We start from the raw sequence: 72089 nt of genomic DNA on the forward strand, positions 1-72089 counted from the left end.
GGGAAACTCTCACACGCTGACCGCGGAACTGTTGTCCCTTGCCGGCCGGGTTAAGACGCTCACGGAAGGTGGCCTGTCGGGGTCGGACGTCGTCCGCGACTTCGTCAATCACCGGCTGTGTCCCCTACGGCGGAGAGCACACCCGACATACTTGTATTGTGAGATCATGTGATGAAAAATTGGTTTGATTGATGAAATTGGCAGAGCAAAGTGATTTAGCATAATGACATTTGGTTGATGTTCATGAGTTGCTAAGATATGCTTGGGTAGCATAGTTGGTTTGATGCGCTATCATTAGTTAGGTATGCTTATGTTAGCGTGTTGGTTTTGCTTGGAGTTTGCGTGGTGTTGCGTGAACTGATCTTGAGTCAAGTTGGGAAGGACTTGTGCTCGTACTCGATTATTGTTTGATTCATGTGCAAGTGTTGCTTGAAGGAGAACGTGGTTGATGACGAATCGATGAACTAAGTTCAGGAAGGAACTGAGGTTCGGCTACTAGGTTCAGGAGGAACTGAGGTCGTGGTGATCGAGGATGTCATGCAGGACGTTCGAGCTGAGAAAACAATGCATATGGAGACAAGGCTTCGCGATGGATGCAGGAGGTAATCTGGTCATGAGAGGATGTGAAGACTAATTTGTGTTCAAGTCGGAGCAGGCACAAGGGAGTCGAGTGGTGGCTGGACTTGAGACAAGAGTTAGTGTCGAAGATGGACTTTGAGTTGGTTACGTATATGCATGTATGCATGGGAGATGTGCATGCATTATTACGTAAGAGTTGTTGGCTAATTAGCTTAATTAGCGGAAGTTATTTGTCCTCTTGTGATTAGAGGAGGATAGAGACCAGATTGAATACGATAGGGAGTTGTAGTTCAATTTGATCATGTTTGTGCATGTAGCTACCCTATAAATAGAGAGGTCTGTTGTATTGGGTAGGAGAGTGCAAAACAGGACAGCACAATGCAACAGAGAGATAGAGAAACTCGAGAGAGAGCTGTTTTAGGATTTTGTGGAAATCCTTATTGGATGCTTTGAAGAGGCATCTTGTAAACTTATCTATGCAATGAAAATCAAGTTTCGTAAGTTGATGAGTTGCTGATTCGAAACTTTCTCTTTATTCTATATTTTGCATGCTCGGTTTTGGTTTTCAATTAATCTCATGTTTCTATGAAGTTTCATCTTGGTTTAATCTATCCAAAACCTTGCTAGAATATCTAGTGTTTGATCTGAGAAAGTTTCGAGTGGATTTGGTTTGATCTCGAGTAGTTTTTTGTCAACTTGACTAGGTTTCGATCTACATGATTCTGGTTGACACAGTCTACTTCGGCTAAGCTTAATTCTTCATCCACATATCTGATTTACTTGATTATTGTGGGGTTAGTTTAGTATTTGAATCTAGTTTCTTCTGACCAAAGTTGAGAGCAATCCAACCAGCAGATCTTTCTCTATATCATTTTTACTAGAGATTGTGCAATTTATTTTGAGTGGAATATCGAGTATAAATCGAGTTTCGATTTGGGTGAGTTAATATCTGAATTTGGTTTCCACAATCATTCACCCCCCCTTGATTGGATATTTTGCACATATTCGATCCTACATGTACCCAGGAGTGATGATGACACCCAGGAGAGCTCCACAGGTAACATCAAGCCGTCCCCATGTTACTAGGTGTTGGTCGAGCGGTGTCTTATTCCTTCTAATCAGATCTTCTCGACGAGGCCATCGCTTGCAGGTCAGGTCGCTGATGGCAACGGCCGCTAGGAGGGGTGGCCCTTCGTGTGTCCCCTTGTGTGAGCTCCCCCCGTCGGAGAGGGCTCGGGTTAGACTGGTATGTTTAGCATCTTTCTGGAGTTTCCCACTCTAAGCCTTTTCCGTGGTTTAGGTCTTATGGTTCGAGTTATTTTCAGCATCTTCCCGAGGTAGATGTCCTGTGACTGATAGTTGATGAGGTCGAGGAGGTCTTCCGGGAGATTGAACGTGAGGGCCGCCAGCTCTCCAGGTCGCCCGTTGCTACCCTGGACAACCACCGACCTGGTCGCGACACCAACTCGCCAGGTCGGGGAGACGGCCAGTCTACTAAGGGTTAGGTGGCAATCGCAGGCAGCAGCCCTGCGAGCGGTGATGGCCAGCAGGAGGCCGACCTGCAATGCCCTGACTAGACTCGTCACGACCCGGCGCCCCACGACCAGACCCGACCAGGCCAGGCGTGCCCTGACCAGGTCAGGTCCGACCAGAGGCCTCACAACCAGGCTCGCACCGACCAGGTGCACTCTGACCAGACCGTCGTGGACCAAGCGTCTACGTTGTGTGGGAAGAGGTCGGCGGAGGACCCATCTACCGCGGAGGAGTCAAAACGCACTCGTAGGACCCCGAGTACTGTCGACCCCATAACGGGGTTGTCTTCCCCGACCAGTCAATCTAGCGGCTTTGTGAGGACCAGAATCGTGCTTAGCTCCCTGCCGCTGTGGTAAGTTTCTCTTGGTAGCTATAGATACCTTGAATTTCCTTTCCTTCCTGATTCTTTAACTCTGTTGTTTGTTGTAGGCCCGTGGTAGATCTTACGACTCCCATCACGACCCCTCCGACGGTGCCCCAGCAGGATGTTCCGATCCCTCCACTAGCTCTGGAATTGTCCCTTAGAGCATCGACAGTGACTCTGGTCCCCGTTGAGCCGGTTGAGGAGCCCGTGCCTGCCCCTGATTTGCTCGCTCTGGTCAACCGTATCTCCTCTTCTATTCGCAGACTGGTCGAGGAGAAGGAAGAGACAGCCAGCAGGTGTGCCAAGCTAGAGAAACAGCTGGCCCAAGAAAAGGAGGCCAGGCGCTTGCTGCAGCAAAGGTGTGGCGAGCTCCAGTGGGAGAAGGCTACGCTTTCCGCTAAGCACTCCCAGCTCAAGGAGGATGAACGCACTATCCTCAGCATTTTTTGAGATGCCTTCAAAGCGCTGGTGGATCCCTTGGGGAGCCTCGGGCTGGGAGCCACCGGGCCGAAGGACAATTGCACAGCTCGGTCTTGGGCCTACACCATCAAGTTCTTGGTAAAAAAAAATTATAAGCTCCCAGCTACCCTGGCGCTGAGGGGTGCAGAGGACGTGACACAGGCGGTAAGGTCGACTGCGGAGTACATTTTCCGGTGCTACCGCAGCTGTGACCCCAACTTCAACCTGGACCTTGTCCGGGAGGGAGCCGTGGTCGCCGGACCCGAAGCTAAGGAGAGACTGCAGTGGGAGTGTCAAGGAGCGGTGGACTGCGTCACGTCTGTCTTCCGGGTGGAGGCCACCGAGGAGTAAAGAATCTGATTGTAACTTCTGTTCCGTAATATATTTGAATGAAGCCCCCCTTGCTTTTTGTTCTTTGATGAGTTTGTGTCATTGTGGTCGTAGAGTTCCTGGAGTGTCCAAACCATCTGCCTGTACTAAGCCCCCACCTACGTCGACCAGCCCCTAAGCTCTCGCGAAACCCCCGACCATCCCTATCGATGATCCCGCCAATCGGCGTATTTTGGAGGCAGTGGCTGAATGTGAGCTTGGGTTTGCGGTAGAGCGAGCGAGTACGCCGAGCGATCTTCAAGGTGTCTTAGTGAATCAGTTTGCCAAACACCGCACATGCTTGATCAAGGAAAGACATATTCATGTAGTCTAAGGAAAGCCCAACAGCATGAACCAACCTACTCGAGCATAAGGTGAATTGCGAAAGTTGCGAGTTTCATCATGCTTTATGAATCTAATTCTGAACCCATCAATCAATGATATGCAGGACTTCACTGAGCAAACGATACCTCTAAAAATTGTCACGCATTTGAAAGATCCCCACCTCATGCGGATGAGGACAACAAAAAAGAACATGCATGCGCCTTCCTTCCACTAGGTACTGGTGAATCTGATTGATGAAAACACTATAATCTTCCACATCAATGTCATTGTCAGCTGTCGCTACAACCACAAACTCTTCATGCATATGCAGAGGATTACCAGCCAGAGAAACTGAAGCTCGTGCAAGCCTGTTGGCGCCGCCTTCCTTGACCACCATTTCTGGCGGGATGAAGCGCAAATGGTCAATGGCGAAGTTGGCCATGTGAACATTCAGATCTTCTGAGTAAGGATGGATGTTGGTGGTGGCAATGACAGAAGAAGGATCGGAGTGAATAGAGATGGGAGCAGTTTGGCCAAGACACTGGACAGGGGTTTTTGCAGTAACCGGTGCTTGGGGGAGAGAAGATGCGGGAGACGAAGAGTTGGTGGTCTTAGCACCATTTTGCTCCAGAACTGCCCCCTTGCTATTACCCTTGAGGATCCATTTGAAACGTCTAGAGGTACATTTCTTGAAACAGGCTTTTGAGATGTGCCCATAAGAATAACACGATCTGCACCTGACCTCTCCAAAACATTCTCTGACTTGGTGGCCCAGCCCCAAACACTTGAAGCAGTGGATCCACTCAAAAGCGGGGTGTGGTGAGCTAATCAACGCATCGGGGATGCCACGAGAACTCTTGTCAGAGAGTCTTTCCTTCCCAAGGCAAGGAGCCTCGAGCCCAGCATAATCCCCACACATGTCATCTTGTGATCTCAGCATTGGACGACATGTAGAATTCAAACTTGAGATTTCCTGTGCCCCACCTCTGATGTAGGGTGGCTGAGAAGAGGGAGAGTCCAGATTACGCACGGGTACACGCAGACCAAGGCTGTTGCAATCCAAAACAACGGTCGAAGAACTGGGCCAATGAGAAGCCACCCTTCCTTGTGAAAGATAAATTTTCAACTTCGAGAACACTCTCTCAACAGAGATTAAGGATTGGGCTGAAGATGATGAAGAACTAAAGGAGGTGCGAGCTTCAAAATGAAACGGCAGGAAAAAAACACCGATTTTGATCACATTAAAAACAGGTGGAGGAACACATTTCTTGGGAGGAGAAGGAATGGTGAGCTGATCAGCAAGAGACTTTCCTCCCAAGAGACATGATCCCTTTGTTTTTCTTCTTATAAGAAACGGTGGTCCATTGATTAGCTTCCTCCTTCAGCCACAGATTTCTTTCAAATTGCCAAGCAGCAGCACCATCCCTCCAAAGATGAAAGTAGATATCAAAGTGGGCAGAGGTAACTCTGCGAAGATCATAAACAAAGAAGCCAACTTTCAACAGAGAAGCGAAAATGTCTGTCCAATTCAAATTTAACATGAAAACCCGCCGCGGACCCCCCAAGAACTGATTCTAGAACCAAACCAACTGACTCTTCTGAGAGGCGAAAAGTGTACCTTCGAAACATCGCAAGCAAGAAAAACGAGCCTAAGGGAGAGGAAGAAGGATGATGTACTGACAAGTTGAACCGCTTGGGCACATCCCTTTGGAAAAGCTTCCCCGAGAGGAAGTCCCAGGTAGGGAGGTCGAGTGATCTTGTTCCCATCAGAAGGTGTGAGCTTTATATATAATGGTTTGTTTGAGGATTGAAATGTTGTTAATTGCTTGTGATTGACAGGAATAAAGTGGCATAGGTTGTTGTCCGTAACAAGAAGATCACTTACAAGAATTTTTTTAAAAAAAAATGTAACCGTGTGAATGTATATCCTCTGGTGATAAGTTGTGGCACAATTTAACAAAAGCTAAATTGTCCTCCCTAAGCACCACTAATCCATCAGGTGGCTTGATCCCATCATAATAGATGACTCACACAGCCTAAGTGCCTCTAAATCAGCTGACAGCTTCTTATGATTGAGTTGATGAAAAAACATATAGAACAACATCTCGGACCAGATATGCAGCAAGGTCTTTTGCATTGTTCAATTGTAGTTAAAATATTAGTATACGACTAGAAAAAAGGTTTTTGTTGATTGAAGCTATAACATAAATAATTGCACTTCATTTTGAATGAAATGAACACTAACCGGCCGGGTCTTTCTCCAAATGTAATTGGTCTCCATCCCAATACTCAGGCGTTGTCACTTATTGGTACGAAAAATTGAAAGAGGCATTATAAATCAGTTAGGATGAATATAATAATGACAAAAATGTGCAATGCTGAGATTAATAATTTATAGCAAGGTATTGTCCCTCCACCTACAAGCTTAACTTTACGCAAGCTCATTCATATCAATTTCTAGGCGGATCAGCGCAGCTAGATCTGGATACTTTGTTTGTTGACGTTCCTCATCATGGTTCAACATCTCTGGACGTTTGTCATCATGTAATAGGGGTCATATTTTAGAATCAAATTGAGACATGAAGATTAGAAATAATGGCTGTAAGATGTTTTTTGTGTTTCATGACAAGAAACAAAATAGACTCACCCTAAGAGCTGCAGAAAGGAAAACCCTAAACCCAACACACTTAGGCCTGTAAAATTTATCGTCGGCGCAATGACCGTGTTGGATATAAACATAACATTACCAATTTCACAAAACATAATACATTGTAGCACTAGATTTGTGGTATAGTTTTGTTGCCTCTCTAGATTTTGTGGCCATACTTGCTAACTGGAACATAGCTTAAGCAGATCCGAAGTGGAAGCTAAGGAGGCAATGCTCTAAGAGGTGAGCTTTGGAGAAGAGATTTTGTGTCCCTACTTGCTAACTAGAAAAATAGCTTAAGCAGATCCGGAGTGGAATGAGGAAATGCCCAAAAAGATGTGAACTTTGGAGAAGACAAACATCAGAGCTTGTGGGTCTATCACTAGATGTGTTACGTGTAGAGTGGGAACTGATATCAATATATGAGGATGCATTTGCTCATGTGGTAAAAATGATCCTATAAGAACAATTATATCATGTGTTGTGAACTAGGATTCATTTTAAACAAGAGCTATAACCAAAGCAATTAATGCAAACCACATCTTAGTCTACAAGCGCCCCACAATCTCAATAGTATATGTGGATGACAGTGATCACAGGAGATGTCCTTGAAGAAATTGGTCATTTGAAGAGTCGCGTTGCACAGGAATTTAATTATATTTAAGATATGGATGTATCTAGAGGGACAAATAATGCATGGTATTTGTCTCTCCGAAGAGAAAATATGTTCTAGCTAGATCGTGAAGCAAATATATTGTTTGGGGGCAGTCCTGCTTTTACCCCAATGGAGTGGTACGAAAGGGTGGTCGAGGGCTTATGAATGCCTCAGCATATCTATTCACGCCAATGAAAGATTTTTAGTCCCCGCCTTCCAAACATTGCATATGTACGAATGAACTGCAACTAGCTAGCATATTCACTATTTTTGTTTTCGAGACCGTGCTGCTATATTTTTAATTATGGGAAAAGAAGACAACCTTACATCGACCGTGTCTACAGAAAAGATAAATATTACACACTTATACTATGCTACTGTGCGCGACCTAGATTGCAAATGAAAGGTAAATGAAAAAAGAATAGAGAAATATTCCCTCCATTCAAAATAGTAGGCCTATTTTCTTTTGCTTGATCTTTGAAGTTGGATTTTGACTAAGATTTTCTCATAAAATATATCATTTATAGCTACAAAATCTATATAGTATGAAATTGTTTTGAATTTTGATTAAATGTTAGTCAAAGTACTTTTTCAAAAATGTGACTATTGTTTCTGAACAGAGAACAGAGGGAGTACCACAAAGCTTTGGACGCTCATGCACACTTGTGCTACACTTGAACCCATAATTCACCAATGAAACAGCATTCATAATGTAATAGGGCTGTGACCACCCTTTCGTACCATTTATGGGAGTAAAAGCAGGATCCTAACTTCGTTATGGCGGTAATATTATAAAGTTTTTTTCTATATTAATTATTTTGTTTGATCATTTTTTATCAAGTTGGTTTAAGTGTTGTTGATTAATTAAACAGATATGATATATCAATAAATAATTTAATGTAATAATCGAACAAACATTTTAGTTGCATTTGTGGAAACATTGTATTGACTTGTTTCAGAAAAGAAACATTTTAGTCTGATTACATTGTTGCTACACCATGCATTTTTACCCAGAAATCGGGAAAGTAGTCATGATGATTCAACTAATAATTATTACAGACAGGCAGAAGTAGCAATACAATGCACAATGTTAATTCTCGGCAACTTTTCCTGCATCATGTAGTCATCGGCTATTTGGTGCCCGAAGAACCAGCACCATCGTTATTTTTCTCATACTCCTGCAGACCTTTCTTGATTTCGGCGTAAAGTTGTGCCTTCTCATGTTTGAACATTTCCATCTTCTGCTTAATTAAGAACAGTCCACTCGAGCTAACATACCGAGCAGTTCGCTCGAGTTTCGTCATCTTCCTGTTGATATCATTGATCTGGGACAATAACCAAATGACACGAATTATAGATTCAGTACATGCATTTAGAAATAAAAATACAGATTCGGAATACATACTCTGCGCGAGTGCATGCGATATGTGTTGTCTTTGCGGCAAAGATGTTTCAACGATGCTGATGACAAATTTAGTTCTTTGGCAGCATCTTCCTTGTTCTTGTCAAAGAACTTCGCTGCGTCATCCGTGGACAGTTTTGAAAGCCTCGCTTGTTCTCTCTCGTGTTGCTTCTCGACCAGACTTGGGTACAATAGAGCACTGGTGCTGGACTCTGGATCGTATGCTCTACAATGAGAAGATTCCAGTATTTCAGGTTGGAATCCAGCCCAATCGAAGGCAACATCAGTGTCTGCAGCATTGGTATTTTCCTCTGCCTGCGTGACCGGTTGAGAAGCTGCAGGGGCTGCTCCTTCAGCTACACATGGAATAACGACGTCAATACAATATTCTCAGAGTGATTCGTACATATGCATGAATATAACTAATTGCTCCATTATATACCTCCCACACCATTTGCAGCCGGGGTGGACAGTATCAACCTCAGCATATCAAGTTCGAGCTCCGTGTGCGCATCATTGTTTGGCGGTGGTGCCTCGGCGCTGCTAACGTCGTCGTCGTCGCCGTCCTCGATTCTCCCAACGGTAGCAGCAAGCTCTTCCTCGCCATCGTTGATGAACTGTTCGTACAAAGAAGGGCTTCCAACTCCACTGTCCAACATATCCTCGAACCAAGACGGGGTGTCGTCGAGACCAGAGCCCTGCACAAGCGTTGGATCAGGGACGCCGTACGCCTGCTGCTGCTCGGGTGTCAGCATCTGCGGCGGTTGGACGTCCATGGCCGGCGCCTGGTCGTGCTCGACGTAAATGGTCGGCGCATGCAGGCAAGAGGCCGGCGCCTGTTGGTGCTCGGCGTTGATGGTCGTAGCCTGGGGGCCGCACGCCGGCGCCTGTTGGTGCTCAACGTTGATGGTAGAAACCTGGAGGCCGGACGCCGGCACCTGTTGATGCTCGACGCTGATGGACGACGCCTGGAGGCTGGATGCCGGCGCCTGTTGGTGCTCGACGCTGATGGCCGTCCCCTGGAAGCCCAACGCCGGCCCTGGGTTCGGCATCTGTGGCGCCGGATGGGCCTGGATTTGAGGAGCGGTGGGCGCATGCTGGATCAGCCGGACGTGCGTGGCCTCAGATTCAATTTCAGCCACGGTGAGCAAGTGAGACTCCGGCCCAGGGCTTTGCAGGTAGCGGCTGACGTCGCCGTCAGCGTCGTACATCTCGTCGGCCATGGCAGCAGTAACTCGCTGGAGATTGAAAGCGCAGAATCTGGTAGGGTAGGGCGAAGTGGTACAATCTCAAGATATGGGGAATGCAAAACCGCATGGGCTTGTGCAGTGGAGCGCCTGGCATTGTACGCGACGGGCGAGGGGTATATGTACCGCGCGAAGAGCCGCCGATTCGTGGAGTCACGCGCGCGCTCGACCGGACGCGACGGTTGGGGCGGCGGCGGTTTGAGTTGGGCGCCAGTTTTTTGTAGTCGTCCGATCTGCATGACACCGCGCTGGTGGAGGCAACCGCATGCATGGCAGAGACAAGCACTGCATATGGGTGATTGCGTGCCAGAGACGAGCATTGCATATAGCTCGCTGAGGTAGTCTGGTTGGTGTGTTTCCTGAGCGGCTGAGAGGTCCGGAGCACGGCCGGCAGCGGCAAGGGCGGCACGGCGGCGATGGAGGCCGGGGAAGAGGAAATCCGCGCGCGCACGAGCCTCAGGGCAGCACGGTGGTGCTCATCGCATCGCGGCTTGGTCTGAGAGGCCCTGCGTTGCGCCGTCGGTGGTGAAGATGTAGGCAGCGTTCTCGATCACCTGGCAGCACAGCTTGCCTGGAACGAGAAGCTTGGTGAATCGCTCACCACTCTGGACACTCGGTTGATTCACACAACGCACACAAAACAATGGAGATGCTCTTAGTTTGGTGATGTGCTGTTTCACACAGCCAACGTCTTTTCTTTCTCTATTTCCGTAATGAAGAAACTGATTACAATGTTTTAAATAGAACACGCCCACGCAGCTAACACGGTCCAAGGGCCAACGCCTTGATCCGCTTCCTAAGCTCACGTCCAGAACATGTGCAACTACTCCACTAGCTAATTATATGCATGTACTAACTATCTTGACCAAATCACTTGGTACTAGCTCATGCATGCAACCACTAGATAATTAACCAGCCAAATCTCTCGGCCTGCAATACCACCTGACTCAGAGAGAAATTCATGCAGTCTGTTGGCTCCATTCCTCTCACATGCAGCACCGCTTCACACGGCAACGTCCATCTCGCACGGCACGTCGACACCTCTCCATGTCCATGCATGCTCTTCCTGCTAAGTCACACCGGCCTACACAAATATACTAACTACATGCAAAACGAAAATAAACATGCAGATACAAATTATCGAGATTAGCTCCAACAATCACCCCCTAATCTTGATATGCAATTTCCACCAACAGCTTCAAAGAAGGGCTGGTTGGTCGCTTATGTAGCCTTGAGCTAACATGGCTTTCTCCTCCTTTTAATTCTTAGGACATTCCCAAGCATAATGTCCATACTCTTGGTAGTTATAGCATTGTACCTTGCTCTTGCCTTTGCGCCCTTCGCCGCGGCCACGGCCTCGTCCTCGCGACGAGTCATGTCCTCTTGCCATGAGAAGTTGCTCTTCCGTTTGGACCTCCCGTCCCTTGAGCAGCTAGCTCTTCATGTGCCTCCAGTGACCCAATGGCCTCCTCCATGGCCATAGAGTTGATGTTGCCGAATAACATCATCGATGAAGCAACGTTGATGAATTTGTTGGAGATGGCTCGCAGCAGCTTCTTCATGATGTACATCTCTTCCATCGCGTCTCCAAGCTCACAGATGCGCCCAACTAGTGTCATGAACTTCTCCGCGAAATCATCCACGGACTCTGCATCACTCATCTTAAGGTTATCAAAATCCGAGCGCAAGGACTGAATCCTTGACTCCCGGACGCGCTCGACACCCACATGCATGGAGCGCAGCGCCGCCCACACATCAGAGGCGGTCTTTTTCTCCGCAACTCATAGCAGCGTCTCATCATCGATCGATTGGGAGATGATCGTCAAGGCCAGCCAGTCCTTGCTCTCATCGACGCCCTCGGACGCCTTCTCACGAACAACAGCACCCCATGCGCTGTTGGTTCACATGAGGTACTTCATCCTCATCACCCACGCTGTGTAGTTTGTCCTTGTCAGCATCGGGTACAGGAGCCTCCCCGACGTCACTGTCGTCGTCGAGTTGCCCAAGCCACTGCTCACAATGGCTCTGCTCGGTGAAGCATCGTCGCGCAGCATTGTCTTCGTCATAACTCGGCTCTGAATACCAAATGTAGGCACGTTCTCGATCACCTGGCAGCACAGCTTGCCTGGAACGCGAGAAGCTTGGTGAATCACTCACCACTCTGGACACTCGGTTGATTCACACAACGCACACAAAACAATGGAGAGGCTCTTAGTTTGGTGATGTGTTGTTTCACACAGCCAACGTCTTTTCTTTCTCTATTTCTGTAATGAAGAAACTGATTACAATGCTTTAAATAGAACACATGCCCACGTAGCTAACACAGTCCAAGGCCAACGCCTTGATCCGCTTCCTAAGCTCACGTCCAGAACGTGTGCAACTACTCCACTAGCTAATTACATGCATGTACTAACTATCTTGACCAAATCACTTGGTACTAGCTCGTGCATGCAACGACTAGATAATTACCCAGCCAAATCTCTCGGCCTGCGACACCACCTGACTCAGAGACTAATTCATACGGTATGTTGGCTCCATTGCTCTCACATGCAGCACCGCTTCACACGGCAATGTCTGTCTCGCACGGCACGTCGGCACCTCTCCATGCCCATGCATGCTCTTCCTGCTAAGCCTACACAAATAAACTAACTACATGCAAAATGAAAATAAATATGCAAATACAAAATATCGAGATTAGCTCCAACAGAAGATCCGTGCGGCGGAGTTCGGCGCAGACGACGCGATGGCTCCGGCGAGCTGCACTCCGCATAGGGAGAAGAAGGGCGCCGATCGAGACCACAGTGAGGAGCACCTGGGAGTGGGGCAGACAAGGATGCGAGGAATCAGTCGGGATCTCACCAATCACCATGCATCGTCGATTTCGCGGTGAAGTGAAGCTCGGTATATCGGCCGCTGGTGGAGAAGAAGGCGTCGTGCATGAGCTCCATGGTCGGTAGCTGGGAAAGGCATGCTGAGGTGGGGAGAAGAGTTATCGGCGGTGCCTTGAGCGAGGAGACTGGTGAGGGGGTGGCAGCCGGGAGGGGATCCAGTTGTGCTGCGCCATTCGATTGGGAGAAATTAATGGGGTGGGGAATGGAGAGAGGGTTGTACGCTCCTGCCCAGGATAACGAGCGCGACCAGCTCTTTCATGACCATGCCAATGACCAGAATGTGTACGAGAGACTTCGTGCTCGAGCAACCAGTACGACGTGAGCACATGAGTGCCCGACCGCAAGTCGCGACTATGCGTGTGCTTGACCACGAGTTGCGACCTCATGATTCGGCGAGTACGACCACACAATCTACCACGGAGTACGTGCTCGAGCACACGACCACCAAATACGTGTTGCACTCAAACCAATCAAACAGCTATACACGCGTCACGTACTATCTGACTAGAACGAACTCGCGTATCTCGACGAGAAGCAAATAGAACGTCAAACAGTAGAAACTCGACGAGAATGGAAACAAGACCGATGCTTTCCCTGGAGGAATTTTCTATTATATTCAACTTTTGTCAACTTACGACTTACCCAATCCAGAAATTACAACTCTATATTTATAGCGAACTGCTAACTCTGAAATCTAACACGAATCGTGTCATCCCACGATCAGACTCTAACTCAAATTCTAACTATTCTCGTGCATACCACACAATCAAACCTTGCAAGTTACAAACAAGACTCAGACTTTAATCAGGTGTCCGAAACTCACAACAAGGATTAAGTTCAACAAGGGCGCAGAGAGAGCAGGGAGGGCGAGGTGAGTGGATAAGGCAGGCGCGGTTAGTTCTTGACAGGGAGCTGACGGCGTCCACGCGCGCGAGGAGGAGCCGGAGATGAGCGGCTCACGGCGCACGTTGCGGTTTCTTCAGCGGCAGGCAGCCATAGCCGCGTGGAGAGCAGCTCTTGCGGACTGGCTTCGTCTCGTGTGAAGAGAGGAGAGGGAGAGAGGAAGTGGGAGAAAAGAGGTGCTGCGGCGTGTGGCCAGCACGCAGGCGAAGCGAGGACTGAGTCACTGAGCTGAGCTGGAGCAGGGCGCAGTCAAACTCGCCGCGGCACGCGTGCGACGGTGTTCCTGCCAGCGAACGCGAGGTGGAAGAAAGGCTATCTAATAATTTGCTGTGCTGCTAATAGATGTACTTGTATGTTTTCTTCATTTTATTCTCGAATTTTTCTCATGGTCCAAGAGTTCTCTAAATATTCTATAAATATTATACAAAACACTAGAGATAGTTATGAATATACGGTCCGATTTTGATGATTTTACCACCTACTATGTGTCTCCAGAAATTCATGCGAGTTAACAATTTTTAAAATTACTTTGCATTTTTAGGGTCTCGATTTAATTCCCAAAAATCTGAAACCATTCACTAATATTCATATTATCTGCTGTACTAATTTCTAAAATTAATTCCAAACCTAAGTTATATGGTAAAATTTCAAGTTGCTTCACATGGCCTCTCTTTTCATTAATTAGTCAATTCTAATTAAATTCAAATTAATTCAATTGCATGCAAACCACTGCTGCAAATTCACTCACAGCTAAACAAATCCTGCACCATTCGTTTCAAATAACACAAAATCACATAAAAGGAAGAGATACTAAGAAGCACCAGGGATGCAAAACCTACATTCATGAAAGGGCATTTTTTTGAGAGGGTACAAACTGAACTCATAATACCACGCACTTAACATGCACACATGCGTGTATGTGTCCATACACACACTAGAAAGGAATTGGAAGACTTGATGCCTCTAGTGAACGGAAACACACGATATCACTAAACGTGCACGCGTGTGTATACCCTAGCCTAACTCGAACGCTACAAGGGAAAATCCCTAATGAAACGTATGAGTTACAATCCCAAGGATCAAACTCGCACAGGCTGGGCAAAGCGACGTCACACCAAGCCACCTGAGCTACGCTCGGTTCTCCATGAAAGGACATGAAAGAACAAAAGGGAGTAATTTACTGACCATGAAGACATTCAATAGAGAAAAATCTAGACAGCGAACAGACCGTGGACATAGTGGCAGGGCTCTCGAGCTGTCGGGTGGGTCAACAGGTGGGGGCTGCGGGGTACGTTGACAGTGGGCGTGGGGATTAGGGTTGGAGTTGCACTCGGGATTAGGAGCATGGTTATATATATAGATGGGTAAATGAGTACCATGAATATGGGTAAACTTTATCCATAATCGTGTCTGTATATCTGTTGGGTAGTATTTTTCACCTATAAGCATGCTCGTGAGCAGCAAATATTGAACATACTCAACCTTATTAAGATATTTATTGATGGATAAAGGGTAAAATTGCCATCCCTACACCACATATGTCATATGTTTGGCTTGTAGAGCGAAAACCTCACCTCTTAAAAATAAAAAGTAATAGTAATTTCTTGTTTACCCTTAGTAACATATATTGTGCCTGCAAAAACTGTAACTTTTTGCTTGTTAACGCTCACTCTGCACATATATATTGTCATATATATCGTCATAACTCCCAGAACATATATATTGTCATAACTCCCAGCAGAGTGATTCTTCCATTACACACATGAAATCTGAACAATATTCGCGGCAACGGAACGTTCTTCCAGCTCAAAATGCTGGGAAATGTCGCTGTCAGTCAAATGTGTACCTTGTGCCGTACTCCAAATACATTGAGGCTTCAGTGAAGAAGAACAGATGGAGTATTACAACACAACACAGCACAGCAGTGTACACTTATATAGTTATATCTATTCTTGCCTGAATCCTACAGGCTGGGCTCGGCTGTGCCGAAAGAATATCTGCTTGCCCCTGGATGGCATGGAACCGAGTGTTCATTCATGTCTAATGCTTCGCGCTGCTTCTGACAAAAAACGGTCTGAAGGTGAGCACGAGGCCGATGACTGTGAACACGTTCAGCATGAAGAACACCAAGTGATCGCCTGCAAGACGGATGTCAGCAGAGCCATGTTTTCAAACAAAATGGCGCACAATGTTTCCTTGCTTATGCTATCTAGTAGGGATCAACGTGATAGCTCATGTCCAGCCAGTGTTTCAGATTACATTTAAACATCAGAGGGGATAGATTCCTACAGCTTAGAATCTTATAAAAGGGCCATCTGGAGCATGACCATAGCTACGGTACGGAATTCAACGTGGTCATAATATCATTCCATCACTCGATCCTCTAGTCTACCATGTTGTCTCTTAAGCAAGTTGCCCAAATGAAAACTTGAGCTTAAGATTTTCAGAAGTAGGATCCAACCATATTTATAACCATACTTCAAAAGGAAGAGACGACCTTCACCAAGTACCATCAGTCTTTTGACTTCTTATCACTGATTCCACTCAGCCAATGTTTAATCATTCTTAACAGACATTGTATGCATTTCTATGTTATAATCCTTCATTTCAAAAGTTAATGGCTTCCCCCTCCTGTTTAGTTCCTTGCCTAGGTCGTGCTCTCTGTGAATTCACCTAAATGTGTATCGACGCCTTTTTATCCCCAGATTTATATAAATGACAATGTCCAGTGGCCATTGGGCCCATTGTTTACGTGCCCGTTTTATTTCAAGCATTAATGTCACCTAGAGGAATGGAAAACAAATATCAAAGACCAAATGTGGATGGTTTAGATTCCGACGAAGTGTTAGATACACTTTTTTTAACAGTAGTAAATAAAAGATTTCACCCATGTACTTGCAAAGCAAAAAAAACCTTTGTAGTACCTGGAAGAAATGAAGCTATTTGACGCCTTTGAGCCCATGAAAAATCTGAAAAGAGTGGAAAAAATTTAAATATGATAAGGTGGTATTTCACTACAGAATCAACAATAGTAATAAGAAATGCAGCCGTGTCAAGATGATGATTTGGCTGTCATCATGGATCAGCTGCCGTGTGAGGTCAAGAATTTTCCATGCACATACTGGGGCTTCCTTTATTGGTCAAGAAACCTTCCAAAGCTGAGCTACAGCCATTGGTGGACCAAGTGGCAGATCATTTACCGGGTTGGAAGGCTTCGCTATTGAATAAGGCCGACAGACTAACCTTGGTGCATGTGGTTCTTACTGCAACACCCATTTACCAGATGATAGCAATGGATCTTCCTAAATGGGCTCTCAACGCTATTGATAAGAGACAAGGCTTCCTTTGGAAGGGGCAAGAAAAAACTTCTGGTGGTAGCTGCTTGGTCTCCTGGCATCGCGTATGCCGGCCGATCAAACTTGAGGGATTGGGTATACATGACCTGGCTCCTCTTGGTTGTGCTCTTCGGATCAGATGGCTTTGGCTGTGCAAAATTGAGCCCTCTCGCCCATGGACCAGTTTACAGCTGCAGATCCATCCCAATGCTAAGGCCTTATTTGATATGGCCACTGAGACTGTTGTTGGAGAAGGACAAAATACAAAATTTCAGGTGGATAGGTGGCTGCAGGGCAAGACAATTTTAGAATTGGCCCCAAATTTAGTCTCACTTGGTTCCTCGGCGAACTATTAATCAAAGGACAGTGGGTCAAGCACTTGTTCATCGACGGTGGGTGTTAGACATCAGAGGTGCTCTCTTGGTTAGTGCTCTTGTGGAATATCTTCAACTATGGGATCTTTTGGAGGAATTCAATTTACAGCAAGGTGTGGATGATAAATACTTCTGGAAATTATCAAGGTCAGATGTTTACTCGAGGAAATCAGCATACAACACCTTTGTTGGCTCCATCAAATTTGCGCCCTGGAAAAAATTTGGTTGACTTGGGCACCTCTTCAATGCAAGTTTTTTCTTTGGCTTGCCACCCTCAATAAATGCTGGACTGCGGACCAGTTGGCTAGGTGGGGGCTACCACACCCGGCCTCCTACCCCCTTTGTGATCAAGCTGATGAGACCATCCATCACATTTTGATCTCCTGCATGTTTGCTAGACAAGTTTGGTTCACCATCCTAATGAAGCTCGGGCTGCAAGCTGTGGCGCCGCAGCAGGGTGTGGTGGTTTTCTCAGGTTGGTGGTGCCGCGCGATCAAGCAGGTTGACAAGCAATTCAGAAAAGGCCTTCACTCCCTCATCATTCTTGTGGCTTGGGAATTATGGAAGCATCGCAATGACTGCGTTTTCAACAATGCAACTCCTAATGTGAGCCTAGTGGTGCAATCGGTTGCTGCTGAGGGTACCCTTTGGTGTGCTGCCGGTGCTAAGCATCTTCGCGTCTTATTAGCTGGGTCTTAATTGTTCTTTTCATTGTCTTGTTTTTTCTTGTTTCAGGCGCTCTTGTCTTTTGTTTTGTTTTTGTTGTTGTTATTTTTCTTTTAGGTGTGGTGTTGCGTTGTTGTACCTTGTTCCTTCCTTTTTAATGAAATGACACGTAGCTCTTTTGGGTGTTTTGAGAAAAAATAAGAAATGCAGTCTCAGGTTTACAAATAGGAGACTTTAGTTCCAAGTTGGATATCGGCAGCTGTTTGCTATGGAAAATATTAGATGAATGTAGAGCAGCCCCAGAAGCTGCTCTGGAACTAATCAAATTGAGATCAGTTCATACAATAAACTGCTGTATCTTTCCCACATAATTGCGATGCATAATTCTTAAAATACTTGATCATGAATAGTGAATACTCACATGGCTCCTGCAGCAGCTGGAGCGATAGTTTTAGCGATGGACATTAGTGTTACAGCAACACCATTGGCGGAAGCTCTTACATCCTGACTCTGTTTTTTGCATATTGATGTTAGAAAAGAAATTTTACATTACCAAAATTCATATACATGAATGGAAGAAACCAAATTACCCATTATTAGGAACTTACCACAGCATCATTCATTAAAATGCTGAACACAGTGATGGTAGTTACCTGAAAACAGTTTAGGATACCATGAAGAAACTTTGCAGCAACGAATAATGGCCGCTTTAAGTTGAAATATATAGGCATAACAAGCAGCCACTCAGATAACACAGAGCCATAAGTATTTGCCAAAATAAGTTGGTAGGTGTGGGTGTACACCCCCATCACCCAGATTCAAGTCATCTTCAACTTGAATTTGGGTGCCTATTTCTTCTTATTTGCAATGCCACCTAGTTCCTCCTAGGTTGGCGAGTATTTCTGTATTTGCAAAATTATGAATAACTAGTAGCTTCAAACTTGTCTCTTAGTTCTAAACACCAATTGTAGGAGGTCTTGCACACACCAAGGAAGTTTTGTTTAGAAAACTTGGTTTGCATTATATAAATATGAAATGCTTAGCGACACTAAGATAAACAGTGTCAGACTTGATGTATTTGTCAAAACATGAACAGCTGGTAGCTTCTCCACACTTAGCTGTTTGTTCTGAACAGCTAAAGATTTTGCACTCACCGAGAAAGCATTCTTCAGAAAAGATGCACAATTTAATAACAACTGAAGAATGAACCCTGATAATGCAGGCATGAATGCATAGCTAGAAAGAAGTGGTACAGTCAATATCTGCATATCAGAATATCTAATAAGTTGACGTATTAGAATATAATTAAAATGAACAACTAATTAACAGTCTTACCGCTATTGTGCGGACTAATGTGATGGGTTCAATAGATTTCGCAACTGATGGATAGATCAAAATTTGGTATATTAGGAGGAAGACACCTGATAAAAAAATTAGTCAGTGTGCCTAACTTTGCTTGCAATGCAATAGAACATCAATGCCTGAAATATGAGTAACTGAGTTCCAAGTAAATTTTCATGGTCACGTGCTTCAGATTTAGTTGCAGCAAGACTGATTTTTTTTTTATCAATTTAGCATATATTTCTAATCACATCAAACCAGGCATATATGCATATTATTTATGCACAATAGTTACAGTACGAGGGGCTTAAGTTTCCCTTGGATCCTCTATCTCAAGCAGATATCCTTGATGTGCAAAACTTCAAATCTCACAAAAAAATATATATGCCATGGCCCATAAATTATGAACTCCAACTGTTGTCCTGCAGAGGGTCTTCTCATATTGAGAAACGGGTAACTGGGATAACTAGATCGCCCCATCTTACGGGTTCTGATCTTTATTTTGTTTATTTCTTTGCTTGATCCTAATACACAACTATTACCAACTATATATAACCGGCCAACTAAAAAGTCACAATCCTAATCCAACTAACTAATAAACCGAATCCAACTCTATCTCCGAGATGATTCTATTTCTAAACAAATCAAATGCTAAAATACCAACTTATCAATCCTAAAATCTAACTATTCTAAAACCTAAAAGGAAACTAATTATTCTAAAACCTAAAAGGAAACCAATTATTCTGAAACCTAAAAGGAAACTAATTCTTTCCTTTCTTAATGACTTTTCTGCGCCCATATCATTTCCCTCCATGCCATGAAACAGCTCGTCCTCGAGCTGTGGTGGTGGCCATGGCTACAACACATGAAAGCCTCATGCTGATGAAAGTTTGATGTTTTTGGAAGATTCCTTGTAGTTCTTGAACACGCTCATATTGTGAAAGATGGAGACAATATCATCCTTGTTTCTCAGCATAGGCACCGTTGTAGCAGCTAAGGATAACTGGATTTAAGAATGAGACATTTTCCACCAGCAATGCAATTGACACCGGAGCAGAAGTAGCAGGTGTTTGTTTGATGATCAATGACACCACAGATGGGAGCAGTGTTGCCTACCGCTTTGCCTTTACCTCCATACATGTGATGGCAGCAATTGGTAGCACTATGGTAGGCTCTGAATGTGTGGCCATGAGAGCAGATGGTAGTCCTTCAGCTGGCACTAGTTGAGGTGAAGCGACTTGTGCTAATGTGATCGTTGAGGAAGGTGGTGGCAGCATGTCCACTGCATTGTTGCTGAAATTTTTTGCCCATCTAAGTTGATGAGCCTCAATTGCTTCAACCTTCGCCAAAACTTTCTCCACCATCTTGCCGAGAAGCTCTATGGTGTAGACGTCGTCACCCATGATGAGGGGTGCAAGCCGGCTGTGTGAGTAGTGACGGCGCACAACAGTGGTGGTGGAGCGGCAGTGGTGAACGGCGTGCAGTAGAGCAGCGGTTGCTGCATTGGAAAATGGAACAGCGGCGACTATAGGTGAAAACGGATCGGATACGGACGGATAATGATCATTCCATATCCTTATCCTTATTTTTAATCGGAAACGAAAATGAATACGGAAATCCCAGATAGGGAAACGAATACGGATAGTATCGGAAACAAATACGGATCTGGATATCTATCAAATGATAAAAACCCCTTAAATTGTGCGTATAAAAACAACAAAAATAACAATATAGTATAAGGAAACGATTAGATCTGAGTTGCAAAGGTGGAGATATGGCTTGGAAAGGGTGAAAGAAGGGTGTAGGAATTTTCTAGAGGCTCCCGGTATTTTTTTGGGATTTTCCTGGATTTTCTAGCAATTTTAGGAATTAAAAAAGGATTTTAGAAAGTAAATAAACACAAAAATGAGTTTAACAGATTATTCCAAATTATTTTACTAAAGAAAAAACCTTTCTAAATTATAATAATTATTTATGAATTTTCCAGAATTAAAAACATTTAAGAAACTTATTTAAACATTAAAACTATTATTCTATATTTATTCAAACATTATTAAATAACTTCACACATAAGGGAAATAAATTATGCATATAAAAACAACAAAAATAATAATGTAGTCTAAGTAATTAGGACCGTGGTGGGTTGTTGCCCTGTTGGTGACGGTGATAGCTTGTTCTTCAATAGGGCGGGTGAATCTGATATCTGTATCCTTATTCGGATATTATCTGTTTCTGTATCCATATTCAGCCCAAAAAGCATTTCCGTATCCGTATCCTTATCTGGATAAGGAATATCCGTATCTGATCCGGAAATATCTGTATCCGTATCCGGATATGACCATCTGTATCCGTTTTTCCGAATCCAGTTCGAAAAATATCCGAACCATTTTCAAGCCTAGCAGCGACGGCAGTGGCGATGTGGTGAGCAGTGGCGACGACGGCGTAGCAGGTTGACGGTGGCGTGGTGCAGCAGGAGGGCGGTGGTGATGTGGTGCAATGGTGGGGCGGCAACGGAGTGGTGCAGTAGTAGGGCGGCGGTGGCGGCGTGAAGGGCGTGCTAGGGCTGGTGGAGGCGACGTGGGAGACAGGCGTAGGAACAGAACTCGTGATACCAAATATTGAGAAACGGGTAACTGGGATAACTAGATCGCCCCGCCTTACAGGCTCTGATCTTTGTTTATTTCTTTGCTTGATCCTAATATACAACTATTGCCAACTATATATAACCGACCAATTAAGAGTCTCAATCCTAATCCAACTAACTATTAAACCGAATCCAACTATATCTCCTAGCTGATTCTATTTCAAAACAAATCAAATCCTAAAATACCAACTTATCAATCCTGAAATCTAACTATTCTAAAACCTAAAAGGAAACTAATTATTCTGAAACCTAAAAGGATACTAATTCTTTCCTTCCTTAATTACTTTTCTGCACCCATATCATCTCACCCTAAGAATAGCCATTAAATGAGGAAGTCGCCGAGGGGCCCTTCTGCTGCTGATTTGGACCCAGTCAAGGGGTTGCAGCAGCATTTTGGGAACGACTTTGGTCTACACACTAACATTTAGAAGTGTTCGATCACCCCTTGAGGTGGTTCGAGAGTCACTCCCTTGTACAGTTACAAATTTCCCATGTTACTTTGGGCTGGCTCTGTCAATTAAGAAGCTCACTAAGGTTGATCTTCAGCCCATCATCGATAAGGTGGCGGATAGACTTTCCGGCAGGAAAGCCCCCATGATGCCACCGGCTGGTCTGGCGGTCTTGGTCGAAGCAATGCTCGCCGCCACCCCCATATACCAGCTCATTGCCATGGATCGGTCGAAGTGGGTTATTTATGCAATTGGCAAACTGTGGAGGTCATTCTTACGGAAGGGCCATCATCAAGTTAATGGATGGCATTGCCTTGTTGCAGTCTCGGGATCCATGATCTTGAAACCTTAGGATGCGTGGCGCGCATGCGATGGTTGTGGTTGAAGAAATCTCAACCAGAACGACCGTGTGCCAGCCTCAATTTGCTAGTGTCTGTGAATGCTCAAGCGTTGATTGCGATCTTTGTGGTGTCACTGGTGGGCGACTGGCAGTCCACATTGTTTTGGTCTGACTGCTAGTTACACGACAAGACAGACTTGGCACCCAAGCTCTGCAGGAACCAGCATGATAATACTTAACAGGAAAGCTATGCCTGCTAATTTTTGTGAAAGAAAAAAAATGTCTAGTAGTTACCCCCCGTATGCCCATGAGTGCAGGATTCTTCGAAAAAACGCGTTGGTATCGAAACATGTCGGGAATCAGCGGATAGTGCATCAAGCCTTGCAGGGCTGCCATTGGGGGAGGGATATCAGGGGTGAGCTCTTTGTATCTGCCCTAGTCGAGTATCTCCAGCTCTAGGACGCCCTTAGGTAGTGGAGCTACAATCAGAGACGATGGACGAACATGTGTCGACGCCTTCATCGATAGGTTGGTTCACCAACAAATCGGCATACTCAAGGTTCTTTAGGGGGGCATCAATTTCGAGCTATGGCGTTGGCTTTAGAAACCGTGGGCGCCACCGCGGTGCAAATTCCTTGTGCGCAACCGATGTTGGACGACTGATTGCCTAGTGCATCGTGGGTTGTCGCATTTGACACATTGCATTTGTTCTCCTCTTGTGTGTTCGCTCGCGAGGTTTGGTTCATTGTCCTACGAGTAGTCGGCCTAGAGCGTCTAGCACCGAATTTGTAGGACATGGCGTTTAGTGAATGGTGGCGCCACTTGCGACGGAGGGTGGACAAATAACACCACGAGGTTTCAATTCACTTGTCATCTTGGTGGCATGATGGTTGTGGAAGCTGTTATGAATAACACTTGTATTCATCATGAGGGCTTTAGGTCCGAATATATACAAGTATGGGATGCCACAAAAGGCATATAATCAGGAGCCATATAAGGCAACTAAACATGCGCTATACTAGGCAGACTATCAGTACTATAGAAGGCATGAAATAATAACTAACACCCCCCTTAAACTCATGATGGGTCAACAACACTGAGTTTGGAGAGGTAGATACTATGCTAAGCTCTGGTATGTGCCTTTGTGAAGAAGTCTGCTAAATGAAACTTTGAAGGCACATATTGAACCTGATCTTGAACCTATGCACCATATAAGAAGCATCAATACCAATGCGCTTAATAAGCACATGCTTCAATGAATCCCATGCAATATTGATAGCACTTGTATTGTCAGATAAAAGCAGAGTCGGCGCAGAAACAGACACTCCAAAATCCTCAAGTAGCCACTGTAGCCAAGTAACCTCTGCTGTCAATAACGCAATAGCCTGTAATAGCATGTAACTCAGCCTCTGCACTCGAGCGAGAAACTGCAGTCTGCTTCTTAGTATTCCAAGCAATGAAGGAACCACCAAGAAAAACACGATAGGCAGAAAGAGACCGGTGATCGGAACAATCACTGACCCAAGTGCATCAAAATAATCCTAGAACTGCAAAGAACTAGAGTGCGGGAAGAAAAGACATCGAGAAATGGTCCCACAAAGATAACGCAGGACACGCAATAGATGACTATAGTGGAGTTGAGTGGGAGTAAAGACAAATTGACTCAAGATATGCACTGCATAAGAGATGTTAGATCGAGTGACCCCAAGATAAACGAGACTCCCAACAATATGCCGATAGCGGGTGGGATCAGAAAGAAACTCACCATCAGTGGCTCGAAGATAAACATTGAGTTTCATGGGAGTCTCAATAGTGCAACAATTAGTGACAGAAGCGCGATCAAGAAGGTCCTAAATATACTTCTCCTGAGAGAGGTAGAAACCCTCACAAGATCTCAATCCCAAAGAAGTAATGCAGAAGACCAAGATCAGACATAAGAAACTGCTCACTGAGGTGTGCCTTGACAAGGGAAATATACTCAGAATCATCTCCAGTAAGGATCATATCATCAACATAGAGCAGGAGAAGAATGCGACCACGAGACGAGGTATGAACAAAGAGAGCAGGATCATTGGTGCTAGCAGAAAAACCAACAGCAGTGATTACAAAAGCAAAGCTTTGAAACTAGGCACAAGGAGCTTGCTTGAGTCCATACAGAGAGCGACGAAGGCGACAGATCATGCCCTTAGAAATGGAATAACTAGGAGGTGGATGCATATACACCTCCCCGCATAGCTCGCCATTAAGAAACGCATTCTTCACATCGAGCTAAGAGATAGACCACTGCCGAACAAATACAAAAGCAAGAAGAGTGCGAATAGTGATCATGTGTGCCACAAGAGCAAAAGTCTCATCATAGTCACAACCATGTTGAGACGAGCTTTGTAGCGCTCAAGGGAGTTATCAGAGCTGATTTTAACCTTATAAAGCCACCTGCAAGTGATCAGATGGACATGCGGAGGAAGGGGAACAAGATCTCACGTGCCAGTGCTCTCAAGAGTAGCAATCTCTGCCATGGCATGCTGCCACTCCGAATGAAGAATGTCATCACGATAAGTAGACTCAGCTAGAATGGCACCAGCAAAACCAAAACGATTAGGAGGTTGAATCACCAGTCAGTCCCGAAGGGCATAGCGAGGAGACTCAGACATAGCCTCTGAAGAAGATGACACACTAGGAGAGGATGGATCATCAGGAGGATCAGCTACTGGCGAACTACACATGTAGACATGTGTCCTAGGAGGCATGTAGTATGTGATAAAAATAGGAGGTATGACAGTAGAGAGATCATCAGAGGGTAATGTCGGGGGAGGATCTCGGTTGCGGGATAGTGTTAGTGGTGATGGGGGTATCAGGGAAAGTCAGAAAGGTAAGTGGCTCGATCAAGAATGTGGAAGAAACATTAGAGGATGGATGAGGATAGAAAGGTCGAGACTCACCAAAAGTGATATTCCGAGAAATCCTCATTCGAGAAATCCTCATTCGGCGACCAACAGGATCCCAGTAGCAATACCCGTTATGCTCATCATTATAACCCAGAAAAATGCACTCAACAGAATGAGCGGTCAACTTGGTGCACTCACGAGGGGTAAGGAGAACATAGCACATGCAACCAAAAAGGCAAAGACTAGAGTAGTTTGGTGTCATGCCAGAAAAGACATTTGAGAGGAATCCCACCCTGAAGAGCGAACGAAGGCTAAATGTTAGTCAAATATGTGGTAGTGGAAACAACTTCATCTCAGAAGTGAGGCGGGACGGATGATGCAATCATAAGAGCACGAGCAATCTCAAGGGAATATCTGTGTTTATGTTAGCAACACCATTCTGAGTATGAGCACCAAGTTAGGAGAATTGGGCAAGAGTGCCTTGCTCAAAAAGAAAATGGTGATGAGCTCCAGAAAGGTAGTCCCCAATAGGATCAACATGAAAAACCTGAATGGTAGTGTCAAATTGAGTATGAATCCAAGAAAGGGAAGAAACCCTAACCCTAACTTAGGCTCTAGATAACATGTTATGAATAGCACTTGTATTCATCATGAGGGCTCTAGGCTCGAATATATACTTGTACATGATGCCACAAAAAGCAAAAAAAATCAGAAGCTATATAAGGAAACTAAACATGAGCTACACTAGGTAGACTATCAGTACTATACAAGGCAAAAAATAATAACCATATCTAACAGAAGCATCACAATGGTTGTGTGTTTGAGGATACAATGCTGAGCGTCCAGGCCAACGTGCTTGACATCTCGAATGAGACCAAGCTATGGTGCCTTGCAGGGGCTAAGGATCTGTGTGCCTTATGGCCATAGTGTGTCTTTGTGTCATGGGTTAGGCCCATGGGGGCCTGTTCGGCCGGCTCAGCAGGAAGACGGTGACAACTAGGGCTAGGGCTATCGCCGATCTCCACTGCATGTGGAAGGCGCGGGAGCCATAAGGCCAGCCGTCGTCGCCGTCAAATCGTCGAGATCAAGTCATCATCAAGTTATCTTCAGATTAGGAAATAAATATCTTTTAATATTAATAGTTATCTATAGTTAAGGAATAGCTTGGATTTAAATTAGGAAGGAGATCATAGTTTACTTGGTAGTCAAGATAGGTCATCTCTATATAAAGAGAGATATTTGTACCCTTTGGAAATTAAGAAAGAAGAGATTGCATCTCTTATCTTTCTCCCTCTCCACTCACGGTTACTATTCACCGGTGTGAATAGTATCAATGCCAACAGCACCGCTGCACGCCACCTCCTCTCCCTCCTCCTTGCAGCCGACCACTCTGGGGGCAAGAAGGCCATCCAACCCCACCCTACAACCTCCTTTGACTACGATCCCTACTATCCTCTCTCTACAAATAAGCACCCATTACATCTGGTATCAGAGACCTTGGGTTTTGGTAGTGCTGGTGATTAGGATTTCAACAAGTTTGTGACAGAAGCACTTGAGGGGGCGCGAAAGGACCTCCATGACTTGACATCCATGATCAAAGACTTGCAGCTCCGCATGGAACGCCAAGAGGAGCGCTTCATGATCAGCAACAACGATAAGACAACGATCGACAACACCTCCGCGGCACGCGAGGCTGCCGCTTGGCAAGAGGTCAAGGCTGCACGCACGGCAACAGCCAGGCGTGCGGCACGTGCAGCTGTGGCTGCCTCCTTGGGGATGCCGGACGACAGCTCTTCCGCAGACATGATCGACGCCATCCTCCCCGGCTTGTCCACGCCCATCGTTCCGCCGTCATCCGGGATGCTTATCCTGGCTTCTTCCTCCACTACAGCACTTGACGGACGACAACCCCGCTATGACTTCATGGTACCTAAGTACCACAAGTTGTCGTTCCCCGCCTTCGACGGCAACGATGACCCACTCCCATGGCTCAACAGGTGTGAGCACTTCTTCGTCAGGCAACAGACTCCGGATGTAGAGAGGGTTTGGATGGCCTCTTTCCACATGACAGGCGTCGCGCAGCAGTGGTACATGCATCTGTCCAAGGATCACGGCCCACTCACATGGAGTTTTTCTCTCGCATCGTCAACATCCGCTTCGGCCCTCTGACACGCCATAATCCATTGGGCGAGCTTGCTTCCCTGCGAAAGACGGGTTTCGTAGATGAGTACATGGAGAAGTTCCTTGCGCTTGTTGCTCGCGTCGGGAACTTGGATGAAATACAACGGGTAAACATCTATACTGTAGGATTGACAGAGCCCCTAAAAACAGACGTGGAACTCCACGAGCCCAAGAACATGGAGGAGGCTATGAGCTTGGCACATGCCTATGAGAGCCGTGTCCATGTCATGGTTGAGGTTAGGCAGCATTCGACGACATCCAAGTTCGCTGCCCTTCCATCTTCTTCACGCTCTACACCCTCGGCGGCCAGGGCCGAGGGAACGACGATGACTAAAGGTACCCCTGGGGGTGGCACCTCGCTTGATGCGCCTCAAGATGGAGGTGCCAACCTTAGGGTCTTCAAGAAGCTCACATTCGAGGAGATGGCGAAGTGCCACCGACTCAACATGTGCTTCAACTGTGACGAGCAGTTCTCCAAGGGGCACAAGTGCAAGCACTTGATCCTCCTGGAACTCATCGGCAGCGATACGGACACAGAGAACGAGGGCGTGGCGTCCCTCATGATGATGAGGGGCGATCAGGAGGATCGTCTACCTTGTGACCGCACCATGAGGCTCTTGGTAGCCCTACGTGAGGGCGGACTCCGCGTTCTTGTAGACACCGTTGCAACACACAATATAATCGACGAGTCCCTCGCACTTTGACTGGGGCTATCACTGCGCCGTATTCAGATGCGGATTATTGTTGGCACTGGCGATCGCATCATCAGTCGTGGCCTCTGCTGTGACCTACCGCTTGTCATTGAGCGAGAGGTCTTCTCCATCAACAGCTACACCTTCCCTTTGACAAGCGACACCGACATCATCCTGGAGACTACATGGATTTGCAGCCTGGGTCCTATCCTTTGGGACTTCGCTCGCATGGAGATGAGTTTCCATCGCAGCAACCGGACTGCTTGTTTCCTCGGCATCGACACTACTTCACCTCCACCTCCTTAGGTGCCATTATGGGCGGCGCCTATCCCTGCACTACAGCTACCAACATCTGTGTTGGCCTTGCCTGCTTCCTCCTCAGCACCATCGGGTGGCCGTACAAGCTCGTTCTCCAGACTAGGCGGCAACCGTACTTCAGCAACAACCATGGAGGTTCTCTCACAGCACTCGGACCTTCTCGACGAGGTTCGTCGCACGGTCCGGGCCGACCAAGAGCTAGCCGACCTTAGGGCACGCATACGACAGAAGGAGGCCGCACCAGCTTAGGTAGTGGTCAACGATGTCATCTTGTTTGACCATTGCCTCTATATGCCTGCTTCGTCATCACTTCTTCACCGCCTGGTACATGCTCTCCTTGACTCGGGCGATGAGGTCCTCGTACGTCATTTGGTTGTGGGCGTTCATATACCTTCCTCTGTGGGCGTCCATCATGTTTTTCCGAAGTCCGTCTTGCTTCTTTAGTAGATGCCTCGTTCTTTCATGCCTGCTGCAGACTTAATTTTTTCTGATCATACTGGTTGTGAGTTTATTACCATTGCCCAAGTCGTTTATGGAGTTTGCAGTTCTTCTGGCACCCCAGCTCTGGCACCACTCAGAGATGCTTACACACAACAGTTGTTTGGTCATTTCATTGACTTGACTATCAGTTGCCCGACTCCGATAGACACTTTCATCTTCGGCTTGGACGTGACTATTGTCTAGTGCCGCTCTCTGTCACTAGCTCTTCGATTCTCCTCCACCAGCAGGCAAGCTCTACCACCATGTGGGCATCTAGTGCAACTTGGTGAATGTGCCTAGCACCCCTGCCATGATGGGGAACACCAGGCGCCTGACGTCTCGGTGATTCATTCTTCGTGGCTACATCGGCAATGTGTCCTATGAGTTCACCCTGTGCATCGACCACACCATCTGCGACCTCACTAATGCACTGGTGTTGGACGAATTGTGCTCCAGGGTGTAGCTTCGGGACAACTCTTCATCACCATACTAGGAGGACAGGACAGGCTGGAGCATGGACGTCCAACGTGAGGACACACTGGAAATCAATGGCGGAGGAGATGTCATGGGTCAGGCCCATGGGGACCTGTTCGGTCGGCCCAACAGGGAGGCGACGACAGCCAGGGCTAGGGCTGTCGCCGATCTCCACCGCATGTGGAAGGCGCAGGAGCCCTAGGGCCGGCTGCCGCCGCCGCCAAATCATCAAGATCAAATCATTAATCAAGTTATCTTCAGATTAGGAAATAAATATCTTTTGAATAGGAATAGTTTATCTATAGTTAAGAAATAGTTTGGATTTAAATTAGGAAGGAGATCATAGTTTGCTTGGTAGTCAAGATAGGTCTTCTCTATATAAAGAGAGGTATTGTATCCTTTGGAAATTAAGAAAGAATAGATCGCATGTCTTGTCTTTCTCCCTCTCCACTCACGTGTACTGTTCACTGAACAGTACCAGCGTGAACAGTACCAACACCACTCGCACCGCCACACACCACCTCCTCTCCCTCCTCCTTGCAGCCGACCACTCTGGGTCGTAAGAAGGCCATCCAACCCCACCCTACGACCTCCTTCAACTATGATCTCCGTTGTCCTCCCTCTACAAATAAGCACCCACTACACTTTGTGTTTAGTCATGATCTGTTTTCGTAGCGTGAATGTACATTGAAGTCTAGAGAGGGATGCCTTTTCTTCTTTTTTTTGTGAGTGTCTTTATTTCTTCTACTCAGACCATTTTTTACACTTCTATTTAATACAAGTAGACGTGCAATTCTCCTGCGGGTTTAAGATAAAGAACACCCTCATTTCACACGTTCTTTGATTGCCGTTTCGCATGGCTAATAGTCCAGGTAGCATCAAATCTTTACCAAGCGTGAAGTGTTCAAAACATGTTTAGGAACTGTTTTCGAGGTCTTAGTAAAAATATGAAAGGATATATAATGGCAGCGGTAGCCATATTTTGTTGGGCGCTATAGCTATGCAGGAACGACACTGTCTTTAACGAGAAGAAAAATGTATCTCCTTTGCAAGTTACTTTTACTTGTACACACTGGCTCCATTCGTGATCTATATTACATCAGCAGGAGCATCGCGTGATGGCTACTATGGCGTGTACGAGGCTGGTGCGAGCGGCCAGAGAACTATTTACCCAGTTTGGATGACAGTCTAGACTTCGTATCCAAGCTTAAACATAATAACTTCTGTAGAGGAGATGTGTTTCTTCTTTTCAGTATTTCCCTTTTATGGGTCTCATGTAACGTTTTGGCTCATTTTTTGTGTTCTTTAGTGTGTGGTTGTGTGCATCTTAGTAATGTAGAGGTCGAGAATAAACTCTTGTGCGGTTGTATAAGCTTGATGTAATGATGAGAGTTAATAAAACTCCCTTTTCAAAAAAAAGAGAACACCCTCATTTTTAAACCAGGTCCCTAAAGATCGATCAGGCCTTTCAAACTCTAGTATCCCTCAGGCTGAGATCTCAGAACCAGTCTCTATTGGAAGGGCATTTTCTACCTCCAAAAGCTAGCCATTGAGGTAAGGCGGTAAGGGACTCACGACTTTAAAACAGGGTCCCTTACGCTTCCAAAGCCAATATGGAGACTACTCCAGCACCAATTTTAATGAATCTTCTTCTTGCGCTTACACTGAAATACCTGAAATTGCAAGGACGTTGCCCACATCTTGAGAAGAAAAGCTTAATCCACCATATGTCCTGTCACTGACAGCCCAAAGAGGAAATACCTGCAAGTCTTTCCTGATTCAAATACAGAATGAAGACAATGGAAGCAAGGATACAGGGGAAAAGAGGCAAAATTTAAACATACCAATAAGAAAAACCATGAGATGTAACAACAGAAAGACGAGTCAGACAAGTGACGATTTTACCTCTGCATAAGCCACATCCTGGAGAGAGAAAATACAATATACAGTGATAGCTGACATGAGTGGCCAGTTTGTGAATAACTGTAGACATCCACCACTTCCAGCGTCGCCATTTTCTTGAGCATCAGTACCAGCAACAAATTCTTCTACTTCAATTGAATTGTTTAAAACTGTACCTGCAGTGTGTTTATGCAAAGTTTCCTGTAATATTGCATATAAATAAGTCTAGATCAGTTCATATGTGCAACAATAGTAAGGCCTAGTCAAGAGACTGGCACTGCAATTGCATTTACTGCTGGACAACAACACTAAAATAAAATCTTTGTCATACTTGTCTTAGCTAACCATCACATTCTCAGTAAATGTATGGGTCATTATGGCAAAATATGATTCCAATGTTAAAAAGGGATGACACTTCACTTGAGTTATCAGTTATTACATGATACAATATTGCACCGTAAAATATTTCTCGAATCAGAAAGCAGAGTTTACTTTTAGATCCTGCAAAACATACTCATTGTTGAACTGTGTTTTAGGTCAAGATGCAGAATGACTTTGGCAGATTTAACTAGAAATAAATTATATCAAATCATGTCATTTTGATCTAATAGATGAAATAATGTGAAACTGGTACTCTTTACACTGTTATCATTAGTAATTCCAATTAAAGATATAGATAGAAGATAATGGCACATTGGCACCAGAGTAATTCAGCCAAAAAATAGAAGAGTACATGAACACTGACTAGAACAACTCCTCTACTTATTTGGCCCTTGATGTGCATCATGAATACTACGATGATGATAACTGTTGTAACTTTATCACAGAGTGATGTTTGTTTCAATATAAATTGAGCATTGTAGCCATATAGGAACAACAAACTCACCGGAAGCCAGAAGCAGGCGATTAGAGCACTAATTGCAAGGAGCGATATAGATAGGCAGGGGAGAAAATATGGAAACCTATACCGTTGCATGATCGAACATAATTAGCAACACAGAAGAAACCGACATAAAAGGATGCATAAAGCAGATGCTCACCTCCCAAATATGGACTTCTCAGAGAATATGCCTGGATATTTATCTGCTGGCTGATATAACAGCAATACACAAGCATATAAGTTTACAAGGATTGTAGATGAAATTCTCAAGATCGTATGTCAATATAATAATCAAACGTAGAGTGAATTTTGTGCAACTTTGACCTTAATGTCTATATAGAATATTGAATAAAACTCCATATATATATATATAGTGGATAATTGCATTTTATAGAAGGATCATTGGAAACAAGAAGAAAAGGGCAATCAAGAAATGCCTTGGTAAGCTATATAATTTTGTGATTAGGTTTAAAATAATCCATGGTCAGAAGAGACAGAACAGTAAATATCATAGCAGGTTTAGTTGGTAATGCATAGATTAATTTTCTGCGGAGATTAAAATGGACTATTACCTGTGCAAGATAACCACCAATAGCTGGTCCAACAACGAGGCCTATGCCGCGCGAGGAAGAAACCTGGTGGATCCAGCAATAGCAACTCGTGAACATTAGATTGAGGCTTCAGACCAGAAATTTTAAAATAACAATATTCAAGCATCTTACAGCTGCTAATGCCATATGATTGTATTCTTTTCGACATACTTCTGTAGCATAAGCCTGAACAAAAAGAATTGCAGTGAAACATTTTATTTGTGTAAAGTATGAAGCACCATATTAATAACTTTCAAGTTGGGAAAATTTATTTCATTTGATTGGTACTAGTGCATAACTATCAAAAGTATTTTTACTGTTCTGAAAAAATAAAATAGCAGTGAGCTCTTGTTATCTTTGAAATGAGAATAATATTTTCAAAAAGGAGTAATAACATTAAAAAAATTATCTGGTGTGAGTAAACAAAGACCTCAATCACTACATCAAAACAAGCTTCGCATGTTAGGATAATCCTAAAAACACATTAATGAGATATATAGCAGTGATCAATACACAGCAAACTGAATCTGGAATACCATCCTCTCATGAACGAGCATCATGGGAAAAAAAGCCCAATGAAAACAGCTAGAAGTCCTTCTCTACTCTAAATTGACTCCTGAAGAAGCATCCACATTGTCTCACATCACCTCTAAAACTACAACCATCAGATCAAACTCAGAATATATATTAGCAATTAGATCTTAATACAAAATAGATGACTTGATTAGATCCCTTTTGGTTGAAATGTTGGAAGTTTGTGGAACCACATACATTTTTTTCATGACAAGGTATTTTTTCTTGAAAAGATATTTTTTCATGAATACATGCGTTCTTATGCCACCCTTTAGAAACTAACTAGTCTAGAATTGATGATAGGTAAGTAGATATCATTCAACCAATATGCAGCAAAATGCGGGCCATATACTAGTTATTGTAGAATATTAACGGATGATTATGAATATGAGTGTCTGAGTAGTTAGTGAAAAGGGCTACAAGAACATGATGAAGGGTTCTAGTAGGCAAAAGGAAATCACTCTCTTATATGCTTAGATACCTTGACTGGTCCAAGCATGCCACAGAATAACCCAAGCAGGCCTCTAGTGGTTAATGCCATCCAATAGCTTGAGCTGAGTCCAAATATAGTATTGAAGATACTTCTGAAATAGATATGGAAACATACCAAAACTCTCGATGCATCAAGAAAACCACAGCCAAAGAAAAGCCCATATATGATACCAGGTGACTATGTTTTGTTTAAAGAAGATCTTACACTGATATAAGTGTGATTACAATAACTGGTTTCCTCCCATACTTATCAGCCACGATTCCCCATATTACAGAGGAGAGTGCTCTCCCAAGCATATATGAAGCACCTTCATTAATAGCAAAAACTATTAGAGTATATCCGACTGTTATGATACTATTTGATTAGATTTTATTGTAATTTATCTAATACAATTCGATCTTATCTCTAGTATTGTTTTGCGATCCAAGTCATGTACTCTCTATAAACACGACAACATGACTCAATAATACAATCCACAATTATGCGGTTTATTCATCTTTCTACATGGTATCAGAGTCGGCGCCGCTCTTAAGCTACCGCCTCCACAGCTTCCACCGTGCCGCCCCTAGGAGATGATCAAATCTCCATGATCTCACCCGAGGGCTGCGCAACCCACAATTTAGTCGTGTCGCTGATAATTCGATTGACTATTAATTGGAGTTTTTTTCCTGGTCATCTTCAAATCAGGTTTTCTCCATAGCCGTGATGCGGCCCCTTCTCCGCAACCTTCCAAGTGCCCTGTCTCCAAGTCGTCATCGCGTCGGATCGTCGTCGTCAGCCCGTCGTCCCTAAGCATGAAGCCTCGCACCACCACGAACAAGGTTATCGCTACTAGTGTCGCCACTTCAAGCTATTGGTTCCGCCACACCTTCAGTCTTCGTCCACCCTTGTAGCCAAAGTCACAGTCTCTTCCCCAACTACACTTCATCTACTCCGACAACCATAAGTTAATCACGATTGACAAAGCTTAGGCATATCCCTTACAATATACATCCTTACACTGCTCTGTTCAAGTTGCTTGGGCATATCACCACAAAATAGGAACTATTAACAGAAAACTCACCAACAAAACCAGCATAAAATCCAATATCTTCGTCGTCTTTAGCAATATGCAGGTCCCTTATCTGCAATCAAAAATTCACATGGTTGATAAACGAGAATAAATTTATGGAAATATTCAGAATTTTATTCTCAAAACGAAAGTACTTAGAATATAGCTAAGATAAATTACTCTGAAGGGGATTATGCAATTCAGTCATTTTTTCTAAACTTAAAAGACTACCTGTCCAGAGAAACATTACATTTTTTGTTGATACTGGACCACTACAATTAAGAAAGGGTTATCTTATCAATATTACCTGCATAAACTGTCACAAGTCACAAATGTACAAGAGTTGGGTCATCCTGGCATATAGTTAGCACGTTATGCATTCTTAATCGAAAATTGCATCTTGAGGTGCCCAACCCCACCTTTATTGCCCATTTATACCTGTTAAGAGCTACTTTAGTCATAGGCCCAGTTTGGCAGGGCTACACCTCCCATCTCCACGTCAAATTTGGAGTTTGTAGGCCAATAGAATGTGGTTTACCTGTCTATTTATAGTCTAAAAATGAAAAGAAGATGGCTTACTCAAAACACCCCTGGTTCACCCTTAGCTCCAGCTTCATGAATTCTTAGAGCTAGGGATACATAGAGCTGGAGCTTTACCAAACAAGCCTATACATTTATATTATTGGAGCCATATAAAAAATGACACAACAATGCTACTTAGTTCCTCCTAGGTTGGTCGAGTTTTTTTAAAGTCTTTACATGTAAAAATTCAGATGCTACTTGTAGCTCATCTCTTCTTTCATAAAACAAAAAAAGGCAATCATATTGCACATTTTAATAAAGAGAATTTAAGTTGCTCACCATAAAATACAAGAAGGGAAACAAAGACTGTATCGGCAAGGCTGCAGGTAGCAAATAGATAAAATTATTCGGATATTTCATTAACAATTAAGAGATGATATAAGTCAAAAAGATATTGAGTTAGTAAATTCTGAGATGCATGTTTAAGTCTAACAAAACGAGTGCCCTCGTGAAACAAATGGATGTAGTAAGAGAGAAAAACTATATGACTTAGCAGCAGTGATATGTCCATAACTAGATGTAGTAAGATTCCACGAAACAGTGTCATTAATGGCGATACAGTGTTCCAAAGCCCAAAGACATGATTGATAAATGTTAGAAATGTGTGGTGAGACATACCAAAACCAACCAGTTGGCAATCCAGTTATCAAGGAACGTGAGTATGTTGATAGAGATTTGTGGTCTATTTCCCACTCCTAGGTTCGCTGAAAACCAGAGTTTCTCTTCCAACAAAATAAAGAGAGACTTAATAGTTTCCCCAAGACCGCACGATTAAGAAGTTTCATGGTTTCATAGAATTTCATCTGAATAACTAGCGGAAAAGAATAAGCTTGTTACTCCTTCCGTTTCGCAATGTTTGTTCATGACCTCGGGAGTATCTGTCTCAAATTGTTTGTCCATTGCGGTAACCAAGGATGTTTTGTGGTCTATTTTACTGTTATGCTTTTGAGTACATGCATGCATTTACTCTAACGCTGATGAGTTACTTGCTCTCATCTTTGCATTGATTAGGGGTAGCATGGTCATCTCACAGCATTTTTTTACTCGATTTCAGTATTTCTTGATTTGTACGCAATGGTGGGCGTGGACAAATATTGTGAAACGGGGGTAGTACTGACACAGTCAGCACAACATTGTTAGCGTGTCACGTGCTGCATGAAATTTTTTGGGTAGACTATGGATCAGCGAGTAATGGTGTCGTATCCATAATTGCGTGCCATGTTGACAAGCTTTGAAAGAAAAATACAAAGACGAAAAGCAGCAGTCAAGCAACGAGGGTATCTGAATATACGATACAGTACTAATAGACTAATGAGTCAGGGAGTAGTTGTGCCGTGTCACTGGACAGGACCTGTTGAACAAAGCAAAATTGGAATGCGCCTGGCCAAATCTGGAAGAAAACGACTACCACAGCAATACTAGTAAAGAAATATAGGCAATGAAGCGACAAAGAAGAAAAAGACAAAGAGTGAGGACTAAAATATTAATGAGGTGTTTAGTTGAGGGATAAACTCATCCTAGATAGGATGATCCCTCGTGATATCATTCTATAAATTTTGATGGGATGATACCATATTACACTAGCCATGTGCATGTGAGGAATTGGTAATGGATCAACCCATTTTATTTCATAAACCAAACATGTGGATTAGAAATGAGGTGGTGACGATCACCACATTAACTTAAATGGCATAGGCTTATTTGCCACCGAGACCTGGCATCCCATTTGCCACCCTGCCTCAAGTGCATAGACTTGATGAGGTTCCGCATGTCAGCCTCAGCTCACTTTCTAAGGTAGCAAATAAGCAAATATCACAAGGTCACGGCCCACAGATGGTTCAAGATGAATTTAGCAAACGATCGACCACAGCCGAAATCGCACCATGACCGGCACCAAAATGCCCCCTGCGCAATGGTGATCTCTAGCCAGAAGAGCATACTAGTAGCAGTGTTGCCATCAGCAGGAGAAAACGACGAAAGAAGCAAGCGGGGGTTGAGTTGAGGAAAACCACGGGAGGGCAATGGAGCACGCACTGGAGCAGACGGTGACGAGCCAGATGAGGAAGAGCTCCGTGAAGGGGAAGGACCCCTCCCGCTCCGCCTTCCGCCGGTCCACCCTGCACCCGGGGCACCCCGGGTAGTACCGCGCCTTCTTCACCAGCAGCGGCTCTCCGCCACAGTCCATCTGCCGACCCGTGAGATCTCCGGCGATCGCGTCAGGGCGCCTAGCGGCGGGTGGGGGAGGAGGCAAGAAGAGCGCAGGAACGGGAAGAAGCAGTCTAGTAGCCAACCCGCGCTTCCTTCATTTTTTGTTGGGGAGCGGGGGAGGAGGGGTGGGAACAGGAGCCGTGGACAACTCGAACTGCGCCGCACGGCCCGTGGACGTATAAGAAAGCGAAAGGAAAGCGAAAGGTTGGAGCCGCAGGCTTAACGAATTCGTTTGGACAACAAAAATTGCTACATCTAATTTTCGAAATTAGTCAAAAAAACGAAAATTTTAATCGAAATTTAATGAGAATTTGGACAAATTTACTTGATTAAATTTATAAATCAGAGACAAAAACCGACCGAATCTAGTCAGAAAAACCAGTCAAATTCCACCGAAAATCGAGCGAATTCTCCTATTTACCGATCGTATTTTCTGCACTGAACGTATTTTGAATGAATTAGTCGAAAATCGGTCAAATTTCCCGATTTATCGAGCACATTTCTCAAATTTCAGTAACGTTCAACAACAAAATCAAAAAATAATTCAACCTTGTAAAATCAATAACTAACTGAGTTTTAAATCAAGTGAAACAAATTTTGTTGTTTTTATTGTAACATGATATACATAATAAAAGTGTTTATAATCATAAAAAGGTTGAACATTTTCTGTAAAAAAATGTATTTACCAAACCTAGTTAAATGCATAGTTAATTCTTTACTAATCTAAAAATCATGAAACTAATTTTATTAGTCTTCTTACATAATCCTATTTCTTTTAAAAATATATAAACTCATGAAATAGTTGTTGTAATATGCGGGATTTTGTAAATGTGTTGCAACTAGATTAATTCATAACTAACTCATCACACCTTCAAAATTAATGAAATCAGTTTTATTAGTTTACTTATATAAATAATGGTAGATATAAAAATGTTAATTACAGTGTTGTTTCTTAACATGTTAAACTTTATAAAAATTATGGAGAAATTAATAAAACTGTAAATAAATTGAAATAAATTTTAAAGATCCTCTTAAGATACACCCTAAAAAAATATGTGTTTGCATGTTAAATTTTTTCTTAACTCGATGGACTAAATCATCATGTTCATATGGCGTATTTCAATATTTTTTTTGAAACTTCCTCTATGATGCAAACGACATTATTTAGAAAAATCATATAAAGTTTTGGAATTGTCTCTAATATTTTTAGAATTTTTTGTGATTTTTTAATATTTTGAATTTTTAATTTAAATTCAAAATCGGTCAAATTTAGATTCCGTGCGGATCCAATTGACCAGTTTTCACGAATACCGAGTGGTTTTCGATGAATTTCGAACATGTGGAGCCGTGGCGCGGCAGCGCTCGGGGAACCATGTTCTGCATGCCGTGCGTCACGTTCACCCATTCTGCACCTTGGCTACACCTAATCGCCCGTGCCCAACCGGCAACTGATTGGGTAAGCCTGACAGGTGGTGCATTGGTTGAAGCTGAGGCCATGGCATACCCATCTCGCTACAGCTTGATGTGCTTGCCCACTTGGCATTTGCACTGGTTTACATCTCTACCGTCGGGAAAAGTTTATAGCTTTGTTTAAAACGAAGGGGTCTTTTCAAACATAGTTTAACTTTTATAGTATTATATTAGGGAGAATTCCTGCCTTTCTACCTGGTGGTTGGGCTGAGGTCGCCTCGGAACAACGCTTGAAGGCATATAGGCATCTTACGCTATCTTTCTTTCTTTTTCAAAAGAGAGGGTTTGGTGCCCAACGAGGAAAAGGTGGAAAAGAGGAGCCCACAAGCGTGGAGAACTTTTTTGGAAAACGCAGCGAGACGCCGAGACCACCCGGGAAGGGAAATGCTACGTGCACTCACACGGTACCCCACCCGCTCGTGAGCTATATTACTCACTCCGGTCATAAATAATTATCGTTTTAATCGAGATTCAATTAAACTTTTAAAATTTTAACTATCAATAGTTTTCAAAATATTTAATGATCCGGTCAAAATTTTAAAACTTTGACTATTAATAATTTTTAAAATATTTAGTTTGAAAATATAAAAATCATATATGTAGATTTATCTTAAAAATATTTTCATAATATTATTTTTTATTAAATATTATAACTATATTTTAATAAAAAATAATTATTAAAGTTGCACATAAAAACTATAAAAAATTGACGAAACAAGTACTTATGTAGCAAACCATACTGCCGCATTGGCATAGTGTGCCATCCGTGCTTTTCTCATGTTGGCAATTGGCTGGACCAGCAACAGATGGATGCATCTAAGAAGATAAAAAAAAAGGTTACGTTGAATAATCCCGGCCCTAGGGCCCAATAAATATTTTGTCGTATACTAGAATAATGTTCGTGCTCGCATGTGGTGAACGAAGTAAGACTTAGGAGTTTTGTTGCTCAATGCTAGTCTGCACTCGTCAAATCAGTGCATGTTGTATGTTTTTGTTTATCTTTCTATTTTATCTGACGAAAATTACACATCTAAATTTTTTGGTTTGTCTAATTCTCATCTAAACTCTCATACCGTCTACATGTGGCCCCTCAGCCAGTTTTGAGTGGTTGGGTGAGGACGGAGCGGTCTGGTTTTTCTCAGTTTTTAGTTTTGTTGGGTTTTTTGGTTTATTTTTTATTAGATAGCGTATGAGGGGATGGAGGGACGCAGAAGAAACTTATGCTTTTGTATAATAGAGTTGAGGATGATTGTTTATCAATTGTGTGTACCAAAGAAGAGGACATAATTTTGTTTTAGTTCATGCATCTCTTAAAATAATATATACATGTCACGTTTCATTTTGGTTAATCACAATAAAAGATAATTACGATAGGAGTATGTCTAGATATAATTCTAAATATCTCAGTAAGTTCTCTCATGTTATAAATCCTAAAATCCTTATCGAGCGAATCTCGTCATGGTATAATTATTATGGATCTCAATAGATTATTTTAGATCCTTTTCGACTAGTCTCGCTCTATATTGCTTATTCGATTTCTTGCTTGAAATTCGATTATTTGGCCTAGGATTAGATTCGCCTCATATGCCCTTGAGCATACCCATTCTCCTCCTTATATAGTCGAGTCAATGATACGTACCATACTTAAAACCTCTTAGCGTAACATTTCTAGATTATATATGTAAGTAACCGTCCAAAATAGTATTCGGATTAATCATTAGGACGATTAGTTAATAAGATTAGAGGTAACACACGCCCATTTTTTGACATACCACGTGTTATTTCACGTCTCATCACAACGATCGTGACCAACAATGATTAATCTGAATCCAATTCTGGTAGTCCCAGCATGTGTTTTATACCTAAGATCAGAACACACGTCTTTACAACAAACTTCATCACATTAAGGCGTAATAAACAGCAAGTAATGTAAATATATTACAAGTCCTTAAGTTATTACAAGTTCAACAATTTACAGAACGGTAAACACTAGGAGAACAAAATATAACAATTTCATCTCCTAGGCAGTTAGAGTTACTACACAACAGAATTAAAGTTTATAAACAGCAAAAGATAAGTGACATCATTTACCCGAAGGCACCACCACAAAACAACTCGAGTAGCACATACTACTCTTACTCATCACCGATATCGGCGAGCATGAAATAGCCATACACTACTTCTTCCTCACCTGCAAAATTCAACAAAAGCAAGGTGAGTACGAAGGTACTCGCATGACTTATTCCATATTGGGTACTGTCGGAGGGTTAACTCCTGTCGCAGGGATCCTGAGGTACCCCTTTTTTGAGATTCGGCCGGGGGGATGATTCTGAATATGTTTGTGGGAGAAATAAATGGATGTAAATGCGATAGCAGGTGGCGTGGAATGATCTAATGCAGAAAGAAGTAAATGCACTGGAGGGATTTTTAGACAGATTCGGGCCGCATTGAGCGTAATACCCTACTCCTGTATGGATGCTATAAATGCCATGAGAATGTCTCTCAGGAATGCTGCTGGTTACAAGAATGTTTGTCTATCCTAGAGCTTTGGGCTCCTTGTTCTTCGGTGGTCTCAGCTTCTATGCTTGCACGAAGATGTTCTTCGGTCTCTGAGTAAGTGTCTGAGAGTTCGAGCCTTATCCTCGGTTGTCTTTATCCGTGCCCGCCGGCTCCCTTAAATACTCACCGGCGGTGGCGTGCCACGAAAGGGAGGGCACGAGTTCCAAGGCGCCATAAATGGAAAGGTAGTCATCATGGCCTCTGCGCGAAGTGACGGGGGTTGAAAACGCGCCCCCCGCCCGGTCTTCGGTAGTCATGATGGCGCTGGCAACGGGCGCCGTGGAGAGGGCCCACCGGGCAGCCGCAGAGCGGCCCGGCGTGCCCGTTCGGTCTTGTATGCCTGCCACAGCAGGGCGGCAGGCGGTGCGTCTCGGGCCTTGCGATGTTATCCCGAGGCGCGCCGGATGACGCGGGATGAGACCCGTGCATTAAATGTCCCCACGCCCTTCTGCCAGAATGTGGCAGGGACTGACTCCGAGCGTGGCGGGAGCAGTTGGAGGTGACAGGCCATGCGCCCTCTTAAATGCGGCATCGGGTCTTTCACTGGCTAACACCTCATCGCCAGACCCCTGTGGGGGCCACCGTCGAAGGACTTCTTGGGCCGTCGGGGAACCGAGTGCTCAGGGATATGAACAGTGACCCCCCGAGCACTCTCTCCCGGAAACGCCCTCTCTTGGTCATCGGGGAACCGAGTGCTCAGGGGTCACTGTTCATATCCCCAAGCACTCTCTCCTGGAAACGCCCTCTCTTGGTCCTCGGGGAACCGAGTGCTCGGGGGCCACTGTTCATGGCCCCAAACACTCTCTCCCGGAATCGACTATTCGGGTCCTCGGGGAACCGAGTGCTCGGGGCCACTGTTCACAGCCCCGAGCACTCTCTCCCGGAACTACCTTCCTTGGGCTCTCGAGGTACTCGGTGTGCTCGGGGGCCACTGCTCATGACCCCAAGCACTTTCTTCCCGGTCACTTGGTCTTCGCAGATCATCGGGGGACCCGGGTACTCGGGGACCACCGTTCATGGCCCCGAGCACCCTCTCCTGGGACTTAGTCTTTTCGTACCTCGCGGAGATGAACCCCGCGGGAAGGCGCCACATGGCAGAATGCTGGCCTGGCCTCGGGATTCGGGGATCCCTAGTTCCTGATTCACCGATAGGTACATATAATAACCCGATTCTAAGAATTATGCACTTGGGGATGTGTAGCAAGAAATCGGCCATAAGGTTAAATGAATTTGTACGTAAAAGCATTTTATCGACTCCATGGTGTGAACCTCTACCACTTAACCACTCATACCATAATATCATGAGATCATAACCATAAATATATACATCACCTGGTCATACTCTTTCCAACATACCAAACATTAGCCACTTCCTAACATACCACAAACATCGCAACATCAGAAACTTTACTATTAATGTGGATGGACAAAAGCATGCTAATAACAGAGAACGCGACAATTCGAATTGATCTTACACCCTGCAATGGTACATCTTTACCCACACGACTCGGGTCCATCCTCTTAGCCCTCGAGATAACCTTTCTCATACCCGGAACTACCCACTTGCACATACCTCTATGGCGCAGGGGTTACCGTGAGCATGTCCCGGACACCTCTGACTTCCTGCCACCTTGCTTCTCCTCATTCTTTTCTCTCACGCGTCATAGGGTCACAAGTTAAGCATTAGCACGGTGTATATTAATCGGTTTATTCGTATATTTATTAAATATGTGGAAGTACGGAAAGTGCTTAAGCTAACGGCAACTAACGGTTGGTGCTTAATTGATGCAAGCGGTCTATGGCATTCGGGTTCCTCTCCCGAACTACCCCTGGCACCACTCACATCTCGTCTCATTCTCACAACTCATACATCCCAACATCGTTTTCATTGTAAAACAATAATTAAGCACTATAACTTGCGAACGATGGTTGAACCACCGCTCGACTTCTACTGATGGCATATGCATTGCTAAGCATCTCGGATATCTTTTAAGTTAGACCTCAACATGGTTATACACAGGTTACAAAGATAAGGATCATCAATAGTTCAAGGTAGGAATGATGCATGATCATGAACGAGATGAAATATGCCATGTTATGAAAACATTTACAAAAGAACGCCTAAACGATTGGATTAAAAGAGGTTTGAATCTCATATAAGATAACTCAAAGTCACATTGTACTGAGTAGCTGGCGGTAAGACCGGCACAAGCGACGGTCAGACCGTGGGGGTCGAACAGAGAAGAAAACGGTATTGAGTAGACCTGGCGGTCAGACTGGACCCAGGACAGTCAGACCGTGGCTCTGGCGGTCAGATCGACTCTAGTGGCAGTCTGACTCTTGACTATGGAGTTTGACTAGTGTAGCGAACATGACTCTTTTAAGGCTTATATGTGATTTTGGTGATTAATGATAACATAGTCAATTGGGCTAACATGTTTATCATGTACATGCCTTAGTAGGTCTATGGATGCAATACATGAAGAAGCCACCACAGCGGGGACAAAGAATAATTGAATTGGAGAAGTCCTAGAAGAAAATGACCTCACCGGATGGTCCAGCGCTCAGTACATTGCGCTCACCGGAGTATTTCTGACAAAGGGGGAGAAAGTTTTTGTACACACCGGATGATCCGACGCTCTAAAGATGGTGCACGCTGGAGCATTTCTAGTGAAAGGAGAAAATGCACAACATACTGGATGGTCCGACGATGAAGATGTTGCTATGCCGGATTGATTTTTCCAGAGAAAGTCTCAACGGCTAAGTTTGGCGTGGTTGTACACGCCGTATGGTCTGGCTATGAAGATTAGCTACGCCGGAGTATTTTGCACAGAGAGAAGTGGTGCATTTTTTGCTCGAGTGTACATGCCGGATGGTCCGACAATGGAGTTGAAGGCAATGTCGGAATATCCGGTGTTTAGAATGGATTTGAGTGGGGCTCCAACTCCAACGGCTATTTTGTGGAAGATGTACACGATGGATGGTCAGGTGTGTAACACCCTGAATTTTAGCATATAAAAATATAGTAAAATTCGCTCCAAATTAAAACTTTTTTTAATTATTAAGCTAGTATAAAACCAAGGATATATATATTTGATGTATATACTTGTATGTATATATTCAAATATATTATTTTGGCTAAATATTCCAAAGATCACTAAGTTAATTTCTAAATTAATCGTTGCATTGAATTGAGCATATGCATTTTGGTTTATTGTTCTTATGGTTCTTTGTGTGGCGATTCGAGTGTTGTATGCTTCTCAGTTCGAATCTATTCTAGTTCTTCTCGGCAATTTCCCAAATCCACATTCAAATTGAATTCAATTCTCTGAATTCAAACATCTTCCAAATCCCGATGCTTCCAGTTCAAATATTATTCCTAATTCAAATACCCTTATTTGAATTATGCCTAACTCCATTTCAAATCCAAATTCGATTACTCTTTTTGAATCAATCTCAAATCCAGATTCATCAATCATTATCGATTTCGTACCCACATGCAATTCGAATCCTCATTACAAAGTCTTATCAGTTTCTAATTCAAACTCATTTGAATTATGCCAATCCAATTTAATTCGAATGCATTCGTTTGAATCTTTCCAAACCCGGTTACCAATTCAAATTATACAAATTGAATTACACAATCCACTTCAAATTCAATATATTTATTTGAATTATCACAAATCCATTCGATTCAATTGCATTCAAATCGAATCATTCCATTCCAATTTGAATCGATATTCATACACAAATATCTCTCTCTCTCATCTCTCCTTCTCTCTCCTCAGCCCATCCCCTTCCCCATGCTTCTCTCTGTTCATCATGCACAAAAGTCCTCTCTCAGCTCACCGTGCATCACTCCTCTCCTCTGATCTTTTCACCGAGCAGGCCAAAGCCGCTTTGCTCTTCTCCTCTATTCCTTCACCTGCAAGCGATCTTCTCCACACACATACATGCATACATAGCACACAAACACCGAGCTCCCTCCGCCCTGGCTTCTCTCTCTGCCGAGCTGCCCGCGTGCGCGCATTCTCCGGCCGCCGCGTCGTCCCGCGCCCCGCCGGCCCCGCTCGCGTGCTGCCCCGGCTTCTACCGTCGTCGCCCTGTCTCCCTTACGCCGACGCGCCACCACCGGTGAGCCTCCGGCTTCCACTCTTCTCCCTCGGTCGCGCCGCCCGTGCTGCCATCCGCGCGCCGCGCCGCTCGGCCGCCGTCCGCGCGCCGCGCTCAGTCGCCACCGTGCCCGCGTGCACCGTCTCCCTCCCGGTGTGCCGTGCCGCCTCGGCCGCGCCTCCCGGACGCCCCTCTTGCCGTCTCGCCGCCGAGCTCCCCATCTCGGCCGGCCACCATCCCGCACTGCGCCGCCTTCAAGCCCCGGTCTCCTCTCCGGCCGGCTTCTCCTCTCTCCCCGGCCGCTCGCCAGCCGCCCCGCCCGGCCGACCACCTCCCTTCCGCCGGCGCCTCCTCCTCTCTCGCCGGCGCCGCCGCTCCCTCCGGCCCTCCGCGCTCGCCTCCCTCCGCCTCTCTCTGTTAGCCGCTCGGGCAAAAAGGCCACTCGGCCTTATCCTCTCTCCTTTCCCCCTTCCGTGTGGGCCCCACAGGCCGGCGTGTTCACCAGCCGGGTCCACGGTAGACCATACACCGAACTCCCCTTCGGTCTACCGGCCTACACACTGAGCCCACCGACAGCCCACAGCGCCCGGTCCACGGTGCACCACCCTCACACCCACTCTGGTCCACAAATTCCGTAGACCGAGTTCGCGAAACAGTAGTCCTTTTTAATTTCTAGATTTATCTTTTCGGTAAATCTTTCGATAGCCATATCTTCTCCAATTCAACTCCGATTTCGGCGATTCTTTCGCCAATGTTCCTCTAAAATCATAATCTACCTCCATGCCAAATCTTGTAAATTTTGGAGTTCGTTTAATTTTCTCGTTTGGTAATTATTTGTATTGCGGTATTTGATCTAGATTTAGATTTTCCCCTTTAACAAATAAAGTCAAGTTTAGATAATTCCATAAATGTGTTTGAGATATAATCGTATTTAAGTTGCTTATATTAATCTCGCTTAAGTGTAGGTTAATCATCATATGAGTTAAAAGGTAGATTTTAGATTAATCCTTTAATCAATGTTGCAATATATTGTTATTTTATGTGATATTTCATGTGATGGCTTACAATTAATCTTAGCTCAATTAAGGTAATCAATTAACTCGTGTAAATGATAGATAAATAGATATTAGTCATTAGAATGTGATAGAATAATTTAACATTGGTAATTAATTAATTAAATAACCTTTTGATAATTAATTAATTAGATTCAAAGGATAGATTAACCTAATTAATTAATTACCTGTATGATTTTATGATAGTATTAAATATAACTTAATTAGTGTGGCAATTAACAAACTAAGTAATTAAGATTAGTTACTAAATAACCAGGTTTAGTGCTATAGATTAGAATAATTAATCTCCACACTTAAGCACATATAATCGTCTAAAGTTATACTTACATATATATGTATACATGCTCACATACATATAAACGTAAGTATTACACATATATTCATGTATGTACACGTGCACTCATCTACACGTAGAATCTCTAGCTGTCGTCCTTCGACAGTTAATCTAATAAGAGTTCACCTAGTTAATGGTGATTTGTTCAGGTTTTCTCTTAAGTTGATGACAACTAGGTTAACAGCTTAGCCTAGCTTCGCGAGATTATCCCGTTATTCTCTGTGTATTAGTTTTGTATTGATTAAGAGTTGTCGTTTGTCTTTTCGCTGGGTTTAGCTTTCGTCGTTTTCCCTCAGCTGTTCTTTTTCCACTTTAGTATTTCTTGGTTTTGTTCTGGTGTTCAATTGCTTAGTCGTTGTGCGCTTTTTGTCGTTAATCTACGTAGGCTCGAAGTCATGGTTCTAAGCAAGAACGCGAGGAAGGGACTGAAGGCAAGATCCAGCGATGAAGAACCCGAAAGATGTGAACGACAAGACCAATCTTGAATTGACCCTTCAAGAAGGCAAGTCCTATTTCCTTGATCATATTGAACCTATGTTTTCGAATAATATACATGATCAACTAAAATCGGACTTATTATCGCATGTGCTATATATTGCATTTTCTTTCAAACTACTTGTAGTAGTTAACCCTATCAACACTGCCATGCCATACATGTCATCATCCAGAATACATATCACCCTAGGAATACCTGTTGTTAAATATATTAACGATGGACGACGCCTTGATATATAGCATGCTTAGGATTGAATACATCTCCTCAGAGATGTCGCTTTTAAAATACGTCTCCTCGGAGATATTGCTTTTAAAACACTTCTCTTCGGAGACAAGATTTACTGTTATCAACAATAACTCATATACCATGATTCCTTGATGGTTGTGAATTCCGTGATTGTGGTGAAATCCTTGATGTCGGGTGGGACATGGAAGGTGATGTGTAAAAATAGGTGAAAACTGTTTTGGCGCGGGCAGGTAGAGTGGTCCTCCGGGGAGGATGCTCTTGGGGGCTTGAGTTACATGGTGGTATTCATTGCCCAGGAAGATGCCTAGCCCGGCCGCTTAAGGACCGAGTCTTGCGCCGTCATGCTTAGCCACCCCGTGCAACCATGCGTCCTGTATGGGCAGGACTTGACTTCTCCCTTCACCAGACTGGGTTGGGCATAATACCAGGAGGCTGAGAGCAACGAGCAGTCAAGTGACTATCCTGTCGGCTGTTTGGAGGTTTCAGGTACCGGCTTAGGCTTAAAAAGGGATGCTGGCCTTCGGAACATACAGCTCTGGTCCTTGACGTGCGTCGTGGAAAAGCCCGGCAGGGAAGGTGTTGGAAAGGTCTCGGTATGATTCGCTCCTCCGCTTGCAACGGATGGAGGCTGAGCATATCGCATGGGTAAAGCTGTACAACCTCTGCAGAGTGTAAACCTATTCGAATAGCCGTGTCCGCGGTCATGGACATGCGAAGGCATGGTCACGCTTGACTAGACTCAGGGTGCGTGTGTCTTGATGCGTGAGTGTGTGGACTAGATGTCCGTGTGATGTGGTTCCTGGCTCGATCCGCCAGAAGCTGTGTGGTACTAGAGGTACACCAGATGTGATAAAAGGGACTGCGGAGTGAGGTATAGCCCCTCCCAGGACTGAAAACCCCTAGATACAACTTGTTACCCTGGTTTTGGTTTTAAAACTATTTCGACAGCTTTGCTATCAGGTCACCTTCTAATACGTTGGGGACTTGAGGTGATACTCAGTACCAACAGAAGATGCCTGAACCGCTTTACTTCTAAACCGTTTTGAAAGCTTTGTTATCAGGTTACCTTCTAATGTGTTGGGGACTTGAGGTGATACTCAGTACCAACAGAAGATGCCTGAACCGTTTTACTTCTAAACCGTTTTGAAAGCTTCGTTATCAGGTTACCTTCTAATGCGTTGGGGACTTGAGGTGATACTCAATACCAACAGAAGATGCCTGCCTTTGTTTTCAAAAGCTTTGTTACATTTATTTTAAAAAGGTTAACAGTGGAGAATATAACTAGATATTTGCATAAAACCTGCTTTACGCTTAAAACTATGCCGTAAAGCCTTATCCTTGAAATATTCATTATGCATCTATCAACCCCTTTGAAGTAGTATATGACTTGTTGAGTACCTTCCGTACTCAGTCTTGTTGCTTTCAGATTGTTGAGTTGGAGATCAACCTCAACCCAGATGAAGTCGAAGAGAAGAAGTCTAAGGTCGCGTCCGCACCCGAGTTGCCTGTGGCATTGGGTTGCATCGTCGTTTCGCTCCGCTGCGCTGTAGGCTCTTCTGCCTGGCTGGTCTGCTGTGGATTCTTGTCCATCAGACCATCTTTTATCTTTTCAGGTATTTATTTTACTTATTTGTATTCGAAGTATGTATTTGATATCATTCTGTTGAATTCTGTGCGTATCAGCTACTTGATCCATGGACTGATACAGGAGGCACAGGGGAACCCGGGTCCGGGGTCCTGACAAGGTGAGTACAATCTATTTACACCGGATCATCCGATGTATACAGAAAAGTTGAGCCGCTGGGGCAACGGCTAGTCCGCAGATTGAGACTATAAATACCCCTTCCACTCAGTCATTTGAAGGTGCTGGAGTCCAAAGAAGCTCACATACACTTGAGAAGATATCTAATCCACCAAAGTACTTAAAGCGATTATCTAATGCAATTAAGTACAAAATTAGAGAGTGATTAGTGCTAATAGGCCTAGAGGGAGTTGTTATAGGTGTTGCTGCGTAGAGAGTGGATCAAGGAGTGATCCTACATTATACCAAGTGGTATGCCGATACCTTGGAGTCTTGGTGACTCGTCGGCACCATGAGCCTTGGTGGCTCATACTTGTTGACCCTCAATTATTATTAGAGCCTCACACATTTAATGAGGTTTTGCCAATTAAATTGGCATTTGAGTTGTAGTCTCATTTTGATCGATTAAGCTTCACCATCTAGTGAGTTATGATGTCCAAGGATGCGATGAATATCGGTAGTGCTTCACACTTTTACGGCACAAACTTTCCCCGTTGGAAAAGGTTTAGATGTGAGAGAGTTTAGATGTTTGGAGAGTCACCGAGGAAAGAATGAAAATAAGGAGAGGCAATGTGATGCTATGGCGAAGAATATCTTTTTATCATCTCTATGCACTGATGCTTTCAATCGTGTATATTCTCTCACCAATGCACATGAAATTTTGACTAACCTCATTGAAATACATGAATGCACAAAGGATGTACGCAATGAGAAATATCATGCGTTAGTCTCTAAGCTCAATAGCATTAAACAACTTGCCCATGAAAATGCTAATGACATGCATTCACGTTTGAATATTCTTATCAATGAGATCAACAAGCTAGGTTTGATGCCAATTAAAGATTATCTAGTGGTGAAAAGAATAATTCTTCTTTCAAAGTACAAGTTGATAGTCTCTATCATCTACGACAACAACGATATTAAGAAGATGACTTCAAGTCAAGTGCTCAGTAAGACCACCGCCCATGAGATGACCATGAGAATGGGGGTTGAAGATTCTTCGTCATTCGACACTAAGAACTTTGGCCCTCACAAGCAAGCAAGGTCATTGCCCACACATGAAGGCGAAGATGAGGAGGCAAGAGTCAAACTCAAGCAAAAATGATGGTGATGAAGATGAAAAGAGCGATGAAGAAGATGATTAAAACACCTCAAGTGATGAAGAGATGAATCCCAAAGTCTTCAAGCTCACCTCACAAGTGGAGAAGAACCTCAAGAATATCAATGTCAAGATTGATCATCCAATCTTCATGAAGAACTTGCTCAAAACAATTGATCATAGAAGAAGAAGACCAAGATCAAGAAGAGGGAGACAAAGGGAAGAGGCAAATCATATAGAGATGGGTGGGTGAAGATGAAGATTCAAGCTCAAGTGATGAGAGCTTCACCACCCACTCCTCCAAGAGAATCTCTTCCTCAAGGTCATCAACATGCAAGTCGTCATCACACAAGTGTCTTATGACCAAAGGTATGCAAAACGATGTAAGTGATGATAAATCCGATGAGAATTCTCCCTCCCAATAAGAACTTCTTGATTTGATAAATGAGCAACAAAGGACCTTAAAGAAATAATCTAAAGAACTTAAGAAATTCAATGCACTTAATGACATTCATGCTACCTTTGTTTCTAATTATAAACAATTATTGAGCAAATTTGAATTGCTAACCACGAAGCATGAAGAGCTTAAGAAAAAATTTGAGTGCATTGAATATCAACTTAAGGCCTCTTTGAAGCAATTTACCTCTCTCTTTAATGTTAATTCTAAGGTAGATATTTCCACTTTTTATGATGATTTGATTGATTTATCTAGCTCACCCCTTTGCAATGAGGCATGTATTGAGAATGTTGTTGTATAACCATATAATGAACTTATTGCATAAAAAAATGATGAGCTCAAGCAAGAAATAGACAAGCTCAAGAAGGACTTGACAATATTAAAGGGAAAGAATCATGTCCAATCTACTCAAGATAACAGTGATAGCATGGTGAACAAGTTTGCAAGGGGTCCAACGTGGCATGTTTTAAGTGCTATCAAGAAGGTCACAAGTCCTTTCAATGCAAGCAAGTTAAGAGGAAGACTAAGGAGAAGAAGAAGATGATAAATCTTTCCAACAATACATCCAACTTCTACACCAATCCCAACTACATGATAGAACCAAGAGCAACCACTACAAGCTTAAGAAGAATGACAATGGCAAGATGGTTGCACACATGGTTGAGAGAAAGGATCGGGGGGTGAAACCAACACATTTGGATGCCTAAGGAAGTCATCGCCAACATGAAGGAGCTCCAATCGGTTTAGGTTCCAAAGAAGACTTGAAGTCCACGGGTCATTAGGGGATTTGGAGACTTGACTCATAAGATGAAGTGAAGGTTCAAGCAAATGAGTCAAGTGTACAAGATTGTGCGTATTGATGAAGATCTTGATCATCATATAACCAAATCCCCCATCCAAAGGTAAAAGAGGTAATGATAGCTATATTTTTGTTCATGCTTTTTTATTTTGCATCTAGTACATTTACCTTATCTAGGATTGCATATGCATATTTTATTTTCTTGCAATGCCTCGTGCATGTTTTTCATATGGCATGTTACTTGTGTTTCTCTCTAACCCCTAAATAACCTACATGGTTTATTAGTTGTAGATTTTTTACATGGCACAATGCTATAATAGGTATCCTTTATGTGCCATAAATCCAACCTACAGGGTACCCTCATTGTTATCAATAACAAGTGCATGTCTCTCACATGTATTTGACACTTCTATACACACATTTAGGGGAGCATATCATATGAGTTATGATTTTGAGACTAATATGTGTTACAAGTCGTATCTTTTGGAGTCTCATGGAGTAATCTATATGTTCCCGGAGGTATGCAATGCTTAAAGGCTTTAATTGATATCATTATCAATTCATTCGTACATTTAAGCTACCTTGCATGTCTCTCACATGTATTCGACACTTGTATGAACACATTTAGAAGGAGTGTATCCTATCGATTGTGATCTTAATAGTAACATATGTTACAGACCATATCTTTTATAGTCTTGTAGAGTAATCTACAAGTTCCTGGATGTATTCAATGCTTAAAGACTTCAATTGGTACTATTGTCAATTCATTCGTAAATTTAAGTTACCTCCATGTATAAGATGGTTTAAACTTCTTATGTTGACATATTGTCTAGGTGTGCAAATGATTTACTCTTATCATATGTATCTACTCATATAGGGCGAATTTAGACTATATTATGTGATTTTCATGTATTGTGATTCGTGTGTTTTTAATTGGTATCCACATAATCATTTTATTTGGATTCCTACATGTGGTATCATTCCATCGGATTATGGTTCATGAAGATCTCTCTTATGTGCTTTAATGTTTTCTTTTGAATTCAACATGTGTCTGTAGCCTTTTTGAGATTATTGACAAAGTAGAAGAATTTTGATGACCAAAGCTAGTTCAAGTTTCAAGATGACACACCTAGGGGAGAACAAACGGGGAAGAAAGATGCCTAGTAATGCCAATATTGACAAAAGGAGAACTCTTGCATGGGTCGATCAAAGGAGATAGTGGCAATGGAGAAAGAAGGAGCCACAACAAAATGGGGACAAACTGATAAGAACATGCATCCAAGCAATGAGGTAAGAGTTTGTGCACTTTAAAATTGATATCATTTATTATTTATCACTTGCTTTGATGATGTTGTCATCAATCAACAAAAATGGGGAGATTATAGCGGACATGACCCTTTTAGGGTATTTATGTGATTTTGCTGATTAATGACAACATAGTCAATGTGACTAACATGCTTACCAAGTACATACCTTAGTAGGTCTCATGGATTTAATACATGAAGAAGCCACCACAGCCAGTACAAAGAATGATTGAATTGGAGAAGTCCTGGAAGAAAATGACCACACCGGATGGTCTAGCGCTAAGCACATTGCGCTCACCGGAGTATTTTGGCAAAGGGAGAGAAAGTTTTGTACACGCCGGATGATTCGGCGCTCCAAAGATGGTGCACGCCGGAATATTTCCAGTGGAAGGAGAAAATGCACAACAGATCAGATGGTTCGGCGATGAAGAGGTTACTACGCCGAAGTGATTTTTCCAGATAAGGTCTCAACAGCTAAGTTTGGCGTGGTTGTACACGTCGGATGGACCAACGATGAAGATTGGTTACGCCGGAGTATTTTGCACAGAGAGAAGTGGTGCGGTTTTGGCTCGAGTGTACACGCCGAATGGTCCGACGATGGAGTTGAAGGCAACGTTGGAATATCCAGTGTTCATAATGGATTTGAGTTGGGTTCCAACGGCTAGTTCGTGGAGGATGTACACGCCGGATAGTCAGGTGAGTATAATATGTTTACACTAGATCATCCGGCGTATACAGAAAAGTTTAGCCGTTAGGGCGACGGCTAGTCCACGAGATTGAGGTTATAAATACCCATTCACTCGGTCATTTTAAGGTGCTGGAGTCCAGAGAAGCTCACATACACTTGAGAAAAGATTCAAACCACCAAAGTACTTAAAGTGATCATCCTATGTAATTAAGCACAAGATTATAGAGTGATTAGTGCTAATAGGCCTAGAGAGGGTTGTTGCTAGGTGTTACTGCCCAGAGAGTGGATCAAGGAGTGATCCTACATTGTGCCAAGTGGTAAGTTGGCACCTTGGAGTCTTGATGACTTGCCGGCGCCGTGAGCCTTTGTGATTCATGCTTGTTGACCCTCCGACTTAGTGTGGAGTGACGGCAAGACTATCGTATGGGGATATGGAGACTCTTGTCTTGGTGACTCAAGCTCCGAAGTGAAGACAACGACAAGTGCCCGAAAGAGAGGCTTGGTGTGAGCCTTATTTTTGTGGTTTGGTGGCTCAAGAGTCATGATCGGAAGAGTCTTAGTGACCAGGAGTATATCCTTAGTGGAGCTCCAACGTTGACTATGGATGACGTTTATGCTATCGATACCACGATATAAAAATCTTTTGTGCGAGTTTACTCTCTCTATCTTATTTACATTTTCGCATTTACATACTTGCAATTTACCTTTCTAGATAGATTACAATTCTTTTTGAATGGTAGAGTAGACACACTAGATCAAACCGCGGGAGTTCCTGGTCAGATCGAGAGAAGGGCCTATTGCTGAAAGTCTTTATTCTTTTCTCTATTTCTTTTTCTTCTCCTTCTGAAAGGACTTTAGGATCTTCCTATCTATCTCTAAACGTTTTTCACTCATAATACATATACGATGGGAACACGTATTGACCAATTACGTAATAATTTCAAAACATGTTTAAATATTTTAAATCAAAATCAATAACATGAAGCATGATGTCATGATTCGTATGCATGCTTAATGACCGGATTAGAGTTTTGAGTTCCGAATATCTAGAAGACTCCTTCCTGATTCAGATATGACTTTTATGTAGAGCACGATAAACTTTCTGGAATACCGACATATGCCTTATTTATCCATAGAGGTTGTGACACTTACCGTATTTGATAATGACACTTGTACAATGGATATCTATTATAAGAATATATCAATTTTGTATTAATTATATATAATTAATTTCTCGTCAGCTAGTCTCCTAATTTACTTAAACGAGGACGGCCATATTGTACTGGTCAAGAATCTACCCGTACTAGAACTCGCCTGATCGGGAATAATTCTTGATAAGAAATATTTTTTCTAATCGAGAATTATCCTCCACTGAATATAACCTATTCTAATCGAGGATTTCCTTCAACTCAATAGAGCTCTATTCGCGGAGTCTTACTCCTATGTGCGCTCTGCTATTGGGGAGGGGATTGACTCCACCTAATTAGGGCGTGACAACACCTGTGCGATTGACACAGGATGGGAACAGGGACAGATCCATGCTTGCACAGCCGTAGGATTGGCTGGCAGAACATCTATTATCAATATAGTCTGTTGGATAAAGTTAATCAAAGGATACCTCTCTGATTATAAATACTTGTCATTTTTTTATTTTTAAGATCTTTGATGTACAACTTTGATCATTATTTTTTATTAAAATATAGTTATAATATCTAATAAAATATAATATTATGAAAGTATTTGTCAAGACAAATCTACCCACATGATTTTTATGTTTCCAAATTAAATATTTTGAAAGCTTTTGAATATCAAAGTTTTAAAAGTTTGATCGAATTTTGGTCAAAACGACAAATATTTATGACCTGAGAGAGTATATTTATATGTGTACACTAAATGAGATAGACGTAGGTAAGAAATCAATTTGTACTTTTATACTAGTACTAGTTGAATGATCATACGTTGCTACGGACACAAAATTTATGTTACCCTAATGCCACGAGCGCCATTGTGATGCTTGATAGAGATCCGCTACAAACTATAACACAATTTTGTCGTCATGGTCAATGTGCCTCACACCCTCAACTCTGTTGGCCCTAACACTACTTTTTATACCGAGTACCAACTTAACCTACTTTCCTGCTGCAATTAAAAAAGGCACTCTGAAGCCTCTCAAAAAGGCGCAAAATAAATTTCCAACATTGGTGAATTGCAGTCCCCTTGCAACCTGAACACAAACGGATCATGTTGTGCTCCAAGGACAAAGGAACCTCAACTTACTTATCAAATTGTGAAACAAAGGAACATGTAAAGCATTCAAATATTTTTGTCAAACTCGAATGTAAGATTACTTTATATACAAACAAGAGCATCATCATCAGCTATGGCTGGTATGAAGCATAGATGAAACACTGAGCATCCTTAAATTCGAAGATCTCACATGCAACATAGAAGCTAATATCAGCTCACATATGACAGCAAAACAGGACAAATTAGTATCTTATAGCATCCTACTGCAGCATGCAAAAGTACGAAGAATATAGTTATGTCTTTCTGCTCCATGGGATTTTTTCCAATAGAAATGACGTTGGATCTGAAGCAATTCAGTTCTGGTGGTATAGTAATACAGGTTCTTAGAATCCATGTTTTAGGAATGGAAGTAAAATGAGAAAAGTAGTATTGAGACGCCTAATCTTTTTCATTTTTTGCGACTCTAAAATTTCAGCCTTTGCCATCAAAATAAATTGGTATGGCTTTTAAGAAATTAGATTTGTTCCTCACAGTTATGCCTAATTGTTCCAGCAATATGGCTAAAGCATATGAAGTGGTATCACTATTAAATTGTAAAATGTACATATAAAAAGATTAGAAACATACAAGCTTCTAATAGCATTGATTGCCGTACCAAGTTATATGTAGCTATCTTGAAGTACATTAATTTGCAATTTATCATTTTTCTAATGCAGAAAGTGAAAGGCAATTGGTGAGATTATGAAAAATATAGTTTGGTTATATCCGATCATGTATTGCATTATAGGTTATACAATATCACATTATATATTCATCTATCAGAGTAATGTACCAACAAACACCACATTTCATGATCAAATGTAATCAATCTCACCTCCCCCTGTAGCATCTTCTATTCTCTGATTTTTTTCATTGAATGGTTGTTTCAGCTTGAGCAACTTGTCCATGTCCTTGCTTGTCTGCCTACTTCAGGTTATTCTTTTTGGGCAAATGGCGTCAGCTGCCGGTTCTCTTGGCGTGTGCTTTGGCAGTGGCCTCCAGCTTCCAGATGGGGTGCTTCATCGTATTTTGGCGATGGCTGTAGGTTATCTAATGTGTGTCATGTGTGTGGCGGTCACCATCAGTGTGTGCATAGAAGAAAGACCTGCTATGGTTCGCTAACAGCATTTCACCTAGCAAAGATGTCGTGGCACCTTATGGACCATGAGGATGCATATGCATGGGTGGTGTGCCTGAACTCAGACATGTCACATGGCCGGAGGTCGGCAACGACCATGGTGGCCGCGGTGCTGGTCTGTCCGTGTGAGCAGAGGAGCCATGCGTGAAGTAGTAGTACCTTGACACCATGGGTATGTCGTTGCAGAAATTAGTGAAGCCTATATCATGGGGACGACGCGAGTGGTGGTGATAGCAACACGGCAAACACCCGAGTTCAAGGCTGTCGCAGGAGTGGATGCTGACCTTGGCACAACAGCAGTGAGCTCAGCGAAGTCGATGGTGGTCATGATGTCAGCAGCAGCGTCAACAAAAGTGGTGTTTGCATTTCATAAAACACTTGACGTGCGTTGTGTGCTCAGACTTGCTGCTGTTGAACGGCTACAGTGAGTCATCAGTGAAGCCTCCGCGGGCACTCGGAAAGCCGGGAACGCGTCCAGCACGGGCTGGAACGTGGCACCAAAGTGGTCACAGCAGTTGTGGTGTCGAATTCTGGCGTCGAGCACCTCGTGGGCACCACTAGGGACAGCTTGGTAATGGCGATAGGGATGATGAGAGCAGCATCATAGGGTGGAGTACATGTCGACAAAGCCGAGGGCGATGCCGAGGAAGGGACTGCTGTGTCGCTGGTGGTGATGCTGCCGATCCGAGCGGGGGAGGTCGGGACTGGTTGGAGCTGAAGCCAGTATGCCTGGTGGAGGCGTTCTCGCTGCTGGCGTGCTGCCGATCATGGCGTGGTGCTCGATGTGGCTGTGGAATGGAAGCTTTCCTCGGGCGAAGAGGAGTGCTTGACGGGGAAGGGCGGCGAGGATTTTGCTGAAGGTGTGGCCGCCAACACGGCCAACACCACCGCCGTCGCGGCCAAGCATTGCGGTGGTGGTGAGCCTGCTCTTTCTCAGCTCGTAGCAGCTAGTGGAGGCCTTGTGAGGTACTAAATCCGTAATCACATAATTAAATATAATCATATTTTTAAGCATAATATTTAATTTTAAGTAAATTTGTTTTGAAATATTAGAGCACTTTATTTGGAGTCAAATAGATGAGCGAAGAAAATTCGAGAGAGAAAAGAATAGTTTTCGCAGTTGAAACAGATTTCTTTCTCTAGTGAGTGGACCCCACCCAGTGGGCTAACCACTCTTATCTCCAAAGGGGCACCAGCCCATCTGCTTTCTCTCTCTCCCTCAGCTCACTCTCTCCCTCACCCATGCTCCAACCGACCAAGGAGCAAGAGCTCCCTCTCTCTCTCTCAAGCACTCCCTTCCTCTTCTCAAAATCCGACCTCAAAAGAAGGATTTGAGGTAAGCATATGGTACTCACCGGATCACGAGCTCATGAGCTTCTCATCCTTCCAATTTATTTTCATTTTCTTGGAAGATTCGAGCCGATTTTGACTCGTTTTGGTGTTCTTGGTTGAAGAACGAGGAGTACTGGCGTTCTTCCTCTTCTCAAGCGTTTTCTTCATCCCCGACGGTCACTAACCTCCACAAGCAGCGTGGGTAAGTCCCTTAGGCTTCCCTCGGCATGAATACTTGATTTGGTTGGTCGATTTTGGGTTGGAGCTGAGTTCTTGAGTTCTTGTGTTTTGGAGCTAATTTAGAGAAATTGGATGAGATTTGAGTTAGAAATCGAGTTGCTAGGTTGTTGAATAAATTCTAAACTCCATGAACTATTTCAAACATATTTTTCTTTGGCTTGGAGAGACTCGTAAATCAAATCGGCCGAGTTTCCCCCCTTGAAGAAACCTCTCTAGTCAACCCGAATACTCCGGATCAACCCGGATAGTCCGGGTAGCCCAGTGAAAACCCCATCGAGTTGTATTCAAAATTCATGCAGAGTTAGTATGTAATTTAAGTTTCGGCCAGAACCCGGATAGTCTAGATTAACCCAGAGAGTCTGGGTAGACGTTTTGGAGTTAGCAGAGAGCCCCACTTGGAACCTCACCCCAGAATGTCCGGCCTGACTCGAAGTATTCAGACTCACCCAGAGGTTCCGGGTTAATCAAAAAATGGCTAACCGAGACCCCAGTCTGGAGGATAGCCCGAAGGTTCCGGAACCCGGATACTCCCAGTTCAACCCGGAGTCTCCGGCCTTCTGTTACTTTTTCAGCGTGGTTTAGTTCACAAGTTTTGTTGTTCCTTCGTATGTTTTACACCTTTAGCTTGTTGTTGCGCATATTATGGCATACATTATTGCACTTTATTTATGCTCATCATCACATGCGTTCTTCTTTAGTGAGCGAAGAATCGGAGAGCGACACGATCGTGGTTGAAGGCGACGCCGATCTACCAGACTTCTACGAGTGTTGCACGGGTAGCATTAGGCGGTCACCTGAGTAGCAAGGCAAGCATCTAAGCATACTTCTCCTAATAATTTGAATCTCTTACGATATAAATTGATAAATATGCTTTATGTATGTTATGCATAAGTTTAAGTCGATGTCGAGTTACGATGAGTAGAACCTATTTGACGCACTAATTCTCCTAATAATCCGTATCCTTGTTGCCTAGGTTTAATATAATATTGTCTAACTTAAAATGTTATTCGTGATGCTTAGCAAATGCTTAGGTCCTCGATAGAAGTCGAGCGGTGAAATATTTCATTGTTCGCGAACATATGCTTTAATTACTTGCACAATGATCATAATGATGGGTTGATGGTATTGGTTGTATGAGTGGTGAGGATGAGTTGAGATATGGGCGGTGTTAGGGGTGTTTCTTCTGTCCGGATGTGGAGTTCCCCTGGGTAAGTCGAGAGAGGAACCCGGACATCGTAGCCCGCTTGCATCGTTTAAGCATCGATCATTGTTGCAGTTGGCTTTAGCACTTTCCATACTTACTACATGTCGCATATGGAAAAGATAAGCCAATTACCTTAGTAGTTGTGGCTTTTTGGCGTGCGGGTCGATGGTGTCGGGCATGAGGCCGGTTGGGGTATCTAGTTTGCTTCGGGAGTAGTTCTGGATGACCCCCGCACATATCGGCGCATAATCAAACGGTCGGAGCTTATTGGAAAAGGTTGATATGAGCACCCCCTTGTATGGACCTGTGTGGTCATGCAAGCTGTATGGTCCTCAAGTCATGTAGGTAAAGGAGTACCCCTGCAGGGTGTAAAAATATTTTGAAATGCTGCGCTCTCAGTCATGAGCATGCTTTGGTTCATTTACAGCAGTTGTAGAGTTACAAATCTGGATTGGTATGGTTGATGGGTTGATATGGTGCTTTATAGCTTTTATTCCTATGATTCCTTTTACATTATGTTCAATTGATATTTATAGGCTAGTTTGTTACCTTGGTCGAGTATAGATGTCCACACATGTGTATGTCAAATTTACTTTTGTATATGAAATTTACTTAACTATGTGGCATTTTCTTGCTAATATCTAAATGCATAATACTTGGAGTCGGACTATTTATAAGTGCCCATTGTGAATTAAGTCTTGTGAGTACATTCGTACTCACGCTGCTATTTCAGGTGCTACTAGTGAGTGGAGTTGATTTTTGGCTACTTCACATCTGCCGAGGGTGCTGGCGGGCATGAGTAGGCAATTACTCGGAGGTTGTGTTTTTGTGATGGAGTCTAAGGGCATTTAACTCCATCATTCTTTTGTTGTGCAATCTTTAGTCTTCCGCTACGTAGTTTCTTTTATTGGTTAGGAGTTGAGTCGGTTTTATCTCCTCCTAACTCTCTTTTGCTGTAAATTGTAATAACTTGTAAATACTTCAGAACTTGTAATATAATTTAATTACTCACTCTTTATTAAGCTTAGTTGTGATTGCTTATGTTGGAAAGACATGTGTTTTGATATTGGGTATAAAACATATACCAGGACTACCGGAGCGGTATTATGATTAATCATTGAAGTCATGATTAAAAAAATGATCGACTTAATGATTAATTAGAATACTATTTGAATGGTTCCTCACAACCGGACTTTGAATCAGACGTGAGGGAAAGGCAATGCAAGATCCGAAGGAAAACGAAGAATGGAACCGATTGAAATCACACAGGAGAGCAATATGAGATTGGAAATGATTCAAAATCCTTATCTTGATCGATGGTATCATCAACCTTAGGTTGTTTCTAGGGATTTTGACTCTGCTCTGTTCTTGCATAGGGAGGTAGCCTATATAAAGGGAAGGAAGACTCTGGAGACCTCGAGTCCTTTCCCTCTTGTGTCGGAGGATGCCAGACGATACGGGAGGCCCATCCAAGAGTATGCAGGCTGCTCCACCGTGGGGAAGCATTCCCGCTTGACGATGAAGGGTCCTAGATCCGGGTTCTCGAGCGCTGCCTGGTCCGTCCCGAATGCCGCCTTCCACGGCTTGATGCGCCAGAAGGTGGAGGGTGAGGGTGGGAAGAATTGTGGAGGGGCGGATCGAGGAGATTGTGACCGGGAGACAATCAGCGAGATTGAGGATCGACGAGGGTGTGAGTGAGGAGATGGGGAGCGATTGGGTTGAGGAACGGAACGAACACGGCTATCTCGCGAGAAGAGTGGGCGGAGTGGGAGGAGAGGCGAGTGGGAATAGGCGCAGCGGCGTGGGCGGTTGCTCAGTAGAGAGTGGAGGCGCTGGCGAGTGAAAGGAATGCTTACGGCGCGCGACGGGATGATGTGGGACGACACGAGGTGGACGAAGAGAAATTGGGTTACGGGGAGATGGTGGGAGATGCGGTTGGCCGTTTGACACGAGAGGGAGCGAGTGGGCAGATAGGCGGGCGAAGGAGTGCGGGACGATGCAGGACGAAAGGAGGCATTAGGTTCTTTTTAAGTAGGAAATTTTAATTTGGTTCTTTTTAAGTAGGTAAAGAAAAGAAAAGATGAGAAGACACCATGGGAGAGCCTGCATGAGCACACCGGGATGTATGGGTAGGGAGGGAGACGAGAGGGAGCACAAACACGTGTGCCATTCTGTAGGTATACGAGGGGCTGGTAGGGTGGGGAGTGGCATTTAATTAGTCCCAAACAGCCTTGTAGTCCTATACATACTTTTTGAGCATTATTTTCTTCAGACTATGTAGGTTTATGCATAAATATTACAGAAATTAATCTGAGGCAACCATGCTCCCATTTGTTAATGGAAACACCTACGTCAGAATTAATGGAGCTTATGATTTTTTGGTTAAGATGGTGATGTCATGAAGCCTTTTCTTGTGGGGTGCTGTTTGGATTGTTTGACATGACGGCCTAATTTTTTCGAGAACATGCCATACACGTATTTTATTAAGAAGAGGAAGCAAAGACTACCGTTTACACTCCGCCTACCACAGAACGCGCGTTAGGCATTGTCATACGTGCGAATGATTTACAAAAAAGTAACGACCTAGATGCTACTGAAACGATTAAGCAATACACTAAAATTACGGGATTAAGGTCGAAAACCCACAAACTCCTGCCTGCACCCACAAGCTTCGTCAGTGATGAGCTGCGATAGTGCCACTGGCTGGGTGCACTCATTTCCGATGACACGACCATTCCGTTTATTCCATGGTGGTTCGCGACCGCCGCGGCAAGCTGCACGACCGACACGGACCATACGTACTGTGCTTGCTTAGCATAGGGGGGGGGGGGCACCAAAGCCCTTCTTTTTGTACAGAGTGTATGGTGGCACCACCCATGCTGATGTAGATGGATCACATATCCGGACTCTTCTCCTTACTTTCTTCTTTAGATATCAGGTACTTATCTTGAAGCGTCTGCAAATTGAAGATATATCTCATCTGTTAGGGTTCTGTGTTCATATGAATGTACATCTGATTGCATCGTTACACTTGTGTTGCTATTCTTTCACTTTTGTACAAGGCCAATTGATGGGTTTGGGGTGAATAGGGCTAAAAGATAGGGTTTGATTTGGTTAGTGCTTGGCTGAGATGGGAAACAAAAATGGGTTTGTACTTGGGTTAGGCTTGGGTTTGGACTGGAATCAGGCTGAGAGGGTTTGGGAACAGTTTAAACCCCACGGGAAAGTCTACTTATGCTTGCTCATCCTAAAAACCTATTAGCATCCTCTTTCCACCGCAGAAAATCCACAAAGGCCCAAAATGTGTGCTGCCCATGGCCCGAAACATATTTCTTTAGGGGTGCGAATGAGATCAGGTATAGGTCAAACCCAATTGTTCAGCCCATGGAAAGGCTACGGTCTATTTCTCAGCATAAAAGCCCAAAGGACAAAACCCGGTCTGGATCTTTTCCTTGTAGGGTTGGGTTGGGTTTGCAAAAGTTTAGTTGCACTTGATGGTCGTTTTTCTGTTTTTAATAATCTCTCTGTCAGCAGTTTTTTTTTACAATCATGTTATTGTTGAAGTACCACGTGATATGTGCTTTGAGCGGGCAGCTCTTCGTACCATATTATGTTTGGTGGATCTCTGGTAAAAATGGGCGAAGTGTTAAAATTTTTGTGGCAAATGTTATTTCGATTTGTTGCAGGCAGTGTTCGCGCAGCAACATACAGTCTTCACAACATTTCAAAACAACGGTTGCAACAAATCGAAACAACTTTTGCAATAAATTTTAAAATTTTCAACACCTAGCCCCCTTTTCACTGGAGATGTCCCTATGTTGGCAAATGTTTATACTGTGAAGTGAGCAATAAAGGGATTGTTTTCCTTTCACAATGTTTGCAGAGAGCGCTATTTGATGAAGGTTGCATCTACGTTAGTGTACCTCCTCTTTACAAGGTTTGATTGTGACTTAACATTAGTATTCTTGAATGAAGAATTGATCTTAAATGTTGAGTTGTGTATTTATCTTGCGGTGTAAGGTTGAACGTGGGAAACAAGCGTATAATGACGCTAATCTCAAAGAGGTAGTTGACACCTTACCAGCAAATGCGGCATATCATATCCAGAGGTTTAAAGGTACATTTAACTAATGAGCGCTATAAATTTTGAAGCTAATATCCCTGCACATCAGTCTACATTTATTTTCTCCTAGATTGTCTTGACCAGATTAATGATAGGCGCGAACAGCATGCGACGTTTGCACTTTGATTTACTTAGCAAATTACGGGGCCATCTGGCTAGATACCATTCACTAGGTGACAACATATTCAGAATGAGACTAGACGACCACGGTGTCTTGTGATGACCTTGATGTGTGCATTCCTTTCAAGTTTTGGTACATCTTCAAGGAGCCATATGTTTCTCATGTTTTGATAAGCCCATCTTTACCCTGTATCCCCTTCTCTGGTGATTCAATAGGTTTGGGTGAGATGATGCCTGCACAAGTATGGGAAACAACAATGGATCCCGAGAGGCGGCTGTTGAAGCAGCTTAGGTTTGAAGATGCTGCTGAGGCCATTGTTGTCTTCTCATCTCTGATGGGTACCCGGGTAAGCACCGAAGGTTCCTTGGAGTACTACTAAAATAATGACTTCACAGGTCATTTTGTTTCGACATTATTAAATTGTCTGCGTTGTACCTTTCCAGGTTGATTGTAGGAAGCAACTAATCCAGAACGCTTCAAGCATGATCAACATAGATCACCTTGACATTTGAGTGCATTAAGCAAGGCTGACCATCGTGTATGATATAGAAGATCACCTGCTGCTGCTCTTACCCCTCCAGGAATCAACCGTAGCATGCTTAATTCCTCGTCACCAACAATTTTTTTGGTGCTAGCTTAGCAGTAAAAGTAGGCTAGGACGGGGAACCGGATGACAGTGTCTACCCGGTCTCCTGTACCTCCTGCCTGAAACGGTGGTTTATTTGTTGCCATGTTGTAACTCAATTTGGTGTGATAATTGCTCAGTTCTCATTTTGAGTAAGTGATAATTATTGTTGAGAATGATATACGGACCGTCCTGAGTTATCACAGAGAAGTGCCAATTTGGCTGAACGAAAGAGATCACGTGGGCGATAGTTCCCTCCCTGTCATGGTTCGGGAGAAGCAAATTCTATAGTAACCTATCTTATAAAACATCATCTTTTCTATGGTGACACGTATCTTTTATCTTCTCTTCAGCTCAGTCATTAGATCACATGATAGATGACGTGAATAAGATCTTACGAAAATCTTTCTAGACAGAATCCTATAGAATTTGCTTCCCAATTTTGATTGCTGCTATCTTTTACCACTTCTATGATGTAATGTATACTTTTGTCTCCTGGTACATGCGTGGTAGTTTAGCAAGTGGCGTGTCTCATCGATTTTTACCTTGCACTCGTATCACTAGTTTGCGTTGGTTGCGTGATTTGTTTTGGTCAGTTTGTTTAGGTCTCGTATCCCGAGTAGTTTGATCCCACCGTTTTCACAAATGCTGCTTGTGATGTGCATGGTAAAATGGTCTCGTCTGTTTTGGACCTAATTACTATGGTCGTTGCCAGAGGTTATACAAGGTTTGGGGGAACGGGACTACACTTGTCACAGACAATAAGTTCCTGAAACCATATCCCTGGGCCCTGGACATCTGCCATCTGGTGCTCTGGTGGGTATGCAGGTCGGCCTTTGTTCAGTTTCGCAGAGTCGGATCACTTCGAGCATTTTATCTCGCTTCGTTGGCTGCTCTGACCTGACCATGCTCATTGTCCAACTGGCATCCGTGTTACGTCGCTTTGACCCATCCGCGGCGGAGGAAGAAGAAAAGCGAAGCTGCCGTTGACGCATGCCACCCAGACTTGGTTTCGTCCGTCATGTCAAGAACCTTGCACGTACTGATGGCGGTCTTCGCTTTGCTTCCTTGCGTTTTCCTGTTCCACTTGTGTGCGCAACGTGCTCGTTTTCCACTGCCTGATATTTTGATAGCATCGGAATTCACAAATCTTTGTTTCATACAGAACAGTGGCGGATGGGAGCCAGGTGGAGGTGATTCATCCGCCTCTCTCTCTCCCTCTTCTACCTCTTCCTTCTCCTTTTCTTCCTCCTCTCCCTCATTCTTGGATCCACCCCAGCAGCTTCCGGTGTGAAAGGAACGGTCCTGGCTTTCTTACAAGACTTTGAAAATCGATTGGTTCCGGTAATCGATTGGTTTTGATTTTATTTCTGTTGATGCTTCCGCAAGACTTTGAAAATCCCTGCAGCTTATAGTAATTCATAAATCATAACGTACACCTAAAAAGTGAACATGTTAAGAAATAGCATTATAATTAACTTTTTCATGTCTATTATTATTTTTTCTACATAAAGCATAGTATAAGTAAACTAATAAAAGTGATTTTACTAATTTTGGAGGTGTGATGAGTTAATTATGAATTAATCTATTTACAACACATTTACACAATCCTGCATGTTATAATAACTATTTAATGAGTACATGTATTTTTATAAGACATATGATCATGTAACAAGACTAACAAAATTGGTTTCATGATTTTTGGATTACCAAAGAATTAAATATGTATTTAACTAGGTTTAGCAAATACATTTTCTCACAGAAAATATTCAACTTTTTCATGAGTATAAATACTTTTATCATGTAGACCATGTTACAAGGAAATAAACAAAATTTGTTTCACTTGATTTGAAACTTAGATGAATTAGTTATTAATTTTACAAGATTGAACTATTTTTTGATTTTTTGTTGAACTTCGCTGAAATTCGAGAAATGCTCTTGGTAAATCAAGAAAACCGAACGGTTTTTAAAAAATTCGAGCGATTTTTTACATCGATAGAAATGCGAAGAATGCATCGCATATTGACAAAACCGATCGAATTATCGAGAAAATCGGTCGCATTTCGAGAGTCCAATTCGAACATTTTTTTGCCTCGGTCAACCGTGTTTGTTCGCATGAATTCATTCAATTTTTTTGAATTTTTGCTCAAATTTCATGCATTTTGAGAATGCAGGGGGGTCGCATTTGTGAACCCTGCAGAGGATGGGACTTGAGAAAGTTTGAATTGAACAAGTCTCCCTAGAATTCTATTCACCACATGATGCGGTTAGGGCACCGTATGATACAGTAACTATGGGATGTGAGCAGAATGTTTTCAAGGGTAGAGTGAAGTCACTGTATGATACAGTGGCACCGCATGTTATGGTGACCGCATAGAACGGTTCACCGTATGTCATTTTCAGCATGTTTCAGGCTTCAGACATGAAGGCCACTGCATGATGCATGCGGTTCTAACATGTTTCATTGGTCAACTTCCTTACAGTTGGAATGGTGTGACCACATGATGTAGTGAGTAGAGTTTTCGGGTGGATTCCTCCAACAGCTAATTTTTAGAGTTGGCTCTATAAATATTCCACCACAAGGCCATTTGAAGGATGCTGGAGCTAGAGGAAGTGTTGACACATACATTTTAGAGCTTTTGTCACCAAAGTGAAGATATTGAAGATCCAAAGCAATTAAAATAAGATTAAAGACTTGATTAGCGCTAGTTTAGGTCTAGTGTGCATCTAGCTAGGTGATTAGCTTAGATTTGGATCAAGTGAGTGATCCACACTTGTTACTCTTGGTGCTTCCTGACACCCAGATAGCTTGGCAGCGGTGTTGTTTTGTGTGACCCTCTGAGGAAGTTGTTGAGTGGCCGCAAGCACTATTACAGAACTAGCAATCGATGACCAGCTATTAGTGCCAATATGCCTAGAAATGGTACTAATAAGGTATCACTGCCGGTTCGTAACCTTCTACTGCCAAATCATTGGGTCTATTGGAATTGGTAGTGATATCTATTATCAGTGCCGGTTTGTATTAAAGATCTGGCAGCACTATTTCACTACTAGTTCATGGTAGGAACATAAAATGAATAATCATTAGCGGTTTGTGGTACAAACTGTCAGTTATATGTACTTTATCATTACCATTTTTCCCCTAACTGGCATTGATATGTGCAGTATATATTGGACACGGTTGCCCCTGCCCCAAGCTTGAGCAAAACATAGAGGAGCTTTGTTTTTGCTCGACACCAGCCATTTGTGAAGACCTTTTGCTTGGAGGCTTTAAAATTTGGAGGAATCCACGTGCTCTAGGTTCTCCAAGATTGGTAACTTAATGTACTTTTGTTTGTAGTTAGTTTACTTGCTAGATTGTTCTAAGTTAGTAATTTGATGTACATTTCATTTATAGATGGAGAGAAGATGGATGTACAATGCGGACCATCACTCCCTAGAGTTCATTAATGGCATGTTTGCTTTTCTGAGAACGGTTGTGGAGTACAAGTCAAACTACATATAATGTCCATGCGTTGATTGCAAGAATGAGAAACATTTTTCTAGCACATGGCAAATCCATTCACACTTGATTCATAGGGTTTTAAGCTTGGTTATACATGTTGGACCGAGCATGGTAAATATGAGATTATATAGGAATGACAAAATACTATCAAAGAAGACGAAGTCAATGATGTGTCGGTTTACGCCGAATATGCTTCTGGTGTAGACGGGTTGTGTCGGTGATATGGGATCCGGGGGTTCCCGAGTCCCGAGGCCAGGACAGCGCGGTGCCACATGGTGCCTTCCCTTGAGGACCACCTTCCCGAGGGCCCTAGGGAAGTAAGGTCCAGGAGTGGGCGCTCGGGGCCAAGAATAGTTGGTCCCCGAGGACCCAAGGGAAGCAAGGTCCGGGAGTGGGCACTCGGGGTCAAGAACAGGTGTCCCTGAGCACCCAGAGAGCTCCGAGGACCCGAGGAAAGCAAGGTCCGGGAGTGGGCGCTCGGGACCAAGAACACTTGGTCCCCGAGCACCCAGAGAGCCTCGAGGACCAGAGGGAAGCAAGGTCCGGGAGTGGGCGCTCGGGGGCCAAGAACAGTTGGTCCCCGAGCACCCGGCAAGCCCCATGCTGGTGGACCCCGTAGGGACTCCACGATGAGGTGTCGGTCGGTGGGAAGCACGATGCCGCATTTAATGGGGAGCGTGGACGGTCACATCCAACCACTCTCCCCCACGCCTGCCGTACTTTATACGCCAGTCCCTGCCACCGCCTGGTAGGAAGGCGTGGGCACAATTAATGCGGCGGGTCCCATCGCGTGTCCCCTCGCGAGGCCCTTGAAGAAAGACGGTTTGAAGATATCCTTGATGGGCACGAGGCTTATCACCCTGTCACATCAGACCACGGCAGACCTACTCTGCCCAAACGGGCATGAGAGAGTACTCAGAGGCTGGTCGGTGGGCGCCCCTGCGCCTGCTAAAGCTGGAACGCGAAGACCAATGGAACTGTCCGAGGGATATTTTTTCAAACCTCTGTAACATCAACTGTAGACCAATGATGGTCACTTTCCATTTATTATTTACGGGAACTTGTGCCCTCGTTCTGGGCACTCCCTGAAGGGCCTCCCCCCGGTAGATAAAGGGGGGGGGGAGCACCTTGAAAGACAGATCGAAAGAGATCGAGCCAGAGACATCCGAAGAGCATTGATAACATACAGAACACACAGGAGTAGGGTATTATGCCTCTGTGCGGCCTGAACCTGTCTAAATCCTTCGTGCATTTAGTCCTATAGCTGACGATGATCCATCCGTCCTAAGTCCCACACGCATTAACCCCACGTACGAGGTAGTTCCAGGACCAGCCCCCCGGCCGAATCTGAAAGGGGATCCCTCAGAATCCCTGCTCGTGGTGTTCATCCACCGACAGCTGACGCGCTAGGTACGGGGGTTGTATCCCTGAATCCACCTCATTTTTTGCAGAAAAAATGGCGGGTGGACATCGTCTTCAGTGCCCTGATTCGGACTCGAATGAGGAAATGGAAAACGTGGCCCAGGGGCCCCCCAGCTCCGGCTCGTCCTCAGCGGCGTCGACAGCCAGCTTATACGGCACCTCCTTGCGTTAGGAACAATGGCGCTGGGCCCAGTAGAGCCACAACCGCCATGGGCGGGTTGCCAAACCCGCAGCAAGCAGCGATCGTCCCTGCCGCAAGATCGGCATCCGGACAACGCTGAGCGCCAATACGGCGCAAACTCAACTTTGGCGATGTCAGCCCTGGGAGTGCCTTGCTTGCGGCGCAAGCACTCCTTAGGCACCAGCCTGTCCAAGCAGCGGGAGAAACGCTAGAGGGCCGTTGGCTACAGGAGGTAGTCGACTTGGTGGGCACAGCTCATCGGTGAGTACTTGCCCAGAGTTCCCGTACCACCTCCCTATATGGTACAACTAAGACAGGAGCATCTTCGGGTGGCGGTATAGCCGGCCAGGGGGGCTCCAAACGAAGTGTCGTCTCCCTGATCACGACGGGAGCTCAAGACCTCCACTTGCACATTAATGAGCGGAGGGCCATCGAGGATGCACGTGTCACCCTCGAGCGCTGCCAGGAGTCTCATCGCGAGGCTGAGGTGGTGGAGGACCAAGCCTCCTCTATGCCAGCCCGCGACCGCTGGGGTTCCCCGGCGCGCCGGTGTTCACCCCCCAGGGACACAGCCGGCGCCGAGGTATATGGCACGGGCTACCGAGTGTTCACCGGCGAGCTCCGCCGGGTCAACTGGCCCACAAAGTTCCGGCCCGAACTACCGAAGAAGTATGACGGTTCCATCGACCCCTTCGAGTTCCTCTAGATCTACACCACCACCGTCCACGCGACGGGTGGGAACAAAAAGGTGATGGCAAATTACTTTCACATGGCCTTGAGGTCCGTCCGCTCTTGGCTCATGAACTTACCCCCAGGCTCTATTTGCTCCTGGGATGATCTGTACCACCAGTTTGTGGCAAACTTTCAGGGCACCTTCGTGCACCCCGGCCTGGAGTGCGACCTCCATGCCGTCAAGCAGCGAGAGGGAGAGACGCTGAGGCGATTCATACAATGCTTTAGCCAGGTCCGCAATACCATCCCGCGGATCACCCCCACGCTATCATCATTGCCTTCCGGCAGGGTGTCCACGACGAGCGGATGCTCGAGAAGCTAGGCACACACGAGGTCGAGACCACCGCAGAGCTTTTCGCGCTGGCTGACAAGTGTGCCAAGGCGGCAAAAGCTCGGGCGTGGCACGGTCCACGCCCTGAGCAACCCGTAGCTGACAAAATAGGTCCTTCCTGCTCTGATAAGTGGGAAAAGAAGAAGAGGAAAATACGAGACGCTGCCTTTGTCCAGCCGGTGGAAGGCGCTGCACGTAGGCCGACACGCCGAGCGGCTATCGAGAAAAAGCCCGCTCCCGCGAGGCCAGAGGCAGGGAAATGGTGCGAAATCCACCAGACCAACTGGCACGACCTCAACAAGTGCCGATCAGTGAAGGGTCTCACAGAGCGGCGCCAGAAGGAGCGCGAGGAGCGCCGCAAGGGTGACGACGACAAAGGTGCCCCCGGGAACGAAGAGCTCAGGTTTCAAGAGCCCGAGCACACCATGGCCTTCATCGATGGGGGCGTGTACACGCCCTCCTCTCGCCATTGTGTCAAAATAATGTGGCGTGAGGTGTGCTCGGCAACCCCGAGCACGACCCCTCAAGTGGTCGGAGACCCCGATCACCTTTAGTCACGCGGACCACCCCGTGAGTACT

At 44.1% G+C, this 72089-nt stretch overlaps 1 protein-coding gene across 3 annotated transcripts; it reads right to left on the bottom strand.

The window, feature by feature from the left end:
• Window positions 1-15065: 15065 nt before the first annotated feature.
• On the bottom strand, window positions 15066-37967 carry LOC133909714 (probable peptide/nitrate transporter At3g43790). Of its 3 annotated transcripts, XM_062352266.1 has the most exons (17): window positions 37658-37967; window positions 35903-35943; window positions 35054-35114; window positions 34195-34297; window positions 33979-34081; window positions 33057-33110; window positions 32907-32969; window positions 32495-32544; window positions 32341-32416; window positions 31458-31655; window positions 31226-31313; window positions 19084-19169; window positions 18903-19010; window positions 18357-18401; window positions 18170-18258; window positions 16298-16342; window positions 15066-15511 (listed from the first exon to the last, which is right to left on the bottom strand). In XM_062352266.1, the coding sequence occupies exons 1-17, from the start codon at window positions 37806-37808 to the stop codon at window positions 15337-15339; spliced, it is 1536 nt and encodes a 511-aa protein (XP_062208250.1). In that variant the 5' UTR covers window positions 37809-37967; the 3' UTR covers window positions 15066-15336. The 3 variants fall into 3 exon arrangements, with proteins under 3 accessions (XP_062208250.1, XP_062208261.1, XP_062208268.1); XM_062352277.1 differs by lacking the exon at window positions 18903-19010; XM_062352284.1 differs by lacking the exon at window positions 35903-35943 and having other exon boundaries at window positions 37658-37727.
• Between the last annotated feature and the right edge of the window lie 34122 nt (window positions 37968-72089).

The sequence above is a fragment of the Phragmites australis genome, chromosome 1 (assembly GCF_958298935.1).
Source record: "Phragmites australis chromosome 1, lpPhrAust1.1, whole genome shotgun sequence".
Classification (NCBI taxonomy): domain Eukaryota; kingdom Viridiplantae; phylum Streptophyta; class Magnoliopsida; order Poales; family Poaceae; genus Phragmites; species Phragmites australis.

Coding starts and splice junctions, on each gene's coding strand:
- LOC133909714 (XM_062352266.1), bottom strand. CDS start 37,808: ATGGACTGTGGCGGAGAGCCGCTGCTGGTGAAGAAGGCGCGGTACTAC. Junction 33,111..33,978: donor GCATGCTTGGACCAGTCAAG/GTATCTAAGCAT, acceptor CTTTTTGTTCAG/GCTTATGCTACAGAAGTATG. Junction 32,545..32,906: donor TTGGTGGTTATCTTGCACAG/GTAATAGTCCAT, acceptor CTGTTATATCAG/CCAGCAGATAAATATCCAGG.